At 35.5% G+C, this 72,089-nt stretch overlaps 4 protein-coding genes across 4 annotated transcripts; 2 read left to right on the plus strand and 2 right to left on the minus strand.

The window, feature by feature from the left end:
- Positions 1 to 15,470: 15,470 nt before the first annotated feature.
- LOC111986430 (serine/threonine-protein phosphatase 7 long form homolog) lies at positions 15,471 to 17,354 on the minus strand. Its single transcript, XM_024018058.1, has one exon. It carries the CDS (start codon positions 17,352 to 17,354, stop codon positions 15,471 to 15,473), a length of 1,884 nt encoding a protein of 627 aa, XP_023873826.1.
- A 10,720-nt stretch (positions 17,355 to 28,074) lies between these two features.
- Positions 28,075 to 30,022, plus strand: LOC111986424 (F-box/FBD/LRR-repeat protein At4g26340). Its single transcript, XM_065782802.1, has 3 exons — positions 28,075 to 29,294; positions 29,380 to 29,523; positions 29,608 to 30,022. The coding sequence occupies exons 1-3, from the start codon at positions 28,350 to 28,352 to the stop codon at positions 29,893 to 29,895; spliced, it is 1,377 nt and encodes a 458-aa protein (XP_065638874.1). The 5' UTR covers positions 28,075 to 28,349; the 3' UTR covers positions 29,896 to 30,022.
- An 18,972-nt stretch (positions 30,023 to 48,994) lies between these two features.
- LOC111986442 (putative F-box protein At1g50870) lies at positions 48,995 to 51,139 on the minus strand. The gene is made up of 2 exons (XM_024018070.2): positions 50,852 to 51,139; positions 48,995 to 50,717 (listed from the first exon to the last, which is right to left on the minus strand). Exons 1-2 carry the CDS (start codon positions 51,024 to 51,026, stop codon positions 49,408 to 49,410), a joined length of 1,485 nt encoding a protein of 494 aa, XP_023873838.2. The 5' UTR covers positions 51,027 to 51,139; the 3' UTR covers positions 48,995 to 49,407.
- A 2,548-nt stretch (positions 51,140 to 53,687) lies between these two features.
- LOC112035780 (peroxisomal 2,4-dienoyl-CoA reductase [(3E)-enoyl-CoA-producing]) lies at positions 53,688 to 58,414 on the plus strand. The gene is made up of 5 exons (XM_024068610.2): positions 53,688 to 54,024; positions 55,357 to 55,516; positions 56,156 to 56,325; positions 56,408 to 56,630; positions 58,018 to 58,414. Exons 1-5 carry the CDS (start codon positions 53,839 to 53,841, stop codon positions 58,170 to 58,172), a joined length of 894 nt encoding a protein of 297 aa, XP_023924378.1. The 5' UTR covers positions 53,688 to 53,838; the 3' UTR covers positions 58,173 to 58,414.
- Positions 58,415 to 72,089: the final 13,675 nt, after the last annotated feature.

Below are 72,089 nucleotides of genomic sequence, written 5' to 3' on the forward strand. Positions count from 1 at the left end.
AAAACGACATTGAAGAAGAACCCCAAACTCCCAAACCAAACAAAAAACACAATAAAGCCATTTCAAAAATCGAGCCCGAGAATCTAGTCCCTGAAAAGTGGAAAGAGGTTCAAGCTGAGATTAACATAACGAAGAAAGAGAGGCGAAAGATTGCTCAGGACTTGGAGTTCGGTGGCAAGGAGGTTGTGGGTGGAGGCCGGCAGCGGCGGTGAGGCCTTGCACCACGGCACTATGAGACAGAGAGATAAAGAATGAGAAAGCAAGAGAGAGTCTGGCGAGAGAGAGTCCGACGAGAGAGAAAATGAGAAAAAAAATGAATGTTTTTTCTTTTAATTACAGTTTTCTTTTTTTTTTTAATTACAAAAAATAAAAGAGCACTTGACGGCAGTAAATAACTGAGGACTAACGGAGTACTAAATTGACAACAATTAAAAGTTAGAGGACTGAAATGACAAAACTAAAAATTAGAGGACTGAAATGAAAAAGACTGAAAGTTAGAGGGTCAGTTTTGCATTTTTGCCTAAAAAAAACTTGGCTTCCAGAATTATGATTTGAATTTGATAGCATCCTTATGTTAATGACTTTAAGAGCATGAAATTTTAGCTTTACAAATTTGATCACACAACTAAAACTTTATAATTTATAGAGGCACTCTCTTCCAAAGAGAGAGAGAGAGAGAGAGTTCTTCATTTTTATTTTATTTTTCTAAATTTTAAGGGTTGATCTGGAAGAGGGTAATGTCAAACTACAGCTTCAAGACTTCTGCGAAAAAGCCTTAATTTGACAAATGAGTAATGCAGTTTCGATTTTTGAATGATTAACTTCAATCAAATCATTTGGTGCTTTGAAGATAAAGTGTATAATGATCTTTGAAATTCTTGCATTTGACTTTTTAAAAATTGTATTTTCATTGATTTTACATTGAGAATCTAGGACAAACTATTAATCTAGTGAAATATTCAAACATCATATGCATCAAGCTTGAAAAATTATCTTAGTTTTGACTAATACATAGCATAGACATGCAAGTATTGTAATTTTTTGTTTTATTGGATGAGTACAATTATTTAGGGGTTGACAACATGTTATTATTAGGCATTTTGCCATATCATAATTTCTTTATGATAAACTTTATCCACCATTTCTTTATGTATCTCTCTCAGTCTTGCGATATAATTTAGATCTTCTTTTGGATTATTAATATTATTAGATTTTTTAAATATTACTGATGGTAATAGTAATTGGTAGATATATTAACAGAATGTTCATCAAATATTTATAGATTAATATTACTTAACATATGTCAAGCTTCAAGACAAGATGTAGTGGCTCTAAGGTTTGAATGCGATCTTATAGTGTTTTAGAACTTAACAATATTTTTTAAGTAAACAGTAATACTTATTAAAACACACACGAAAATAAAACTTAACAATAAGCAGTGTTAAATTGTCTCTTTTTAGGTAAAATAAAAGAATAAATAAATAGATGGGTCTGAAATGAGTTTAGACTCATTAAATATATGGAACAAATTTGAGATTAAATTGCTAAAATTTAATAGATTTTGGAATGAGTTTAAGATCTATATTCTTAATAAATTCACACGGATTTAGAATATGTACTCTCCAACATGTCTTTTCCCACTAGGTTTAACTAGTCTCCCGTAGTCTATTCATAATCTATTAAATATCTAAACTCTCCACCTACCGTTCTTACTCTCTCTAACATACCTCTCATTATTGGATTGAGATATAAGGTATTGCACCTAATACAATAGCAATGAATGTTTGAGATTGAAAGTTAAAAAAAGTAACTTTCAATCTTAACCATTAAATAAATAAAAAATATTAAAAAGAAGCAAAAGGTTAAAAATGGAAAAAAAAAGATGTGAAAGATATTTGGTAATTGCATGGTGTAATTGCTAATTGGATCTCAAACCCTCATTATTTTCTTTCCAATAGTCCAAAAAAATAATTCTTATTTTTTCTGTAAAAGTTCAGACGTAATCATCTTCAGCTTGTGTTGTTCTCCATCCGTGGCCAAATCTACCATATATGTATCATCTAGTTGGATGTGGGACAAAATCTGCTTTTCAATTTTTGTTATTTATCAATTTTGATATTTTTGTGTAATTTTTGGAATTTATGATTTAGAATATGATTTCAATCATGATCTTTTTTAGAATATTTTTTTTTTGTAAGTCAAGTTTTACGAAGCCTTTAAACTGGCCTCCAAATCTATAAATGAATTTGACATTGAGATTTTAATTCAATAAAATTTCAGAATTTTCTCTCATTTTTTTATGGATTCAAAACTATCTCTCCTCGTGAATTTGAGATTATTTTTCAGAAACAAACATGTTTTGTTTCTTGCGGTTTTCTGCCTACATCAGTAGTTTATTTTATTATTATTTTTTTTTTAATGAATATGAAATTTGAATGTAGATATGTAAAAACAATTGAGATCATTTTATTGTAATTATTTATAAAAAAAATTCATATTTATTTTGAATACTATCATTTGTAACATAAATCTCCCATATTTAACTATTTCTTTAAGCACAATATAATCAATTTAAAATTTTAAGACACAAAAAAAAAAAAGAAAAAGGAAAAGGAAACTTAACAAGAAAAACAACAGAAACCTTAGTTACAAATAAAAAATATCTCTACAATTCCAAATATGATAGTCTATAAATGAAACTTATTATTTATAAGTCAAGGCAAATAAAATCAAATTCAAATAGACTTGTTAAGTCTCTAACAAATTATTTAATGTTCTTTTTGTTTTAGGAAAAATTGCTTTTTAATGTTAAAAGTAGCAAGAAAATATTGTTTATATTTTTATTTAAAAACTCTCTACTTAGACTTAACAATCTGAACTCATCAAATAAGATAGAAAAAAGTTGAAAAGGAGAAACGCTATTCTAGCATTACTTTTTGTAGGGTCAATTTTTGCGGCCCCAAGCCCAAGGAGGTATGGATTCGGAGCCCACCGAGCCCAAAACAATAAATTTTGTAGAGAATGGGTGAAAGAGCTAGGCCAATAATGAAAATAACAGTATTAAACGGCAACGCCAATGGGAAGATTTGGATTAATGTGTTCTCGGACTAATATGAGTGCTACGTCCGAAGAGGTGCTTTTCATTGATAATCCAGGATTACCATTCCTCGAGCTACCGGAATCCAATATCTTTTTCTTTTTTTCTTTTCTTTCAGAGGCCCCCTTCCCTTATATAGCGATGCCTTCTTACATCTCCTCCGTCCACTTGTTCATCATCCAGACACCCATTTGAGAGCAAGTCCCATCACCCCACTTTTAGCCTTATGTGAGTGGCAGTAGCTGAGGAAGCACTGTTCAGGGGTCTTATCCACATAAATGCGGCCAGGAAGGTAGGTGCAGTGCATTAAATGTGGTGGTTGAAGTATGCCTCCTTGATATTTCTCAGTTCCCATTATCTTTATGTGTGTCCGAGGTTCCTCTCCCTCTTGACACTTGTCAAACAGATCACTTGAACCTCTCATGCTCGTGTTGGGTCAAACCTCTTCAGATCCGAGGATGTTGGACTACCCGGACATATGAACACCTCCTCGGATGGTACACGTGCTCATCTCAAGGCATTCCCTTTTGACGTGGGCCTCCGACTGAAGGCCTCACCTCCTCGGACTAAGAGTGTTCCTCATTCAGGGCCTTGGGCCCAATAAGTTGGGTTGGGTTTTTCTCCCCCCACATTAGCCCCTCAAAATTGTAGTTTTTCATTCGCATCCGAAGAGAAAAAGTAGGATTTTGACTTGCCCCGGAGCAAAGGCTTGTAAACAGGCAAATTTGAATTGGCACGTGTATAAGTATAGGAACTGTCGCTTCATTAATGCCGCTGCGGTTTCCTTATTCCCCAGGTGCTGCATTAATTGCACCAGGTGGCGCTTCGTCCTTCATATCCAATGGTGACTGACTGATCCAACGGCTGTGGTTTTTCTTCGAAATTTGGGCGGGAGTGCCTCTGACCCTTCGTTTGACTCCGTATAAAGCTTCAGAGGACATCATTTCTTCCTCACTTTGCAAATCTTCAGACGCTCCAAAGAGAACAGACGCGCCGCTCCATCCGAACCTCTCAGTCGCTGCTTTCAGGCCTCCCCAGAGCCATCAAGAACCCTCCTACAAGCCTGAAATCTTCTCTCCGATTTAGCCCCGGTGAGTCATCCTTCACCAGACCATTTAGTTTTCTCTTCGGCCAACAGTTTCATCTAAGCACCATGGGAAAACTCGAGTACATGGTGGATACCCCTGAGCAACTAAAAGCATTTAGGGACGCGTACCACATACAATCGTACGGCGTCAGGTCCTGGGGCTTTAGGCCTAGTCCCTTGTAGAGGTCTGGGTACATTACCTCCACAGCACTACCCTGGTCCACCATCACCCTCTTTACATCGTACCCTCCTATCCTGAGGGTGACAACTAGTGCATCATCATGGGGTTGGATGGTGCCGATCATGTCTTCGTCCGAGAATCCCATGACCAACGGGGCATCAGACTTAGTTCTCTTAGGTCTCGGCTTGACTCCCCTACGGGTGGTCGCCTACTGACATAACTTTCAATGGCCAGGATCCTGTTCTTCCTGGTGCGGCGAAGACGACGTTTATAGTCCCTAGGGCGGCTTTGGGGGGTCATCTCTGCGTGGCCCTGATCCCGTCTGCCCTCGGCCACTGGAGGGGTGCAGGAGGTGTTTCAATTTACCATCGCGGACCAATTGGTCCAGGTGATCCCACAGGCTCCTACAATCCTCCGTGATATGCCCATGGTCTTGATGGTACTGGCAGTAGAGATTATAGTTGCGTTTCTCGGGGTTTCCTATCATCTTGTTCGGCCACCTGAAGAATGATTCGTTCTTGATCTTTTCCAGGACCTGGTGTACTGGCTCTTTGAACACGGTGTTGACCGATTGAGGATTCGTCGATCCTGATTGCCGGCAAAATCCCTTCGCGGTTTATTATAATTGTAACGGTCCGACCGCGAATCCCTCCTCTCCTGAGGATAACCTTGTCCTTTCCCTTGCCCTGCTGCTGATCTTCTTCAACCCTCTTATACTTCTCTATGCGGTCCATTAGCTGGCGCACGTTTGCGACCGGTTTGCCAGATAGAAACGCCCTCAAACCGTGATCAGTAGGGAGGCCGAGCTTGAATGTGCTGAGGGCCATTGCATCATTGTTACCTTCCACCTCATTGAACATCTCCCAGTACCTATCTGAATATGCCTTCAAGGATTCACCTTCCTGCATGAACAAGGATAGCAGGGAAGAAACAGGTCTGGCCGCTCTTCGGCATGTGACAAAAGGGAGCCGAATGCCTGAGTGAGCTCTTTGAAGGAGTTGATGGAGCCTGCCTTCAAGCCGTCAAACCACCTCATGGCCACAGGCCCCAGACTGGAAGGGAAAACCTTGCACATCAAGGCTTCGTCTCTGGCGTAGACAGCCATCCTTTGGTTAAAGTGACTCACATGCTCCACGGGGTCAGTCTTACCATTATAGATGGTAAACGTTGGCTGGTTAAAACACCGAGGGAGTCTAGCCTCCTCTATCCTGCGCGTGAAGGGCGACTTAGATATCTGGTTCAGAGCCCTGTTCATGGCATCGTTCTCCATGTCCTCGTGTGATGGACTTCTACGTTGTCTCTTACGATGGGATTCCTCCTCATAAGTGTAGGACTCGCTGGCTGGTGTCTTGGATTTGTGCTGATAAGAGACATCCTGCTCATCATCAAGATCATCCTCAGAGTATGAGGAAGCCCGTCTCCTCTTTGCATGGCGCAGCTCTCTCTTTAGTTTTTCTACTTCCAGTTGCAAGTCGCGGTTCTTCTTTGCATGGGACATGTGACTTCCGCTCTGTGATTGGCCCTGGCTAAGGCGCACTGTGTGTACGCTACCTTCACGATTTTGTCTCCTCTCTAGGTTGGCGAAATGGTCCACGTGTTGGGATGCCCTGGATTCTGCTTGCTGTTCACCTTGTCCTGCCATCATCAACCGTTGTTTTCACTCTTGCACAAGCCCTTCCCACAGACGGCGCCAATTGTAGGGTCAGTTTTTGCGGCCCAAGCCCAAGGAAGTATGGATTCGGAGCCCACAGAGCCCAAAACAATAAATTTTGTAGAGAGTGGGTGAAAGGGCTAGGCTAATAATGAAAATAACAGTATTAAACGGCAACACCAATGGGAGGATTTGCATTAATGTGTTCCCGGACTAATATGAGTGCTCTGTCCGAAGAGGTGCTTTTCATTGAGAGTCTAGGATTACAATTCCTGGAGCTACCACCATTCAATATCTTCTTTTTCTCCTCTCCCCTCTCTTTTCTCCCTTTCTTCCTTTATATAGCGCTGCCTTCTTACATCTCCTCCGTCCACTTGTTCATCATCCAGGCACCCATTTGAGTGCAAGTCCCATCACCCCACTTTTAGCCGTATGTGAGTGGCGGTAGCTGAGAAAGCACTGTTCAGGGGTCTTATCCACATAAATGCGGCCAGGAAGGTAGGTGCAGTGCATTAAATGTGGTGGTTGAAGTATGCCTCCTTGATATTTCTCTGTTCCCGTTATCTTCATGTGTGTCCGAGGTTCCTCTCCCTCTAGACACTTGTCAAACAGATCATTTGAACCTCCCATGCTCGTGTTGGGTCAAACCTCTTCGGATCCGAGGATGTTGGACTACTCGGGCACATGATTACCTCCTCGGATGGCACACGTGCTCGTCTCAAGGCATTCCCCTTTGACGTGGGCCTCTGACTGAAGGTCACACCTCCTCGGACGAAGAGTGTTCCTCATTCAGGGCCTTGGGCCCAATAAGTTGGGTTGGGTTTTTCTCCCCCCACATTAGGCCCTCAAAATTGTAGTTTTTCATTCGCATCCGAAGAGAAAAAGTAGGATTTTGACATGCCCCGGAGCAAAAGCATGTAAACGGGCAAGTTTGAACTGGCACGTGCATAAGTATAGGAACTGTCGCTTCATTAATGCCACTGCGGTTTCCTTATTCCCCAGGCGCGGCATTAATTGCACCAGGTGGCGCTTCGTCCTTCATATCCAATGGTGACTGACTGATCCAACGGCTGTGGTTTTTCTTCGAAATTTGGGCGGGAGTGCCCCTGTCCCTTCGTTTGACCCCGTATAAAGCTTCAGAGGACATTATTTCTTCCTCACTTTGCAAATCTTCAGACGCTCCAGAGAGAACAGACGCGCTGCTCCATCTAAACCTCTCAGTCGCTGCTTTCAGGCCTCCCCAGAGCCATCAAGAACCCTCCTACAAGCCTGAAATCTTCTCTCCGATTTAGTCCCGGTGAGTCATCGTTCACCAAACCATTTAGTTTTCTCTTCGGCCAACAGTTTCATCTAAGCACCATGGGAAAACTCGAGTACATGGTGGATACCCCTGAGCGACTAGAAGCATTTAGGGCCGCGCACCACATACCTCCCAACGTGGGTGTGAGGTATTGCCCCCCAGAAAAGATTCTAACAGACCGGAAGACGGGAGAAGTAGTTATTCCCCTTATCGCCTTCAAAGAAGGGGAATGACCATCCCCATGGGTCCCATCACCATTAGCTATCTCCGAAACCATAGGCTCACTCCCTGGCAGTGCGCACCCAACATGTTTAGGATTCTAGGGGCATTGAGAACCTTAACCGTCACCTAGGATTGGGCCTCACCTGGCTCGACGTAGTACATCTGTACGAATGCCACAGCCAGCAAGACGCGGGATATTACTTAAAATCCCGGTCGGACGTGGTCAGGCTCATTTCTTGCCTCCCCAAATCCAACAAAGGGATGAAAGACGACTATGTGATCGTCTCGGGCGCATGGTATGACGGCCATCACTGCCCAACCAAGCATGGAAAACCAGGTGGGCCATGTTAGATTTAGGCACACTAACCATAGGCCTAGGGTCCTCGTCTTTTAATCGTTTTTGGTTCCTTTTGTGCTACTATTTTTGAGTCTCTAACATAATTTTGCTGTGCCTTGGAATAGATAAAAACTTCGTATCTCCTCGGCTAAGTCTTACGAACGTCGCCGCCCTCAATTTCCTATTGATATCTGAGATTTTCGTGAGCGAGGACGGACAGCTCCGATCGGCTCCTCTGATTCTGGGCTACACAGGGTATCCAAAGGGTTTCCAACCAGTCGGCAACGCAATTGTTCAAGGAGACCCCCGCCTCGCCCGTATTGATGTTGGTCGGAAGGGTTTTTTGGCGCCATATGATCTAGAACCCGTACCACATTCACGCCCTCAAGCTATACCCCCTCTCGTCCAACCACTCCAGCAAGTCCCTCTCGGACAGGCAGCCGAAGGCGAAGGGTTGGTTCTTCCACTTCCTCGCTAGAGGAACAGATAGATAGATTCCAATTGGGGCGAGGGTTCAAGGGCCGATCGAGTGATAGAGGTTTCAGACGCTGAGGAGGATACCGATAGGCAATCGGGCATTCACCTTAACCCGTTAGCTGCTCATTCTGAAGGCTCTTCGGACGACAATATGGACCTGAGGAGTTTGATGAAGGGCAGGGGGAAAAAGTCCGAGCGGAAAGATGCTGGGACATCAAAAGTAGTGGTGACACTACCTCCAGCGCCTACGCAGGTTCTTGACCCAAGTCTGAAGCCCATTCTAGACTTAAGGAAGAAGAGGCCCCACGTTGAGGTCGGGGAAAAACACGCATTGCCAGACAAGGGGGCTAAGCAGCAGAAAGTGGTGGACAGCCGAGCCTACAGGCCTCATCTACTGAAAGCCGAGAAGAGGCTTTCGTGGCAGATGTACGCCGAGGGGGAGGACCGCGAATCTGGTCTCCCAAGTTGGAGCTGGATGGCGCTCCAATCCTGTGGGATACCTCCCTCAGGAATTATGACGGAGGGAGAGCAGGCTATGTCACCGAAGCCCTGCAGCAACCACTCCTCCTCCCCCACGACATGGAGTCCTACAGGCGTTTCAACCAGCAGGAGCTCTTCATGTCTCTCAAGAGGGACTTAGCCATGGTAAGTGCACCATTTATGAGTTTAAGTTTTATACTTGATTGGCTTCGTTTCTCTTCTTAACACTGAAAGTGTTGTCATGCAGATTACTCAGCAAGTCTATGTGGCTGAGGGGTTGAACAAGGAGTCCTGGATCAAGGCCCAAGCAGCAACCCAGTCCCGGCTTGAGGCAGAGGCATCCCTTGGAAAGCTGAAGGAGGAGCATTCTCAGATGTCCGAGGAGCTTAAAGAGGTGATCTCCCAGAAGCGAAGCCTCGATGCTGGGCTTAAAAGTGTTGAAAAACAGGTCGAGGAGCAGCGAAAACTGCTGAATGCCACAGAGGTTAATTTGGCGACCGAACGGGAGCTGGTGAAAGGCCTCAGGGCCGAGCTGCAGAAGGCTAGAGAGAACGCCAAAGCAGCCGAGCAAAAGGTTCAATTGGCCAAGGAGTCAATTGAAACCGAGAAGAAGGCAGCGTACCAGTTGGGGCAGATGTGACAGCGCAGCAACTCACTGAGCAGTTTGCCTCAGTCTGTCACGAGTACTGCGGCAAAACTTGGGAAAAAGCCTTGGACGCAGCTGGGGTACCCGCAGACTCTCCCCTGAGGTTACCGGGAGCATCTACTATGATCCTGATATCCAAGAGATCCCAGTGGACGATCCCTCTGCCCCCAGCCTCCTGAGGCTTCTCGGCTAAGCCAGACCAGCCAGGCTCCTCCGTCCACCCTTGGTGCAAGCAAGGAAGCTGGTCAGCCAGGCGCCAAAGATAAGCCAGCTGAACCAGCCAAAGGAAAAGGCCAAGGGTCAGGCGGGGAGAGAATTTCTTCTGAGCCCAAGGACAAGCCTCCTGAAGCTACTGCTCGGACAAGCCAGGCTGCTGACCCCGTGCTTCCTTCGGCGAAAGAATAGATATATAGGGTTTCTATTTTGCACTTGCACTTTTGCTCTTTGTTTAAGAAATTGTAGTTCTTCCTTCTTGTTTTGCTGATTAAGTATATATTTTCCTTGAATGGAATGGCTCCCTATTTGTCTTTGATGTCTTTGATGCATGCTTTATCACTTACTATTGCCGTACATACAATCATGCATTGCAATTGTGACATAATAATGTAAATAACTTGACTGATACATCATACTGGTGGTGTAAGTAATAAAAATTAAATTGAAAAGGATAGGCCGAATAAGAGTTATTGATGAGTAATGATTAGAATAAGTGCATACGCGAGTTTCGCATGTCCTTCCAAGTAAAACATAAGTTATTACCCCTCGGTTTCGAATTAAATATAACGGAGGAGGACATTTATAAATTAGAATCAATTTAAATGCAATCAGGAATTTTAGCACTAAACCCCAGTGACAACAGCTGCGCGGGGGAGGGGGGGGGTATTGACTAACTTGTCGATTGGTTCAAGGATTATGGGGTTCGACTGTATTCGAGTGCTAACTAACCCTAATCACCTGGTCCGAGGACTACAGGCATGATAGGATTTAAGTTTAAACACTATAGAACTGTAACTGAGTGCTAACTAACCCAAATCATCTGGTCCGAAGACTACAGGCATGATTGGATTTAAGTTTAAACACTATAGAACTCTAACTGAGTGCTAACTAACCCAAATCATCTGGTCCGAAGACTACAGGCATGATTGGATTTAAGTTTAAACACTATAAAACTGTAACTGAGTGCTAACTAACCCAAATCATCTGGTCCGAAGACTACAGGCATGATTGGATTTAAGTTTAAACACTATAAAACTGTAACTGAGTGCTAACTAACCCAAATCATCTGGTCCGAAGACTACAGGCATGATTGGATTTAAGTTTAAACACTATAAAACTGTAACTGAGTGCTAACTAACCCAAATCATCTGGTCCGAAGACTACAGGCATGATTGGATTTAAGTTTAAACACTTGAGCGAATACTTTACGCAGAGAATTGACACGTCGTTTGAAGAAGAGATTTGGTCAATAAAAGTACCTCTTGAGGTTATTACATTCCATGGGCGCGGTATTACATGACCATCTAGGTCTTCTAAGAAATATGCCCCAATGCCTGCTCCTGAGGTGATACGATATGGTCCTTCCCAATTGGGTCCAAGTTTTCCCCAAGCCGGGTTCTTGCGGTGCCTACAACTTTCCTCAACACTAGATCACCAGGCTCTAGTGGCCTTAGCTTTACGTTAGCATCATAGCCTTGCCTGAGTTTCTGTTGATAATGTGCCAGCCGAACCATTGCATTCTCCCTCCTTTCCTCAATCAAGTCTAAACTCCTCTGTAGTTGCTCATCGTTATCGGCTGACCGAATGAACTGTGTTTTCATCGTGGGAACCCGGTCTCCCAAAGGAAGGACAGCTTCAGCCCCATAGGTCATTGAGAAGGGGGTCTCCCCAGTAGACCTACGAGGCGTAGTCCTGTAAGCCCAAAGTACGTGCGGCAGTTCGTCTACCCATTTGCCCTTCGCATCATCTAATCTCTTCTTTAAGCCATTCAGTATGACCTTGTTGACGGCTTCTGCCTGTCCGTTACCCTGGGGATAGGCTGGAGTGATATCTGTTTCAAATTCCAGCTCACTGCAGTAGTTCCTGAATGCCCTGCTATCAAACTGCAAGCCGTTGTCCGAGATGAGAGTGTGAGGGAGTCTAGCCTCCTCTATCCTGCGCGTGAAGGGCGACTTAGATATCTGGTTCAGAGCCCTGTTCATGGCATCGTTCTCCATGTCCTCGTGTGATGGACTTCTACGTTGTCTCTTACGATGGGATTCCTCCTCATAAGTGTAGGACTCGCTGGCTGGTGTCTTGGATTTGTGCTGATAAGAGACATCCTGCTCATCATCAAGATCATCCTCAGAGTATGAGGAAGCCCGTCTCCTCTTTGCATGGCGCAGCTCTCTCTTTAGTTTTTCTACTTCCAGTTGCAAGTCGCGGTTCTTTTTTGCATGGGACATGTGACTTCCGCTCTGTGATTGGCCCTGGCTAAGGCGCACTGTGTGTACGCTACCTTCACGATTTTGTCTCTTCTCTAGGTTGGCGAAATGGTCCACGTGTTGGGATGCCCTGGATTCTGCTTGCTGTTCACCTTGTCCTGCCATCATCAACTGTTGTTTTCACTCTTGCATAAGCTCTCCCCACAGACGGCGCCAATTGTAGGGTCAGTTTTTGCGGCCCCAAGCCCAAGGAGGTATGGATTCGGAGCCCACCGAGCCTAAAACAATAAATTTTGTAGAGAATGGGTGAAAGAGCTAGGCCAATAATGAAAATAACAGTATTAAACGGCAACGCCAATGGGAAGATTTGGATTAATGTGTTCTCGGACTAATATGAGTGCTACGTCCGAAAAGGTGCTTTTCATTGATAATCCAGGATTACCATTCCTCGAGCTACCGGAATCCAATATCTTTTTCTTTTTTTCTTTTCTTTCAGAGGCCCCCTTCCCTTATATAGCGATGCCTTCTTACATCTCCTCCGTCCACTTGTTCATCATCCAGACACCCATTTGAGAGCAAGTCCCATCACCCCACTTTTAGCCTTATGTGAGTGGCGGTAGTTGAGGAAGCACTGTTCAGGGGTCTTATCCACATAAATGCGGCCAGGAAGGTAGGTGCAGTGCATTAAATGTGGTGGTTGAAGTATGCCTCCTTGATATTTCTCAGTTCCCATTATCTTTATGTGTGTCCGAGGTTCCTCTCCCTCTTGACACTTGTCAAACAGATCACTTGAACCTCCCATGCTCGTGTTGGGTCAAACCTCTTCGGATCCGAGGATGTTGGACTACCCGGACATATGAACACCTCCTCGGATGGTACACGTGCTCATCTCAAGGCATTCCCTTTTGACGTGGGCCTCCGACTGAAGGCCTCACCTCCTCGGACTAAGAGTGTTCCTCATTCAGGGCCTTGGGCCCAATAAGTTGGGTTGGGTTTTTCTCCCCCCACACTTTTTTATTTGTTTCTTTTAAAAAAGAAACTGTTTTATTAAAAAATTCTACAAATAAGGGATTTATTTGGATAATTGTTTTTAGGAAGCATTGGTCTAGCCAATCAAATTTTTTTTTTAATTGGGGCTCATTTTTTTATATATAATTTTAAGATACCTTTATTAAAAAATCATGTTCAACGTGGTTTCACCACTAGTTGTGAGGCATTTAAGCGAAGCTAATGCGGGTGGAGATGCTATTAGCAAAGTCCACCTCTCTCTCTCTCTCTCTCAGGAGGATAATGCATTGAAGTCGTGGTGGTAAATGTTGAGCAAGTTTATTTTATTATAGTCTATAAACGAAACTTGTTATTTATAAGTCAAAGGCAAATAAAATAAAATTCAAATAGACAAGTCAAGTCTCATGACAAATACCTTCTAAAAAAAATCTCTTGACAAATTATTTAATGTTAAAAGTAGTAAGAAAATATTGTTTATATTTTTATTAAAAACTCTCTACTTAGACTTAACGATCTGAACTCATCCAATAAGATAGAAAAAAGTTGAAAAGGGGAAACGCAATTCTAGCATTATTTTTTTATTTGTTTCTTGTTAAAAAAAAAAAAAGTTTTTTTTTTGTTAAAAAATTTCTCTATTTGAGAGAGTCATTTGGACAATTGTTTTTAGGAACCATTGGTCTTGCCAATAAATTTTTTTTTTTATTAATTGGGCTCATATTTTTTAGATATAATTTTGTTCAATGTGGTTTTGACCCTAGTTGTGAGGTGTTTAAGTGAAGCTGATGCAGGTGGAGGCACTATCAAGAAAGTCCACCAGGCTCTCTTTCTCTTTGTGCATTCAATCTTCTTAGCCTCCCTTGCTCTGCTTCTGGCTCAAGCCTAACCATAGTCTTCTCAAGCAAACTCGATTGAAGGAGAATGATCAGTTGGAGTCATGGTGGTGCGAAATGCTGAGCCATGTTCACCACTCCTTGTTACATCTTAAGGAAGCTATTTCTTTTTTATTTTGTTTTCTTACAGGTCAAATATTTTATTTTTTTGGTGAAAAATACTGTGACTTTATTTGGGGATATAATTTTTTCTTTGATTTGTAATAAGAAGGTTTGTTGATTTTAATAGAAAAGAGTATATAAGTTTTGTTGGTTTTGGAAATGTTTTGCTGAATGGATTGGGTGTAGATTTAAAATTTTTATTTAAAAAAAAAAAGAAAAGAAAAAAAACTTGTAAGGTCTGTTTTTGTAGCCCAAGCCCAAAGGATATGGGTTAATGGCCCAACGAACCCAGAACAATGAATTTGTAGAGAGTGGGCGAAAGAGCTGGGCTGGTTATGAAGTACAGAACAGTTGGCTAGGTTATGTGCAGTAATGATAACATAAACTAAAGCTCAGATAACTCCATGAATGAATGTCCGAAGAGGCGTTTTATTGAGTGAACTGTGATTACATCATTCGGAGCTACAGTAAAGCTTTTCTCTCTGTTCCTCTCTCTTTTTTCCAGTCCCTCATTATCAGGGACCCTTCTTCTTTATATAGCATCCCTTCCTATCATCTCCATCGTCCACCTGTTCTTCATCCACGCATCTACTCAAGTGCATGTCACGTCATGTGTCTACTTTAGTTCTTTGTGAGTGGCGGTAGACTCTCTCTCTCTCTCTCTCTCTCTCTCTATATATATATATATATATATATTTCTCTATAGAGGGTGACTACTTCAAATTAAGTCAATTTCACTACAATTCCCAACAATCTCCCTACAATTCATATCCATCCCCGTTAAGGACCTTTAGGTTCCTAACAAAGTTTGTAGCCGGGTACTTGGATATGTCAGTAATTATCACATTAACATGTATGTACATAAATAAGAAAGTTTACCACCGTACACCTTTAGTGCGATTGTCACTTCACAAATATAAGTGTTTGTGGGGTGTGGGAGGCAAGAGCTGAGGTACAAGTTTCCAGGAGGGAGTTTCGCACACGTATACACTTAAATTAAGCTAAAGTAGAAATTCTACATTATATAAAAAATAAAATAAAAAGAAAAAGAAAAAGAAAAAGAAGAAGGTTTAGAATGTAAATCAATACTGAAACTAAAGTGACATTAATGATTAATCATTAACTACCATCACAAGTGGAAAAAGTTGAAGCTTCCACCTGCAATATCATGACAGAGCTAATAAGCTCTATATCCTGGTAGACTAGCCTACAAAAAGATGTCAACTTTACAAAGATTAAGCAGGAGCATAGGCCACTAGTGATACACTCAAATATTTGGATTTTTTCACTAGCTTGTAACAATACTTATTTATATCAGGAAAATCAAGTCACAGTAAACTTCACAGGCAATTGCAACACTTTCAGATCTAATATAACACTCCCAAGAACATGAACTAATTCGGTGAAACAAAGCATTCAGACATGAGTTGTTCTAAAGTAATTGTTGGAGAAAGATTATACTACGGCCTAATCACTTTGCTTCAGGAAGAAAATTGTTAGGCACGACATACATTAGTTTTTAATAGAAGCTTTTGCAAATTATATACTAAGGTTCAAGGTTTCTTTTCGCTGCTATTTAGCTCTTGCTGCTTTTAGCTCAGCAGCTACTCTCTCAAGCCTGCTTATTCGAGCCTCAAGCTCCAATGCTGGCATCTCAGTTATGCAATGGTTACTGTTTTCCCCATCATTATGTTTGACATGCACTGCAACGTTGGTTGAACGTCCCACTTCTCTCACAGTTGTATCTGCCACACTTTTCCCTGCTTCACCCTTTGAACCTTCATCCTGCGTGACCTTTGCCTCTGGTATTATCATCGAGTCCTTTTTAGGAGCTCCATCATTTGCCGTTGAGTGTGACATACTTTGAGATAAAGAGACTGTCAAAGGCTTAACATCAATAGCCAGTTTGTTCTCACTCGAAGTTCCCAAGAGGTTAGTTTTCTTGACAGAATCTTTTATGTCCACTTTATGGCATTCCACAGAAGAACTAGGTAGAACAAAGACATTGTAATTTTCCATCTTTCCAGAATTAACTTGGGGAATTCTTGAATTTTGAGGCCGGGTAACAAAATTCTTAATTGCATCCTTTTGATCAGACACTGATTGCCTCCACCACTCAAAGTATCGCATAGTAACATCTGCCTCAAAAAGGCGTGGTGGTATGTATAATTTTGCATCTCCAATTGACCTATTGTAATGGTTCCAAGCAATTCTCAGGTTCATACTGTATCGAGCAACATGACCTGGAAGATCTTGATCAATTCCAAATTGCATTGCGACTCGGTGTGGGAGGTACTGTTGCATGGATTGTACTCCAACAAGCTCACATGCTCTTAAGCATCGAGTATAAGACTCCAAACCTTTGTCTAACGCAGCATCAACTGACACCCATTGTTCTTTATCTCCATAGAACTTAGGAAACAACCAATTATGATTCAAGGCTATCGCATAAGGGCGCCACAGAAAATTTTCTCCAGCAGAGTCTATAGCCAACCTCACATTCTCAATACCCAATACTTTCACTTTGTGCCAGCGAGCTGGCCTTGGCTCACCTTGTGTGATGGATATAGGAGTCGGCCGGAATGTTGTGAATCTCTCCCAAGCCCAAAGCTGGACTAATTGAAAAGGCGCAGAAATAAGAACTTCTTTATAATCCAATTTTTTTGAGGCAAATAATTTCTCTTTCAGCAAACCCAAATCAGTATAAACACTAGACAGGACTGCTGGGGCAAGTGCAATTTGAGTTCCTCTAGCCAAATGGATTGCAAGTGGAAAATTTCGCTTTTCAATACGATAATGAGGCATTGGGAAGACAAACTTAGACAACCAATATGAGAGGAATGCTTCATGCTCATATTTGCTCCCATTCCCCATGAAATGTTCCAGCCATGAATGCTGACTGGCTATGATGCTACCGCTTGTCGCAGTTTTTTTGAGTGCGTCAAGCAAGATCTCATGAATTTCTTCCATTTCTTTGGTAACAAGAGGGCTTAAAACAGAGTCACCCAAAACAGAGTAGCCCCCTAAAGCCATCATATCTTCCAAAGTAACAGTGGCTTCTCCCCAAGGGAAGATGAATGTGTTGGTCTTAGGACACCATTTTTCAGCAAGACCAAGAACCAAATCTTGTTGTCTAAAGATTGAATATTTGGAGCACATTATTGCTTCATACATTCCAGCTTTCTTCCACATGGATTGGTACTTGGAATGCAAGTTTCCGACCCACATTTTCCACTTCACATGTGGATTTTGCCAACCTTTGAACTGAACCTTCATAGGCAAATTCTCAAGCTCAGAAATGGTGGGTTCAGCAGAGAAGAAAGGTGAAGGAAGTTCATCAATGGAGACCACAGAGGGTTTAAGAAAATGGGCTATTCTGACGGTTGGATTTCCACCAGTTGGTGACAACATGAGCTCCTCTCTCTCCTCAAAGATGGCATCTTCTGGTTCAACCATTCTTGGGGTTTCAAAGTCTTTCCTACGTTTCCTTTCAGTAAGGACTAACTCGAAGGAAGATAAAATTTTGGTGGGTTCTATATTCTATATATATTATATATTATAAATTAACTACTTTCTATTCTGCTCAATACATGTCCTTGCTTAGATCCATGGGAAAATTACACAAAGGAAAGAACTTTACCATCACTCTTCAAAGTTAATGATTGTGATTGTAAAGAAACTACAGTATAAATTAAGAAAGTTGGTAATATTCTATATCACTAAAAACCATGTTTGGTTCTTTGGAAAATAACAAAAAGAAAAGGGCTTTACCGCCACTTTGATGATCAAGAACTTTGAGGGATTTTCATGGAAGATGATGGATGGCTACCAGGCACCAGCTCATATTATCATTTTTCTTCACTCTTCAGACCCTATCCTCTGCTTGGATCTTGAGAAAAAAAAAAAAAAAAGAATAGAAAATGAAAGCACAATCCTTTCAACCTCTTTCCTGAAAGTGGAAGTCCTTAACCTTTGCCGTGAGCTAATGGTTGCTAAGAGTTGGTGGGTATTTATACTTGTGTAGATTAAATCTACTAGATTCTGGGAAAATGAGAAAGGAAAGAGCTTTACCTTCACTTCATTTCATTAGAGAAGGGATTCTGTGGGAGATAAAGGACTGGTGGCCTGGTGGGTACTTCATATTTTTCTTGTAGGAGTTTCTTTTCTCATAAAGTGTACTCTCTGTTTGGTTCCCGGGAAAGAAAGAACAGAAGGTAAAATTCTTAAGCCAGGGTTTTTCAATGCTTTATGTATATAGGCTTAGAATAATGTCAGGCAAGATAAATTTCACAGCATTTTTCACACCTAGTTGAGCTGGCAAAATATAATTAATAGCAATTAGGAGCGATTACGAAATTGCTCAAACCATAAGACCGTACTTAAACTAACCAAATCACCTGTAAAATGAAGTAATCACACAACATTGTAGGTGGAGGTGGAAAAAACATGTGGTTTGCAATTTTGTGTTAAGAAAATTGCAAATATATATATATATATATTATGTTAAATATATATTATATGAACTAGGTGTTGATCACTTGATTCTTTAAATATAAAAAATGAGGTTTTTCACTCCTAAAAACTTGTTGGGCTAGTTTTAATCAACCCAAAACAAAGAAAAATCAACTCAACACTTTAAAAATTGACCCAAAACAAAGGAAAAATTAGTTTGAACTAAGCCAAACTAGCCCAAAATTGGCCCACAACAAAGGAAAAAAAAATCAGTTTTGAGACTACCACTATTATCACTTTATGGCAGATCAATTACAAACCACCACATTAATATGTTTGAAGTTTGTTTTCAAATTCTTTTGTGGTTTGTTTAGATAATAGAATTTGGGCATGTGAATTTAGATTTAAGTGATTAAAATTCAAATACTTTGTTTGAATAGTTTAAAAATGGTCAAGGATTTGGATTTAACAAATCTACAAAGGATTTTAGACTTTGAAATCCGTAGATTTTAATTAATTTTAGACTCATAGAATTTTAGAAATCCTTAAAACATACTTCAATACATTTTAAATTTTATAATTTCAAATTATCATAGGTACAAAACATTTAACAAAGAATTTTAAAATTTATAGATTTAAAATCAAAGGCTAGCATTATCCAAATGCAACGTTGTGTACTTGACTTTCTCATAGGCTTGTTGCATGGTCGGTCAGAAAAGAAATGGCACTGTGAAAATGATATTCCTGTAATATAGCCGTACGGGCTAAGAATGCAAAGTTTAGATGGAATAAAGGGTGCTTCTTTGGCTGCTCGGAATTTTATATCCTGAAGCATCATTGTACATAAGAAAACATCACCAGGCAGACAGTCACATACAGATATAGTGACTAATGCAGTAATATTATTTTATAATTCTTGTAGAAAGTTAGCCCATGTGAGTTGGATAATAGTCATCGCATGCGTTAGAGATTATGGACCAAGATGTTCAAACTCACAATAGGATGTTTCTCAACACCCCGGCCCCACCCCCACCCCCCCCCCAACGAACAAAAAAAAAAAATCACCATAGGCCCATAACCCCTTGACCCATTTTCAATCAAATCCTATATTTAGTGCCAGTTTGACGTGATTAATTTTACCAATTTATTTTACTATTTAATTTATTTTTATTACTATTTATGAGTCTCACTGCACTTTTTGATACTATTTATAGGTTTCGTTATACTATTTCAGTCAACTTTTACTTTTATTTACAGTACTTTTAGAAGAAAAAAAATTTTCAGTTTCAGCAAAATAAGCAGATCCCAAATAGACCCTTAATGCAAGCTACATTGGGTTTGGACTAATATAAACACTCTAAAATACCAAAACCCCACCAAAAAAGAAAAAGACAAATTGATAAAACAAATAGTATATATTTTTTGTTTGTTGGTAATTAGGGCATATGATAAAAGGAAAAGGGGGCCAAGGCCACACAGAACAATAGTAGAGTAGACTAGACAAGTTCAAAGTTACAAAATGAGATACATCATGATGAGAATTGAAGGCAGAAGAAAAAAAGAATAAAAAATAAAAAATAAAAAATAAAAAAGAAGAACAACAACAACAACAAATTGATTGTTGCTCTCTTGTATTCCCTATGTGAACTTTAGTTTCAATTTGGTGAGTTGTTCTCCTTTTTATAATGTTTTCAAACTTAAGAATGTAAGATTTTTTTTACTTAATTTGTGCAACATATACATCAATATTTTGAGAGATAATTTCAACATATGACGTTCGCTCTTAATAATTGACATCAATTAGTTTTTGGCATAGACAGTGTTCGAACTCTAGATTTTTTTATTCGACCACATTCTTCAATTAACTTGGACATCAATATTTTCTGTTTGAAGAAAACCAAATTAGTTGGAATACAATAAAGGTTGAGAGATGGGCAGGATAACCAAATTATTGGATCTTGATTAATTATTTCGCAGTTAGCACACCTTATTTCTTGTATATGGGGTCTATTATTACCATATGGACTAAGTTACAGCTCTCTATATATGGGTTAGGGTTTCATATAACAGCATATTAATGTCAGGTTGGTTCTTGATAGATCACTGCATGAATCTCATATTTGGAGTCTTTGGACTAGACAAGAGGATATGGTTTATAATGCATCCGATGCATGGTATATTTTTCTAGACTAGAGAAAGGGCAGAAGACTACCCTGCAAAACAAAACGATTTTCTTGTAGCTTTGGACTCATGTATGTGTTGTGTACTTAAGATATATTACTAAAAGCTGAAGCGTAGCATTTAATGTTGCTACGCTCAGGTTGAGCCACATCAGCTACCAGCCCTTTAAAAATATTAATAAAAAGAAAATAATTCCCAACCCTCTGTCTTCCACGGTTACAATTCTAGATGACAACCCTTTATGTTCCATGGTTACAATTTTAGATGGCAACCCTTTGTGTTCCAAGGTTACAATTTTAAATAGCAACTCTTTGTGTTCAATGGTTACAATCTCAAACAGCAACCCTTCAGCTTCCTAACACTAGACTTTGGCTTTCTAATTCCTTCATCTCTTCCACTCCTCACACTATATTAATACTGAAAAGCTGGATGATTCAGTTTAGGTATCTCTAAATCCCAATTGCTCTTGACCTTTATTCTTGTAGTTGCCTGCATAATAGTTCAATGTAAGGATTAGATTAATAGTGTTTTTTTCTTTTTTAATTTTGTTACTACCTCTTTTGTGTTGTGGATCATATATGAGTTTATATGTATTTAGGCTGGATATTTGTATTGATAGATGATTGTTTATTTCTATGTTAATTTTTTTTTTTTTTTTTTTTTATGTTTGAGACAGTAACATTATTGGTTTATATTGTGTAATCCGTGTGATAGAGTTTTTGTAGTATCCATGTGATAGAGTTTTAGTAGTTAGAAAATTGAATAATAGAGTTTTAGTACTATCGTGCCTGCAAAAATTCAATTAAATAATGTAATCCATGCCTAAAGAAATTCAATTTGCTAACTACTAAAATACCTTAGCAAATTGAATTATAGAGTTTAAAATTCAATAATATACTCAGAACACGATACTTCTCCTTTTTTTTTGGTCTCCTCATTTAAGTGAATCCCTCCTTCATCATTGAAATCAATTTAAATTCCTTCTATTAGCTTTGATTGTACTCTTGGCTATATCATAAAAGACTGTTTTTTTATATAATCTTTTTGTGGTAATTATCGTCATTTTTGTTGTAGTTGAATCAAAATAAGATTAAGCTAGATCTGCATAATTAGTAGTTATTGCATCTTCATCATTATCACAAGTTTAAGATAGAGATTACCTCATCAGTAGTTGTTGCGTCTTCTTCATTGCCAAACTTGATCATCTTGACAAACCTTTTATTTATCTGATTGTACCACATGTATTTATTTACTTTCGAATTCTATTTGATTGTAAGATTTTTATGCCTTTTGATATAAATTAACTAGTTGGTATGCTAGCCAAACCGCTTGCTTCTTCATTTTTTTTTTTTAATCTTTTACTTTCCCTCCAACACTATCGTAATTGGTTCTCTTTAAAGGCATTTTCTGTCTCCATCGCTATATTATATATATATATATTGTTTTGTAGGATCCAAGCAAGAAAGAGTTTAAGATGCTTGCTATGTTATTCTCTCAAATTTTTTACAGCATGAACAACTTGCGGTATTGAAGTAATTACAGAATATTTTATATCAATAGTTGTTTGACAACTTTAGAATATGAAAAGTTTTAGGTTAAGTGGGTAACAACTTTAATTTTGTTAATTTTTTCTTTCTAAATTACTAATAGTAATTTATCATGTTAAATTAGTAGTTTATTTGTATATTAATTAGCTACAATGTTGTAATGTTTTTTTTTTTCTTCTAATTTTTGAGGTTTAATTCAAATAATTTTGAATAAGTCCTCTGAAATCAAATTCAATACAAAAGAAATTTTGTTAGGGACTCTATAAGGCTAAGGGGAGCTTGAAGATAATATAAGTTTTGGCCTTATATAATATACTTATGTTGTGAGCTTTAGTGGCTGCAAGTAGTATTGTAGTAACTTAGATATGAAACTCTAGATACAACACAAATAGCTAAGGATAATGACATTTACTAATATTTGTCTTTTAATTTAAATGGTATTTTGCATAACTACTTTGCTTGCATTCATTAGATTTCATTTTTAGTAATTTTTCCGTGCATCGTACGGGTTAGCGATTAGTAGTTATAATCGTGAATAAGTCCTCCTGGTTGTATAGTTCTTGTGGTATTAAATGTTACTCCTACAAGCGTAGTCTAATAAATAGAGTACTATCACTTTAATATATAATGTTATGGACAATTTTTTCATAACAAATTTCACAATTGAAAAAGGCTGTGAATGGTGGATACAAGCATAGACCCACTTTTTTTTTTCTTTTTTTCTTTTTTTTGAAGTTAGACCCACTTGTTTTCTACCAATCATAGTTGACAATTTCAATAACTGCTATATATGTTGTGAAAAAAGTTATGTTGGTTTAAATATACAGAAATCGGGTACATGGATATATCAGGAATTTTGACCATGTGTGCGCAGACAGAATGTATAGTAATACTGTAAAATGTAATTAAACATTAACCACCAGCAACATGCACAAAAAGTTGAAGCTTCCACTTGAATATCATGACAGAGCTAATGAGCTCTACACTGTCAGACCACCTTACAAAAAGATGTTAACTTTGCAAAAAGCAGAACAATAGGCCACTTTTCAAATATTTGGATTTTCACTAGCTTATGCCAATTCTTATTTATATCAGGCAAGGCCAAGTCACAAGAAACTAGGCAATTGACACATTCATCTCTAATATAACCGTCCCAGGACTAATTCGGTGAAACAAAGCATTCTGACGGGGGTTGTCTAAACTAATGGTTAGAGAAAGATAATAACTGTTGTACTGCCTGGTCAGGTACTTCAGGAAGAAAATTTTTAGGCACTCAATACATAACTTTTAAATTTTAATAGAAGCCTTTGCAATTTATATACTCTGCTTTTTGCTGCTACAGTTCCTATTTGGCAGGCTTGTTCTCAAACTAGTTGTTAGCTTTTGCTGCTTTTAGCTCAGCAACTGCTCTCTCAAGAGTCAAGCCTGCTTATCCGAGCCTCAAGCTCCAATCCTGGCATCTCAGTTTTGCAATAGCTACTGCTTTTCCCATCATTTTCTTTGACATGCACCACAATGTTTGTTGGATGTTCCACTTCTCTCACAGTTGCGTCTGTCAGAATTGTCTCCGCTTCACCCATTGAACCTTCACTCTGGATGTCCTTTGCCTCTGGTGTCATCAGCAAATCCTTTTTAGGAGCTCCATCATCAGCTGTTGAGTGAGACATTTTTTGAGATACAGAGACTGGCAAAGGCTTAACATCAATAGCCAGTCTTTTCTCACTCAAAAGTTCCCAGGAGTTTAGTTTCCTTGACAGTGTCCATTTTAAAACATTCTACAAACGAACTATGTGGAACAAAGACATTGTAATTTTCCATCTTTCTAGAATAAACTCGGGGAATTCTTCTTGAATCTCTAGGCCGGGTAACGAAATTCTTAATTCTTCTTGAATCAAGAACTTTGAGGGACTCTCATGGAAGATGATGGATGGCTACCAGGAACCAGCTCATATTATCATTTTTCTTCACTCTTCAGACCCTATCCTCTGCTTAGTTCTGGAGAAAAAAAAAAAAAAAATGAAGCACAATCCTTTCAACCTCTTTCCTGAAAGTGGAAGTCCTTAACCTTTGCCGCGAGCTAATGGTTGCTAAGAGAAGTTTGACAAATCAAGGAAGCTCTTTTATTCTATTGGATAAAGAGAGAAACCGTGGTTGATTCAGCTGTGTTGGTGTTGACTTGCATAGCTCTTATCAAGACCATGTAGGCATGTAGCCCTTATTCCTAGGAGTAAATATCAACACACAAGTTGGCGCCTCACTGGTAGCCTTCGATAGAGTATTTCCTTTTGCACATATTCCAAAGCTAACACCAGATCAAGTGGCTCACTAAGATTTGCAATATTATCAAGATATATGCAACCTTTTATTTTATGCTAAATTTTAATTGTAATTAGGAAAGCTAATTGGGGTTTCTTGTTAAAGAATGAAATATAAATTTGGTTTTTTGTTTGGTGTGAAAGAAAAGCTATTCTTTGGAGTTGAAGGAAAGTCTATTCTTTGTTAAAGAAGTAATGTATCCTTTGTTCACAAAAAAATAAGAATTAAATCTTGTAAATAGACAATTATACGAAGGAATTAATGGCTTTAATCTAGGAGCCCTTCTTATAGGAGGAGGGAAAGAATCATAAATTGGGTGTGAAACTAAAGAAGGGGGGGGGGGGGGAGTGGGGGAATGAATTTTTGCTTGGGAAGTAGTGCAAGTAGAGAGACAAGAAGGTTTGAGTTTTCTCTAAAAAAGAAGAGAAGACTAAAATGTAGACTAGAGAGTGCAAAAAATAAAGAGATTTTCTTTAGTAGTGAGACATTGATGTAGAACAGACAGCACAGGTCTTCTTGGAGCAATAAGGGTGCCTCGAGTCATAGTGCAAGATCAAAAAGGTGCCAATAGAGGCCATCAGAACGACGATGTCGAAATTGCATGAAATTTAATAAGTTAAAGGGAAACGTTATTTTGATCTAAACTTGAGACTTGTCTCGAGTGTTGCCTAAATTTAGGCAAATTCTTTCATTAAGGCCCCGAAAACACCATTTTTGTTATTTATAATAATATTTGTTTTTCCTTAATAATTTTTAGTTTAAAATCCAGAATAAGGTCCCGTCTATTTTGGGATTTTTCTTAGAGGCAGTATTTTGAATTTCCGCAATTATTTCAATTTTGCTATTTTTGGCAAAAATCACTATTTTGGTACCTAATTATGTGATTAGCACGAATTAGGGTTTCTAGGTGTTACCTAGTTGCCCTAGGGTTTCTTTTACTATTTAAACATATTGTAACTTTCAGGGCAATTAAGTTTTTAGATTTATAAAGTACAGACTTTGTCTATTTCTCTCTGGTCGATTCCAGAATCTTATCACCTTATGGATTCAAGGGACTCTCATGGATTTGAGGTTTTCATTTAGAAGCTAACATGTTTAGTTTCTTTTTCCATTTAGAAAGTAATGTGTTTGTTTTCTTGTAGCTTCTACAACATCAGACACCCACAACAAAAGATAAATTTGGGGTTTTCTCTGAGGAATGTTGTTTCGGATGCTACAACCATGGATAGTTGTTTTTAAAGTGGCTAATAAGAGGGTTTAAATATAATTTTTTGCTTTGGAAATCGGAAAATGGTGGATCCCAAAATTTAATATATTGTTTGACTCATGTTTTCTAAATACAGTTTTCAGAAATTGTTTCATATTTTCCATATTCAAAACAAGATTTTGTAAACAAGTGAAATGATGTTTTCAAAAAAAAAAAAAAAAAGTTTTCAATGGCATAATAGTAAATAAATTGAAAAAAGTGAACCCCAAATATTTTTCTAAACTCTTCTATCTCTTAAATTAAAGAGATTATCTTTATCACCAAAAAAAAAAAAAAAAATTCCTCATGCTTTAAATTTGAAGCTTATCATTATCTCAAAAAAGAAAAAAGAAAAAAGTAATCTACACGTCTGTAAAATATTTTAAAAAATTTATCTCATTTAATTACCCTATATCTTCGCAGCAATTACGTTAGGCAAAAAAATTTAATTTGTTCTCCATTGTATATAGCAGAGTAAGGACCATCTCTTATTTTATTCAAACTTTTTTATGTGAAGTTGTACCAACAAACAGAAAAAGCTAAAAGAATGCTGCCGATGTGGTTATTGAATCTTCAAATTACGCTGCCATGTAACAGCAAATTGAGAACCAAAACGTGAGATAGTCTTGTAATTTTGGAAAGGCATGCAGTCTCTATTTTGGGTTTAAAAGGAAGTTGTGCTAAGTGCTTGAGAAAAGTTCCCATTAAATTTCAAATCAGGGCTATTAGCAACCTTATGCTTTGTTTTTGTTTTTGTTTTTCTTTTCTTTTCTTTTTCTTTCTGAGTTTCTTTGGAGAAGAAAAAAAAAAGACAATGGTAACTCGTGAAAGTGTTTTGTTAGCAACTATTCACTTATTTCAAAAGTTCAGCTGCATTTACTTCTTCATAAATCTTCTTTTAGATCAATCAAAATTTTTCATTAATGTTAAAATTTTCTTGATCAAAATTATTATTTTTTAATTAAGGAAGATAGTTTTATTGATGTAAAAAATGAATACAAGAATACAGGAACATGAGCATTGGCTGCCTTGTTGGTCACTGAAGAACAACTAACAGCCTTCTAAAACCTTGTACAGTAAAGGTTCTTCTAAAAAAAATAGTACAATACAGGTCATGTGCTTAATTGTTTTAGGTCATGTTCTACATTGCTCAATTGTGCTCTTTTACACCTGTGCTGCGAAGATGATGATATTAAAAAAAAAAAGTGTTAACTGCGTTAGATTATATATATATATATATATTGGAATTTCTCATGTAATTATTCGATTGAGCATTAAAATTTAAAACAACTTCAGAAAAATTATACCCATATGTGGAAGTGGTGTAGCTCAAAGGAGTGAAGTTTTTGGTCTGATTCCCCCAATTTATTTGTATTGTGGGTCAAGAATATTCAACAATGGGAGGCCCAGAAGATGGCTATATAGGTACAGCTACTACAAAAAACAAATGAGAGTTACACTTTCATAAAATGTAACTAAGATGTAACAATGTGACTAACCCCCTTTTTAACGAAATTTGGATTGGACTCATTTCTTCCCAAGAAGCTTATCTCCTTGCTACACTTGAGCCTCTCTCCCCAAATTTTCTCAGCCCCTAACCCTCTACCCATCAATCTCTATTTGTAGACTTCCTTTAGTGGGGTCGTCATGATGAGAGAGTGGTTTTCCATGTTGATAGGTCCCTTTGAGCTATATTCCTCATCAGATGGAGCCCACTATTCGTGATTGCCAATAACTTCTTGGAACTTGCACCAGATGCCAATAATTGCTTGGCAGAGAAATTCTCCCGAGGCATTATTCCTTGACCTCCGTATAGTAGAGGTTGTTTGGTTTGGCCAGGAGCTTGGACCAAGCCCATCTAGGGAGTGGGCTAGGTGCTCGGTTAGTAAGCAACTGAGATGTGCCCATATATGAGATGTGTCAGGAGCTCGGTTCAGGCCAATAGCCATGGACTGTACACCATAAATTAGTTGCTTACTCTTTACAAAATTTGTTAATACGTTTGACTAATTGGGGGCTCTAATGCCTAATGTAATAAGGAATATTAAGGTATTCTTACTTAGTACTCATTTAAAAAAAAATAGTGGAATGCCTTCATGGTTAAATTCAATAGCTCCACAAATGTAGCTCAATTTCTAACATCTCATAAACACAGGATTGAATAAAATATCCAAAGAAAAGATTGAAATGATTAGGTTATTCTATTTGATTGTTTGAAAAGAAATTTCTTCTTCTTCTTCACTTTGTTGTCGTTGTTGTTGTTGTTTTTATTTTTATTTTTGAAGATTATATAGAATATTCTAATTTGGCTGCCAAAAGAAAACTAAAAATAAAAAAAGAGGGAGAAGTTGGGCGGGAAAACATATTATTCATTTTATTTTCGCGCCTTAACAGCGTTTTTAGACTTAAAAAAAAGATGTGTTGAGTAGTAATACTTGTTTCTCTGCTCTGTTCTCTCCAGTCTCCACCGCAAACCACTCTGTCTCCGCTACGGCTAAAGGTATTTCCTTTCTCTTTTGGGGTTTGTATAAATCTTTCAATTTCTTCTCTTTTGGGATTTTGGGGGGTTTCCATGGTAAAAAAAAAAGTTCATATGGTCATGATCCAGCCATACAAAAAGTTTCAAATCCACCCCAGAATTTAAACCTCAAAAACTGACTCCCTTAGTTAATGTCTTTTCTCTGAACCAGAAGAAGAATTGAAGAAGCAATGGTACGAAATAAAAAGAGGGATAGGATCAGCAATCTACCTGACCATCTCGTCTCCCATATCCTTTCCTTCCTCACCACCAAAGAGGCTGTGGCCACAAGCATTTTATCGAGCAGGTGGAAGACTCTCTGGACTCTTGTCCCCAGTCTCGATTTGGACGAAGATGAATTTGAGTGGATATTGTCAGATGAAAAGCAAAATCGTAAAAAAAAAAAGTGGGATGACTGGGACGGCTGGGTTTGCCCAAGCGGTTTTACATTTGTGCAGATTGTCTCTAAAATCTGGGCTCTTCGCAATGCATATCCCCTACAAAAGTTTTACCTCAACTTGCTTTATGATTGTGACACAATACATGTCGATAAGTGGGTCAGCACTGCAATCACAAGTGACTTGGAAGAGCTCACTCTTAACATTTGTCCTAACCTCCCTTTCGACATTCCCAGTACTCTTTTTAATTATTGTAAAACATTGGTGGATCTGAGACTATATGGCAATATTATTGTTGATCCTCCGCCTTCATCCCTCGGCTTCCCAAGTCTCAAAATTTTGCATCTTCTTGGAGTCCAGTATGCCAACCACGACTCTTTCTCAAGATTCCTCACTTGCTGCCCGATACTTGAATATTTGTGTTTAGAAGTAATTGAAATGGGCGAGGAATGCAATTTTATAATCACTCTACCTACATTGAAAAGATTGGATTTTAATATGCAAGATTTCTTATCCAGACTTGAGATAAACGCCCCAGCTCTCCAGTATCTAGAATTCGTGGGTTTTCTGCATAAAGTCGTATTGTTGGAAAATCTGTCCAATTTAGTTCAAGCGGTCCTTTTTGTTTCTCATGACTCTGAAGAAAATGATAATGAAGATTATGGAAATAGAGTAATGGACTTCATCAGAGCACTCTATAACGTTAAATCCCTGCATTTGGACTCATTCACCACAGAGGTAAAGCGCATTTTTCATTTTCTATTATGAATTGGTTGAATAGTGATATTGTTGTTCTGACTTGTGATGTTATGTTGTTGTGCAGTGCCTTTGCAATGTTCCTGAATTTGATCCTCCCATGTTTCATAATTTGGCTTTCTTTAATTTTGGTTTTCATTCTTCTATACCGCATGTGTTACCACTCTTGCTTCAACGGGCTCCTCAGCTTGCAGTACTGACCTTAAATAGAGTAGGCTAAGTTCACATGTTGATATGTTTTTTTTTTTCCTCTTCCTGAATTGATTTAAGTAACCATTGTGTCTTCTGTTGTCAGGACAAAAGTCACCTTCATTCTACTAGTGAGCAAGAATCTCTTAAATGGAATTTCTATGAGTATGTTCCTAAATGTTTGTCATCCCACCTTACAGCTTTTCAGTTTAAAGGATTTAAGGGGCAAAAGGATGAGCTGGAACTTATTGGACATATCCTGCAGATGGCAAGAATCTTAAAGACAATGACGCTCTCTTCTGATCCTTCAACTGAAAAAGAGAAGATTCGTGTTCTCAAGGAATTAGTAATGTTCCCCAGACATTCTAGCACTTGTCAAATTACATTTCACTGATGTGTACTTCCTCCGTCTTCACCCCCCTATTGACTTTTTCTTCTTTCTATGAAATACTAGTTTGTTTGTTCTGTGTCAATGTGTGAATGTGCAGTGCTGCAACTCTAATTGGTGTACTGTGTGCAAATTGTGTTATCTTTGTGTGAGGTCTTGATGATATACCCTTGTTATTTGTGCTGCCATTTCCTCTGATCACCTTACTTTTTATTGCTGTTAATGTTGACTGCCACTCTTAATCTGCTACCCCTTCCTTTAGTGCTTGCAGCCAGCTCCTATTATTGGGTGGTAGCTGTTTATTTTGTTGTTGTTGAGGTCACTTTATTGAGAGTGGTTGGTGTGAGTTTCTTGTTCTCTGTGTTTTTACTTTGTGCTTATGATTTGTGGGGCATCTTTTTGTTTGTGTTAATGAAGGACGATGATCACATTTTCTGGTTTTTATTTTTATTTTTTATTTTATATTGGTTTTGATGGTGAATGAGGGAAAAGGAAGAGGGTGACTTTTACAAAAATGGAGGATAGTTATAATTTGTGTAACAGCCCACCCTTTTCCCTCTCCTTTTCTAATAGTCAAAGACGTCCCCCTCTCATTTTGTAACAGCCCAACCACAAGAACGGTTTCACTTTTTGTTGCCACACTTTGAATTACCCCATTGTCTTCTTCTTCTGATGGACCTACCTCAAAGAAAAATATAATATGGATGATGTTAGTGTATGTTAACCTGAGGGTATTGATGGAAATGGGGTCAGATGGTGCCATTTCAGGAATTCGAAGAACATAGTCCATGTCTTTCGTTCCAGACTTTTGATCTTTGTTAATGTGTGTACCATACTTGTGAGGAGTACCCTACCAGGCTGTAAGACACTATGGCATATTGAGTATTAAAATAAAACTCTGTTATCATTCTTCTTTTATTGGTGTTTAATCATTTAATGCTTTCGCAATTTTCTGCTTCCTTTGAGTGCTGGCAGCATATAAAGTCTTTGGAGGTTATTTTCCATTCTTTGAGAAAAAAAATATAGGTCAAAGATGCATATCAGTTTTTTGATAAATGTACAGTGAGAATAGGAGTTGATCTCATTATATGTTATGATATGACTCCCACCCTTTCACTTTGTTTCTTCATTTTTTGCTCAATTGAAGCTCTGGATTTTTATTTCCTAAAAAAGTGGGGCCTCAATTTTTTATTTTGATATACCTTTTTTATTTTATGTCCTTCCAGAGACTTAAAAGCTAAAAAAGTTGACTTGGTTGATGTTTATTGTATGATATACCCTTTAGTGATAAGGATAATATATATGATTGTGTGCACCCACTGATGTGAGTGCTCTTACAGTTTTACACAAAACCCAGAATGTTAGAACTAATAATTCTAACTTACATTAGTTTGGAAATAGCCTAGAAGCCAAAGATCGAAATGCTTACAAATGTTTTGAAATTCAATGAAAACCTACACAGAGTCACTCTTATAAAGTGAGGGATTGAACTCACCCACATGAAACTTAAAATTCCTTTACAAGAGAAAATTGGCTAAAAAAAAAAAACATTGTGGGGGGTTTATAGTGATGAAGGCTCAGACTCAGAGGGGTGGCAAAGGAGGTGGCGCGGTGAGAGTATACTCTCCTTGTAGCAATAAGCCTGTTTCAAATCCTCGTAATATGGTTTATCACCGGGTAAGAAACCAATACCATAAAAATTAGTATAAAACTCAAACAATTTTCTAAATAAGATCCTGAGTAAGAATGCAGAACTCCAAATATAGTGACCCCAAATTATAATGAAGGTAAGAATGTAGAACTCCAAATATAGTGACCCCAAATTATAATGAAGGTAAATTATTAACTTTTATCTAAAAAATAGAAGAGCCTCTAAGCATGCGCGTGAGCTTTGAATAAGCCATATGAAATTTGCAATAATTTATTCATCTCTTTCTCAAACCCAACCCCTTAGCAACCTCCTTAGCAAACCCATTGCCCACACCAAGGAGAAAATAATTGGTATCAAATGATACACATTAGCGGTTTCAAAATTCAATAAGTGAGAGACATGTCTGCAAAAAATAACTATCCCACTAACAACTGAAAGGCATCTATTAGTGGGTAATTATTTTTGCACACATGTTTCTTGTTTATTGAATTTTGATACGGATAACATGATATCATCTATACTATCTATAAGAGGATTTCCCTCCTTGAATTGGACATTTTTATGGTAAAAATTACCCTCATTAATGAAGGATAACTTCTCTTAGAAATAGGGTTATAAATATCAAATAGCAAATTTCATTTTAAATTAAAAAAGAGAACTCCTAAAATTTATGATTTTTTTTTTCCTTCATGTTCATATTTTTATTCCCTAAAATTTAGCATTTTTTATTACTTTTCATTCGAATAAAAGTAAAATACCCCCAACTTAAAAAATAAAAAATAAAAAACTAAAAGAACTCCTAAAATTTAACATTCTTTCCTCTATGTTTAAAAAAGAAAGTACAATTACTGTTTATCTCTAAAATTTATCATTTTTATTTGTTTAAAAAATATATTTCCAAATTATAATAAATGCAAATTATTAACTTTTACCAAAATAAATAGAAAAGCCTCTGAACGCGCGTGCTTAGAAGCTAGTTTGATACAAAATTCTTTTTCCACGCCAACACCCGACTGTAACATGCCATTAAAATGGTGCTGGAGCTTTCAAAGATACCACTAAATGATTACTAGAAAACTACGAATTGAGAAATCTATTATCTAAATTTATGCATTTTCTTCAGTTTAGTTGTCAAATTTGGGGTTAAAAAAAGACCTCAACTTAGGTAGATAGTTCTTCCTATTTAGTGCTCTACTTGGTTGTGTTGTAAACGTTAAGAAAGTTTCTATATATATATATATAATAAAAATTAAGAAAGAATAGTAATTTACCAGAGGCAAAATTCACTTCCATTTTATGATAAAAGCTTCAGGATTTCATTTTTCTATCTTTTCTTTTCTCACAGTTTCTCAGAGACCAAAAGGTACAAAGTGATGAAGGGAAATAAAGAATGAAAATTGAAAATTACCAAGTGGACTTTCTAAGGAGACAAAGATCTAAGAGAAAAATTTTCAATTATGGATCTACTTTTTCTCATTATTATCTAGTTTTAACATCAAAAGTTTCAGATGTTTCGGTAGAGGATCTAGTATTGGGATTGAGTGGTTTGTTATGAATTGAACGTAGGTGTTTGGGTGACTTTGACATTGAACGGTAGCACTACTCAGAAACTGAAAGCTCCGACACCATTCCGGTGGCTCCTCATCGTCGGTGTGGGCTGTGAATTTACCAAAGAGGTTGCCAAAGGAGTTGGGTTTGGGAAAGAGAAAAATTAATCTAGATTTTGAACTTTAGATTTATTATTTGCCTTTGCTAAAAAAATATATAAATTATTTGCCACTTGTTTTTCATTCGGATAAAAATGGGTGGAAATAAGAGGCTTTGTAATGGGAGGAGAGCCGGACCTAGACATGGCAAAACGGTTTAGAATTTTCTAACCGACCTGACTCAAAAAATACTCTACCCGAACCCGATTTTTTTGACCCGAAGCAAAACCGGGTTGACTTGTGACCCGACCTGTGTTTTTTGCGGGTCAACTCGACCCGAACTCGAACCATGTTTTTTAAACTTTTTTTTTTGGGGTAAAAAAATAGTAAAATTAAGACAATATTGGTTTAATTGTTTATTGTGAGCTTTTAGAAAACAATTGATATATTTACATAACTGCATGCAAATTAATTGAAAAATAAATGCATGTGGTTGAGCATTCGGTAATGAGTAAAGATTTTTAGATATCAAATAGAAAAGTTCATGCCAAGATAATCTGTAGAGTTAAAAACATAGATTTAAAATTGTAGACATGTGTGAGAAACATTCACAAGTGTGAAAATAATGAAGCCAAAGTATCAAATTAGTATAAATTATGAATGCTTAGACTTATTTTTTAACAATTTATGTCCAAAATAGACGGCTTTTCAAAATAAATTATGATATTTCCTAGATTATGTGTTGCTTAACAATGATATGATATTCATAAAAAAGACCATGTATAAATAAGTAAGCAATCAAACTTTAATGTATATCTCAAATTGAAATAGAGTGTCAACAACAATTGATAATAGATTATAAAATTAATTTTCAAGATTGTAAATTTCTTATATGTTTTTATTCTTTATCAAATGAGTTATCCAATAAGTCATTTGTAATTTTGTTTTATGTTTTGGGATGTTGATATTGTGTAGAAATAAAACTTGTGTATTTGTTTTACTTATCTTTGTGTTATTTTTTTTTAGATAGCAATGTTAGGATTTGTATAATTTTAAAATTATTGAATAAGTATTAATAAGTTTAACTGAGTTCATTCTTGATATAAGTGGTGAATTCAAAATAATGCATTTTACATCAAGTAATTGTTGCATAACTTTCCAAATGACAAATACATGTTGTTTTCTTTATAATAATAATAATAATAATAATTTCATGTGAAAAATATGGGTCAACCCAACCCGACCCGACCCGCAACCCGATTGACCCGACCCGAACCCGACTCGACCTGCCCGTTTTGCCATATCTACCTGGACCCACTAATTATTAGATCAAATAAAGGATTGTTTAAAAATAACATGTCTCTAACATGTTACAATATCTAGGATTACTATAGAAGTTTGAACATTTATATATTAGAGCATCCACATCAGATCATCTAAAGTCTTCTAAAATAGATCTACAGTACAAATTTTACACATTTTGAACAAAAAAAACTCACATCAGTGGATGTAAAAATGTGTAAAACTGTGTATATATTTCCATGAGCTACAGTACCCGTGTATATTTACATGGGTACTGTAGCTCGTGTATACATTAAAATAATATTATCATGGTACAGTATAAAAACTTCTTTTTTGCTCTTTTTTCTCTCTCTCCTCTCACTGAACACACCAACGCCTCTCATTAGGTCTTAGCTTCTCTCTCCCTGTTTCATTCCTCTCTTCCTCTCATCTTCTTTCTTCGTCTGCTTCTTATCAGCTTTTGCTCATTCTCTATTGACAGACTCATCTTCTCTATTTGATCGCTTTGGGGGTTTTGCAGGGTGGATCAATTGACAGACTCATCTTCTCTATTGACAGACTCATCTTCTCTATTGATAGACTTTGGGGCTAATATCTCTAAAAAGGTATGGGTTTTTCTCATTGAGATTTTAGGGTTTTTTTGCTTTTTGGTTTCAAGCAAGATTCTTGGGAGTTTTTCTAAACTATTTTTTTTAGGGTTTCTTGTTTCAAATTTTTTCTGGTTTGGGGTTTTTTTTTAGGGATTCTTCAGAGCACACTTGAAATTTATTTTTGGAATTTATTAGTATTTCAGATTTTGTGTGTATTTATATTTGATTATTTTAGAGTTCAGGTAAGGATTAAATTTTATGTCTTTTGATAGGGATTAGTTTCCCCGTGTGTAGGGAGTGTTTGAAGAAGTTTCTATTTCTCCCCTGTTTTCGGACTGATTGAACAGGGTATATACTTAGTTATAAACTACTTAGTTATATACTTAGTTTTCAGACTGTTTTCCCTATGCTGATTTGGTGGAGTCTCTAGGACTAATCTTCAATTTTTTATTTTTATTCTAGGACTAATCTTATAGGTTGCAAGCAGTATAGCTAATTGCTTGTCTTTTTGTCTCTCTTTTGCAAGCCAAATTTGATAAAATCAGAGTCTTTTTTTTGTTCTTCGTTTGAGAATAATTTGTGGGAAATCGGTTTAAATTTTGGTTTATTTTTGAATTCTGTTGAATACTTATTATTTCTGAGGTTGAATTCCATGTGGGTTTTATCTTCACAGTGTACACCAATTTCATTCAAACAAGTGAAATTTGAATTCTTCATTCAAACAAGTGAATCTTTGTGTCTTATCAACTTAATGTTGTATATGTGTGCCGTGACCCCTTGCATTCTGCACAAATCATTAGTACTTGTGCAGTAATGATACTTGAAGAAGTCTATTAAGTGGAGACATTATATCTTAACTATTGTTTGGTACTTCTTCTGTTTTATGTACACATTTATTTGCTGTTTGTTTAATAACAAGCATTCTTAATTAATCTCAGTTTATTTGGGACAATATGCATAGTTGAATTGAGTTTAATGAAAAAAAAAATTCTTTTTTTATTTTTACAAACTTTCTTTCTTTTCGCAGAATTTTAGAAAATATTTTGGATATCAGTGGTTTTTATTGTAGCTGGATATGGATTATTCATACTTTAGCATTGTCAAGTTGGAGGTGTTTTATGAAGTTATTTTTTGCCATAAGACCCAACTTGAATTGTCTTTGCTTCCATTAATGTTAAGTCTTTTTCCCACCTTGTTTTTCGTATACAGAAAATTTTGGGTGTCAGAGTTCCATAATTAGTGACTTCCAATGGGTATTGGATTGTTTTTGCAACCTAATCTAAGTAAGAATATAATGGAGAGAACTGCAGACATAAAAATATTGGAATTAGAGAGAACCATCTAGGTATATTAATGAATTGACTAGCAGCCTATATCCCTTTGTTGAATTGTTTCTATTTTGGTACTAATTTTGTCGTAATTATAAGTTGGGTTGTGGTTGTCTTTAGATCGGTTATCAAAAACATTTGGTGCTCAGTTATTAAGAGCCTTGTAGCTCAACTGGTTGGCACCTCCTGGTGTTTTCAATGAAGACATTCAAAGTTCAAAACCCCCCTCCCCCAACTATCAGATTATTAAAAAAGATGTTTGGTGCTCAGTTACTATGTTTCTATTGAATTTGATAATAGACAATAGAGCTTAATATTCTGCCAAAGTCTTTGCAGAATGTGGGATATTGAACATGTGTAGATAGGTAGAACATCGGTAATTTTCACGTAATTTTGTAATAGGTCAATTGCCTAACTGATTTACATCTAATAGCCAACAGCCAGTTTTTGAAGGATGGAGAAGCTCTATTATAGATCCCATACTGTTTACCTTTGTGTTTTCAGCGAGTTATACTCTTAAATCTATGTTAAACAATGCCTTTTCTTTTTTGTTTTCAATTTTGTTGCTTATTAGTGCTGCTTCTGAATTACTTTGGTGTTTGTTAAACTTTTTTTTTTTTTGGGTAAAAAAATAGTAAAATTAAGACAATATTGGTTTAATTGTTTATTGTGAGCTTTTAGGAAACAATTGATACATTTACATAATTGCATGCAAATTAATTGAAAGATAAATGCATGTGGTTGAGCATTCTGTAATGAGTAAAGATTTTTAGATATCAAATAGCAAAGTTCATGCCAAGATAATTTGTAGAGTTAAAAACATTGATTTAAAATTGTAGACATGTGTGAGAAACATTCACAAGTGTGAAAATAGTGAAGTCAAAGTATCAAATTAGTATAAATTATGAATGCTTAGACTTATTTTTTAACAATTTATGTCCAAAATAGACGGCTTTTCAAAATAAATTATGATATTTCCTAGAGTATGTGTTGCTTAACAATGATATGATATTCATAAAAAAGACTATGTATAAATAAGTAAGCAATCAAACTTTAATGTATATCTCAAATTGAAATAGAGTGTCAACCATAATTGATAATAGATTATAAAATTAATTTTCAAGATTGTAAATTTCTTATATGTTTTTATTCTTTATCAAATGAGTTATCCAATAAGTCATTTGTAATTTTGTTTTATGTTTTGGGATGTTGATATTATGTAGAAATAAAACTTGTGTATTTGTTTTACTTATCTTTGTGTTATTTTGTTTTAGATAGCAATGTTAGGATTTGTATAATTTTAAAATTATTGAATAAGTATTAATAAGTTTAACTGAGTTCATTCTTGATATAAGTGGTGAATTCAAAATAATGCATTTTACATCAAGTAATTGTTACATAACTTTTCAAATGGCAAATACATGTTGTTTTCTTTATAAAAAAAAAAAAATTTCATGTGAAAAATATGGGTCAACCCAATCCAACCCGACTTGCAACCCGATTGACCTGAACCCTTTTTAACCCGTTTAAAATGACTCGTTTTTGACCCGCAACCCGATTGACCCGACCTGACCTACCCGTTTTGCCATGTCTAGCTGGACCCATTAATTATTAGATCAAATAAAGGATTGTTTAAAAATAACATGTCTCTAACAGGTTACAATATCTAGGATTACTATAGAAGTTTGAACATTTATATATTAGATAGACAAAATGTGTTGTAAAAAGTAATTTACAACTATGAACATTAAGCCCGTTAGACTTGTATTCTAACATCTACAATGCTAGGTTGGTAGGTGTAACCCTAGTAGTGCAATCAGAGCTGGCCTTAATTTCTTTGCTTTTCACACACAAACACACAAATCAAAACTTGGAATCCCTCGAAAGATGAAAAGAAATCCTAAAAAAAGAATTGTCTCATATGCCTTAGAGGATGCTTCAAAGGGGTCCCATGTGACTAGACATGGCAAAATGGGTCAGAATTTTCTGCCCCGTCTTGTTTGACTCGCAACCCATTTGACTCACAACCTGTTTGACCCGCAACCTGTTTGACCCGTTTAAAAATGACCTGTTTTGACCCGTGACCCGTTTTGACCCGCGACCTGATTGACCCGACCCGCCCGTTTTGCTACGTCTACCAACATTGAGTAGATTGAAATTGAGGTTTAATTCTTATAAAATATTTACTTATTCTTCTTTACTTAATATGTTATGTACTCCATTATAATTTATCATTCTTTATTTACCATCTTCATTTTCTCTTCCTACTTTAAACAAATTGAAGATTATACCAAGATTAGCTTCTAGAAAGCTGGAACAAGAGTTGCACCAAATTTAGGTATCAAGTGTTTAGTGGTAATTGGTAACAGTATCACCAGTGAGAATATAATCACAGTTAAGGAACTCAAAAACAATTGACGGATTGCATCTATTTCAAAAAAAAAAAACTTGTTCGAAAAATACATGTCAACTCAACCCGACTCGTGACCTGATTGACCCGTTTAAAAATGACCCGTTTTGACCCGTGACCTGATTGACCCACAAACCCAATTGACCCGACCCGCCTGTTTTGTCACGTCTACATGTGACAAGCGACAGGACAAGTACTAGGTCAAATAATAACCAATTAAATAACATAACTCAAAGTGTGAACAAAGTTTTTTTTTTTTTTTAACAATAATCATTTCTTGTCTAGTTACTGTGTGTTTGTTTTTGTTCTTCTTTTTGTTACATTTCACTTTTTAAATTTTTAAAAAATATAATGCAATAGTTTTTTTTTTTTTTTTTAATACAAGATAGAAATTCTTCTTTAGCCTAATCTAAGTGTATATGTGTGTGAATCTCCCTCCTGGAGACTTGAACCCCGGCTTTAGCCCCCCACACCCTACAAGAATTTATACCTCTGGAGTAACCACTACACTAAGGGTGCGCGATGGTAAAATAATGCAATAGTTGGAAGTGGAGAGATTTGATATCTCTTTTGAAAACACTATAAAATATCAACCAGTTGAGTTACAAAGTTCTTACATTTTACTTTATTTTATTTGGAATTATGATGATGTAGAACAATATAAAAAAAATGCTAAAAATGAATAAAAATGTAAAAGAAAAAAAATAATAAACACCCAGCCATGATTAAATCTCTGATCTTAAGTTTCATTCATAAAAGTTTGATAGTCTAGTTAAAATAAAACTCAGCAATTAGAATATTTCCAATCTCTAATTTTATTCATCAAAGATTAACAGTATTGTAAAAATAAAACCACATTTTTTAGGAATAAAAGATTACATCCCATAAAACTCCCAACTGGTAGTAATCTAAAAACTAATTCCTATCTAAGAGTATATGAAATCAAATATGATAAATTGAAATCCTAAATTAATCCACGTTTGCAAGAGAAAAACAACATATTTACCCATGTTTTATTGTTTCTCTCCTCGGCCTGTAAGGTTCATAATTGCATATTTCCAATCCGCATCTCTCTCTCTCTCTCTATATAATAATAATAATAATAATAATAATAATAATGGGTGAAGTTGAGAGAAACTCAAATTAAAATTCTAAATTAGAGTTCTAATTTTGCGCCATATGTCCTAAATTATTTATTCTTAAAGAATTTTATTTTTTTAATTTTAGAATCAAATATGGAACCACATCATAAATATTCATTCAAGTGAGTTATTAAGTACAAAAACCAAAGAGTTTAGATCAAATTAATCGTAATTAAAAAAAAAGTGCTTCACAATAATTTTTTTTTATAAAAATATGGACTATTTACATTTTAAACCTAATAATATCCTTATAAATTTTTTTAAAGAGTTAATAAAATATAAAAAATGACTATCTATAACATTTAAATTATATATATAGGAATTAGATTATGCATCTTATTGTATATCTTTAAGTGTATTCATGCATATACATAGAGTTACAAGCTAATTTATTTTAAATGTGCTGCTTTTTTGAAGCCCAACTCTTATTCTATTTATACCACTTGTTTTCAATTTGTTGTCAACTAGTCATATACTGTAGTTCCTTTGTATTTTTATTTTTTATTTTTATTTTAAACTTTTCTCTTTGTTTATCTGTTAGCTTTGGGGTTTCCTCTCTCTACAGTTATCCGCCAAGAGTGATTTCTGGTTTAGCTTTTCTCGTCTTTTTCTTGTTTCTTTTATTTTCACAGGATTACTCTGCGGTTAGGGCTAATTGTCCTTCTATTTCTTTTTCTTCGTTCATCTTTGTAATTTCTTTGAATCTTCTAGCATAAAACACCCAAGGGTTGAGTCTTTTGTGGCTCGTGATACCACACTTAGGCCCACTCTTGTCTCCCTTTATCCTTTCGTCCACTGCTCCATTGGAAGGCTTTAGAGGTTGTTTGTACCTTAGAAGCCAAAGATGTAGGCCGTCTTAGGGATAGGTTTTAATTTCCGCCTACTGTTAGGAATAGGCTTCCTAATGATAATGAGAAAGCTTGTTCTTTTTGTAGACACTGTATTTTATACCCATTAATAAATTTTGGCCTCCGGCCCTAATGATGAGTTTGACATATGTCAACTAAGGGTAATTAAAGAATTCACAATAGTTTGGAAGTAATCACAGACTATTGCACTTTTAATTTAAAATGTAGGATAGGATTTCTTCCTGTTTTAAGTTTTAAGTTTTATGAAGTTATACTACTTTCCTTGGGTAGGTCAAGTAGCTTTTATTTTTAAAATTTTTTTCCTAACGGGTTTTATTTGTATTAGAGATTTTAGTGCTTAAACTTGATTGGATAGTTTGGACTTGGTTTTGGGCCGGCCTTCTCTTTTCTTTTTTTCTTTTTCCTTTATATGTAGGCAGAAGGCCCAGAACACCAAAATTGGGATTTGAGAAGAACAAAATAGGCATGGAATTTAGGTGGCTTTTGTTTTGTTTTGTTAATGTTTTCTTTTTAACTCAATGCGGGTTGTTTGGGTTTAAAATTAAATGGGCACAAGTGGGCCTTGATATGAGAGGTACATTTTCTAGCATGAGAATGACTAGCAAATATTTAAGTCTGTCTGAGTCTTACTATCTCAGCTATGCTATGCCCATCAATGATGAAGATTCCAACTAAATTAGCCCACCACAACTTTTGATTCAAAACCCCTCATCTTTCTCATCCTAAATTCTCCCTTTTTGACTAGGATCACCAACTTTACTGACAATGTTAATTGTTAAATTACAAATCCAAATCAAGTTTGAGGCCATGAGTTCAATATTATTCCCAACAGAACTGAAAACTTTGTTTTTAGATTCTCCATGCTTCTGTTGCATGTGCTTGCCAAATTTGTTTTTCTTTTATATGTCTCTCATTCTTATAAAAAAAAAAAAAATTTGTTAAAAAATAATACAGGTAGACATGAAGCATATGTTAAAGGTACACAGGTTTTGCCATTTCTCTTCCCAGCTTGCAAGAGTGTAAGGTGCATAATTGCATATTTCCAGCGTTCTAGCTTTATTTAAGGTAAATTTGGCACAGCTTTTTTACAATCCGCATTTATTTTAAGGGTTCTGCTTTTTAAAACCCAAAACTTCTTGTTCTAATTATTCCATGTTTTTATTTTTTTAGTAAAGTACAATTTTTTAAACCTTTATGTGATTGCCAGGACTCCTATACCTCAACTAACACTTCCAACTTCCTAGTGTTTTCAACTACTTTTTACCACCAAAAAAACTATAAAATAAGTTAGGCCACACCTACACTTTTGTATTTATTTAAAGAGAAGTAAATAAAAATACTTCAATGGACTAAATAAAATTCTCATTGTCATGACACTTCCTTAGTTATCTTTTATTTATTTATTTATTTTTATTATTTAACCTCCCTCATGGTTTAGTTTATTGACTTAGTTTCCATAATCCATATTCTACTCAAAATAATGAGTATTGTTACAAATATTACAATTTTTAATACATTGAGCTTTCAAACTAACATGTCACAAATCGCAAAAAGACAATTTAAATATTCATTTATAATTTTCTCAAAAAATAAATAGTCATTTATAAGGTAATTGAAGCTCACCAATCACATATATTACCACATCAAGTTGTAAGTTTTATGTAGTAAAATTTGTGATATTATAGGTGCTAAGAAATTAAAGGCCCAAGCCCACTCAGAACGGTAATGCCTTGTCCTCTAAACCAAGCCCAACAATAGAATTTCTTTAGAGAGTGGGTAAGTACTTCAAATGCAATTTCACACTAAGTTTGACTCACGGACCAAAGAGCCCAGGATATCAGAAAGGCATAACATAAGTTGGCATGGAGAGAAAAAGTCTCCTCGGGAAGGTCCGAGGATTAGCTCTTATATAAAGAGTTATAATTTTACATCAAACATAACACTGTTCACTTTTCTTTTCTTTTTTTCAATTTCTCACTTAGAATGTCTATCCCCTTTTTTGGGATGCCCCCCTCCTTTTATACCCCCTTTACTTGCATCATCACCCTCCATCTATATGTCTCTAGGCGTTCTTAAAGACCCTTGTCCCATCAACACTCTGCTGAAGGTAGTAGAAAGGGCTAATAGCTGTAAAGTTACTGTTCAAAGGTCATTTTCTCATTAATTTAGCTAATAAGGTTGGTGCAGGACATTCAATGCGGAGGAGGAAATTGTTCTTTCCAGGAAACTTCATCTTCTCTTCCTTGGACCATTGTCACCCCCTTTCCTTACCACAAAACATGATGTGAAGCCCGTTGTTTTGATTTTACTGCCATCCTTGGGCGAGTGAGGTCCTTGGAAGACATTCACTTCCTTGGATGTGGGTTAGGCAATCTAACCCTTAATTCGATCCTCGGACCCCCCACAAATACCTTTAGCATTTTCCAAATAATAACATAAATAAAAACTAGTAAATGTATATATATATATATTTTTCCTTTTACCCTAATGTTGTCTCTATTTTTCTTTCTCTTCCATTTATTGAATTTTTTTCATAATTCAAACTCTGCGTTTTTGTTATAAATCCAAAATTCAAATACTTAAAAGCATAGAAAAAATATAGTAACACTTATTACACCTCTAGATATTTTTGTGATTGAAAAATGTAGTAATCCCAAATTATAATAGATGCAAATTATTAATCTTTACTAAAAAAAAAATAGAAGAGCCTCTAAGCACACGCATGAGCGCATGCTCAGTGGCTCTAGTAAACAATAAGTTAGTATTGTTCTTGATATTGACATAAAACTAACATGCCAAAAATTATATTTTCCCCCAAAATAACAAAGAGATGAATAAAAAAATATGTTCATTTTTTGGAGCTAGCCAAATGACACTCATGGTTGTATCAGTAGTTCTCAAGAGCATAATATTATCGAACAAACACTTAAACCAAATTGTGATTCATAGAAAATTATAACACTAAACCCAAAAAAAGAGGGTCTCATGCACGCACGGAGCGCGTTCGATGAGGCTAGTTTCCAAAACTCATATCTAGGTAATACGAATTTGATTAAAGATTAAAATCAATGCTTAGTGAATAAAGACACATCAAAATTGATATATTTTATAATAGTATATAAATAAAAAAAACACAATAACCATTTATTTGTTTCAATGTCCTCAAAAAGAAAACAAATTTAACTCATATAATTTTTGTTTTTTTGTTTTTTTTATAAATGCAAGGTGACTTTTTTAGTGGATTGCATAAAGGCCAAAGCATCACAATTTGGTGTTAATGTTATTATTTTTGTGTTATTGTTAATGTAATTGTTTCCTGTTGATTTAATGAAGGATTCGAAAGTCATACTCTTTCTTTTTTTCTTTTTCTTTTTTTGAGAAAAAAACTCTTTCATTCTAATAACTATTTTCAGTGAATGCATATTGATCTTTTCTATTTTCGTTTTTAATTTAAAAATAAAAAAACAAATCAACAGTCTTCTAATATGATACTCTACCTTTTTCTTCACTATCTTTTCTTCATTATTTCTAAAAGCTTATGTATTGCATTTGCTTTTCTTTGCTTCAAAGAGGGAAACTACCGCAAATTATGTTTGCTTTTATTTTTATAAGTTGCCTTTCAATATTTGCTTTCCTGTATTTAGTTTATATTTGGTTTCATTACTTTGTTATCATTATTCTTTCAATATCATTATCTTTTCTTTTCTTTTTTGTCCCTTTTTTTTTATTTGGTCAGTTTGATGAGTGTTTAATATTTTCTCTAAGGACAAAACTTATGTACAGTATCTTAGATGCTGTTTATTAGGTTTTCCTTTTAATATTCTGCCATGTGACTAGTTAACTTAAAAAATACACTTCCATTAATGAGAAAAAAGTCACATGAAAAAATCTTAAGAGAGGAACCTAACAAACAGCATCTAAGTATTGTACTTAAGTCTTGCACTTTTTCTAATTGTTTCACTTTGGTGCAAATTCTTTTTCAAAGAGTGGGAATGACATATATTTTTGTCATTTCTTTTATGGTTATCGGGTTTGACTAATTATTTTACAGGTTTTTTTTTGTGATTGGAAAATATAGTAATCCCAAATTATAAAGAATGTAAATTATTAACTTTTATCTAAAAAATAGAAGAGTCTCTGAGTACGCGCGCGAGCTTTGAATAAGCCATATGAAATTTGCAATAATTTATTTATCTCTTTCCCAAACCCAACCCCTTAGCAACCTCCTTGGCAAACCCATTGCCCACACTAAGGAGAAGATATTTGGTATCAAATGGTACACATTAGCGGTTTCAAAATTCAATAAGTGAGAGACATGTATGCAAAAAATAACAATCCCACTAACAACTGAAAGGCATCTATTAGTGAGTAGTTATTTTTGCACACATGTTTCTTGTTTATTGAATTTTGATACGGATGACATGATATCATCTATACTATCTATAAGAGGATTTTCCTCCTTGAACTGGACATTTTTATGGTAAAAATTACCCTCATTAATGAATGATAACTTATACCTGTAGAGTTACACCACACCAAGGGTGCGCGGTGGTAAAATAATGCAATAGTTGGAATTGGAGAGATTTGATATTTCTTTTGAAAACACTATAAAATATCAATCAGTTGAGTTACAAGACTCTTAGCTTTTACTTTATTTTATTTGGAATTATGATGATGTAGAACAATATAAAAAAAAAAAAATGCTAAAAATGAATAAAAATGTAAATGAAAAAAAATAATAAACACCCACCCATGATAAAATCTCTGATCTTAAGTTTCATTCATAAAAGTTTAATAGTCTAGTAAAAATAAAACACAGCAATTAGAATATTCCAATCTCTAATTTTATTCATCAAAGACTAACAATATTGTTAAAATAAAATCACCTTTTTTAGGAATAAAAGATTACGTCCCTAGGCATTGCGGATTATTTGACTTGGATGGAAGAGACCCCTTGCTTTCTAGAGCAAGTTTTTCTCCACGATGTATCTTTTAATTGATTTTTCTCAATAAAAGTGGTTGTCTTCCCATCAAAAAAAAAAAAAAACTATGTCCCATAAAACTCCCAATTGATAGTAATCTAAAAACTAATTCCTATCTAAAAATATATGAAATCAAATATGATAAACTGAAATCCTAAATTAATCCACGTTTGCAAGAGAAAAACAACATATTTACCCATGTTTTATTGTTTCTCTCCTCAGCCTGCAAGGTTCATAATTGCATATTTCCAATCCGCATCTCTCTCTCTCTCTCTCTCTCTCTCTCTCTCTCTCTCTCTCTCTCTCTATATATATATATATATATATAATTATAACAATAATAATAATTGGTGAAGTTGAGAGAAACTCAAATTAAGATTCCAAATTAGAGTTCCAATTTTGCGCCATGTGTCCTAAATTATTTATTCTTAAAGAATTTTATTTCTTAATTTTAGAATCAAATATGAGACCATACCATAAATATTCATTCAAGTTATTAAGTACAAAAACCAGAGAGTTTAGAATAAATGAATCGTAATTAAAAGAAAAAAGTACTTCACAATAATTTTTTTTTAAATGTGGACAATTTACATTTTATACCTAATAAGATCCTTACAAAATTTTTTAAAGAGTTAATAAAATATAAAAATGACTATCAATAGCATTTAAATTATATATATATATAGGAATTATATTATACATCTTATTGTATATTTTTAAGTGTATCTATGCATATACATGTGATTACAAGCTAGTTTATTTTAAAGGTGCTGCTTTTTTGAAGCCCAACTCTTATTCTATTTATACCACTTCTTTTCAATTTGTTGTCAATTAGTCATATACTGTAGTTCCTTTGTATTGTTTTTTTTTTATTGACTAACCATGAGTTTCCAATTATGAAATATCTTACGAACTTAAACTTGTCGTACAAGGATATAAGGCATCCAAGAATAATCATATTTACCAAATTCTCTACAGGTTTGACACCATCTCATTGACATATCATGTGAAAGAAATAGCGAGCAATCCACACTTTCGACATCTGATCATGTGCATATTGCCAAGAAATTTTCTGATGTAGAAAAAAGCTACAAGAGCAAGCAAAAGAGATTGATTAAAAAACTTGGTATAGTGATTCATAGCCACAAATCCAGAATGAGGATTGCAAGGATTAAGAAGATACCAATGCCATAAATTACAACTTACATTAAAAATCTTACATGTAATGATGCATAATATAAACATAACTTCACAGATTAAAAGGCAGTAGATATACTAAAAAACAAGGCGTTAGCATTAAATGCATTCCTATCATTAATGGGTTCATTACAAAAAACTATTTGGTGAAAAACTAGATTATTACATCTGTAGATATATATTTTTTAACCCATGCCCATAATCTTAAACCCACGACTACACCCTCTACCTTGCTATTATAAATGAAGTACTACTTCCCTAATAATCAAACAAACAACTATGGTTTCGTACGGCACATTCCTTCCAGTTGCCAAAATAAAAGATAAAAATTTCAAAAAGGTCTCCCAATATTTTTATCTTCACAATGAAATGCAGCACTCCTGCATTTCCTAGAGGGGACTATAATAAGAAAGTTGAATACTTTAGTCAATTAACCTCTATTCTTACTGCATAAACATTTCATAATAGAAATGAATGATTTTTTTGTTATCTCTCATCATTTAAGAATAAGTACCATTTCCATAATTGATTTCAATTGCTTTTACTCCCTTCAATCAGAATCAGCGCTTGTCAATTATAACAAACAAAACCAAAATTGTTGAATTTTAACGAGTGTCCACTTCCCGTGTTTTTTTTTTTTACATACCTACAAATAGCAAACAGGTAAAATGTGGAACTCAAGACTTCAGCAACCTTAACACTTATTCCTTCATGCACCCTTTGTTTCTATCAATCCAACAGGCCAAAGAGTATTGGGCAAAGATGAGAGTGGCATAGGTCTTATGCCTTACACGCTCATTCCAACAAAATAGCAACCCAATTCTGAATTGACAATGGCTCAAGGACCTCAGTTCTAATGCTGAGTGGTGATTTAAACCACATTTCACAAGCTAAGTCACATGTAATAAATAAGTAGTCCAAGGACTCCTCTTTTGCAGCATAGAAAGGGCAAGAAGCATTAGGGATGAGTTTCCTCTTTGCGAAGACTATCATTTCACTTTTAGCCTCTACAAGGCTGTCCACATTTCAGTTCTACTTCTTCCATCAAAGCATTAACTATGGAGAAGCTAGTTGACTCACCTGACTGATTCATGGGGTCAAAATCAGCTTTTTTGAATTTCCCAACCTAGGAGGCATCTTAACAATAGAGTTGGTTACATGAGGTGCGTAGTGCATACAAATTCCTCACCAATGCACAATTCCATTGTGCTGTTTCTTGACCAATAAAACTTTGAATCACGTGTACTGGAAAAGATTTCATATTCATGTCTAAGCAGGAAATAAAGAGAGAGAAATATTCAATATGAACATACATACATGTTAACTATGTCAAACATTAACTTACTTTAGTTTAGAGCTAAAGCTTTTGATAGTTGTCCAAACATCCGTTTCAAAAAGAGGCCATACCAATTTCAACCGATATAGACCACACACTGGATATGTAGGAAGGTCATATCAATGGCTTAGGGGTGGGAATTAACAGATCCTATGAATTTCAGTTTGCTGGCAAGCTCAAAGGTACAGGGAAAAATGGGTTGTTTGGTAAGCTAAAGCATGAAATTGCTAAAAAAAAACAGGAACTATAGAAGCATAGTCAAATGAATATGAGATCCCTTGAAGACGTTACAAGTTGGAAGAGAGGTTTTTCCCTTCATGACATCGAACAGTATCTGACAAAATCTTCTATTCGCATTCTCATTCTAATGAATAAAAACCAGAAGGGAAAAGGAAGGACTAACGATAAGAACACAAACCAATTCACTGAAGTAGGAAATGAGCAAACAACAAAAATAACAAAAATTACAACTTGAATAATTAAACAGGAGCTAGCTCACTTCCTGATTTTATAGAATCGTTGACTCTTTGAACATAAATTTGTTCTTTTGTATTCTACTCTGTGTCTGTTATACATGGAGTAGTCTTTTTACAATAAAAGTTATCTTACAAAAAAAAATCCTTAAACAGGAGCTAATACAAATTCAAATAAATATGAACACAAACCATATAGTCCATTGTATTGAACATATACTTTCTTATAGTCCATTTGTAATCAATCATCAGATATGTCACGAGCTCCAATACAAATTGAAGCAAATCAAATAAACCAGATATAAATATAAACTAATCTACGACTCTGCATTAGAATAAAATTGTTTCCCAATATATACAAAGCATAAATATGAGTATTACTTTCAACTGTTTAGAACATGCATCATTCAAAACTAATTGATTGATCAAACTTATAGTAATCCCAATTATTTCAACTTCAAATCATCTTCCTTTGGCAAACTTCAGGTTATAAAATCAAGTTTTTGAAACATTGAGGTGTAAAATTCAGTCACACCTAAACTTCCGGGTGTAATTTGCAATTTACCCAAAAAAAAAAATACATTCCGGGGGTTTATAGTGATGAAGGCTCAGACTCAGAGGGGTGGCAAAGGAGGTGGCGTGGTGAAAGTAGACTCTCCTTGTAGCAATAAGCTTGTTTCAAATCCTCGTAATATGGTTTATCACCGGGTGAGAAACCAATACCATAATAATTAGTATAAAACTCAAACAATTTTCTAAATAAGATCCTGAGTAAGAATGCAGAACTCCAAGTGAAATGAGGTAGCATGCAGATATTGATAAAGGAAGAGACGACATGCAAAGTGAGTAGCCTGTTCCAAGTATTGTTGGGGGATAGAGACCACACACGGACGAAGTGGTCTCTTTTGCTACCTAACGCAGCAACACACAGAGATCCTCCGATGTTCATCAGCAAAGTCTTATGCCAGTGTTTTACAAAGAATTGTGCCACCAATGAAAACTTTAACGTGACCAAATCGAAACGTATAACCAATGAACCACTTTGATCGGTCCAATAAATACTACCATTGATGGAGATTTCCGAATGTCCCAACAAAGATATAGGAGAGATGCTAGGGATCCTCTTCCACAAATTGGTCTTTAGTCCAAGGACATACACAACAGGCTTATATTCAACAAAATCAGGCCCTGGAACTATCCTAACCACCTTGTATTCATCTGCATGAGGATTGTAACCAATTCCATTTACACTGCGAAAAATTTTGGGATGGGGAGGAGCAGCTAATTCCACGTATTCCCTAAGAGATGGATTCCAAAGTATGAGGGAAACCCTCTCAACCCTCTTGACCACCCCACATAGCAAGCCATCACAGGGAGCCGAAACTCTGAAGTCGATAGCATCCTGGAGTATTGGGGGACAATCAATCTCTTCTTCTTCTTCTACCTCCTCCTCCTCCTCTTCTCCTTCTGCTTCTTCTTCTTCTTCTTCTTCTTCTTCTTCTTCTTCTTCTTCTTCTTCATAATCATGATAATCATAAGGCTTACCAAAATCTCTTTGGCTCCAAGTGTAGTCTATTTCTAAATCCTCAGAATCTAACCTGTCTTCGTATCTGCTGAAATCCTTGCAAGGGGGCCAATTATCAGCTTTAACCTTAATTACACATCCATCTACATCTGCCTGCTCCTCCTTGAATGGCTTTTCATGATGATGATAATTAAGGTGCCGTCGAACAAACCTAGGATTGGTGATTAAGGAAAGCCACGAATTGCAAACGCACCTAAATCGAACCAGAGATTTGACCGGTAGAGTCATCAGTATATCCACTAGAATATCCTCTGGCAATTCTTTAACTTTAGCTGCTATCTTCTGCCTTTTACATGGATTCAGATTTATATTATTGCCTACAAAACAAAACAAAACAAAAAACCCAACCCTGTTCTGAGACTGAAGATGCTTAATTTCTGTATTCATATAAAGAAAAAAACAAAACAGAGATAAAAGAATAATTACAAATTTGCTAATAAATTAAACTTACCTTGGGACTGTGATGATGGTTCAGAACAATCATCGCTTTCGCTTTCGCTCCTCCTCGGCTTCGAGAGAGACAGCCTCAGCCCTAGCCCCAGCCCCTTCTTCTCACCAACGGACCGTGGAAAAGGTTCACAACAATCATCGCCCCTTCCGCTCCTCTCTGGCATCGCACCGTTCATGTTGGATCGGATTTCCTCGTTACGTCTCGTGTGGTCTCCTATCGTATCGTTGGTGTATTTATATCCCTAACTACTCATCAGTCTTCCAGTCTAGTTGGGGGTCTTTTTTATTTATTTATTTATTTAATAATTTAGCGAGAGAAACACCATATCAACCATATTTTATATTTCCTAAAAAAGAAAAAAAAAACCATATTTTATAGATAACTTAAAAGTCCTTTTTTTTTTTTTTTTTAAATTTTTTTTTTTAATTATTAGACTAAGATATTAATTGGTTTATAGGATAAACGAGGTTAGAATCTTATATCTCTTATTTGATGATAAAAGACTTTACCAGTTAAGATAATTAGAACCCATTACAATCAAAATAGTGGAAGTAGTGTGTTCATGTAATTCAATGTTATATCACTTCTTAACTTAATTTTTTGAAGGAAAAAACAAAGTTAATAATTTTTTTTTCATTTACTATATGATTGCTCTAAATAAGGGTTTAGTTTGTTAATAGCTTTATAGCCATGATTTTAAAAACCGGATCGGGATCAGCCAATTTAACCAAATACTTCTAATATTTTTAATTTTTAATATAAATATTCAATATTCAAATCTCCACTCCATTGTTTCTATCCAACCATTAAAAAAATTACAATATTGGTTTGTATAGTTAGAGTACTAGCATTAATATGATAGAAAAAGAATCACATTTTAGCCAATCAAGTCCAAATTAACTCACATTAGATCATGCAAAGTTATGTATAAATACATGATTGCTACAGTAAGAGCACTAGCATTAGAGGGTGTAAACACCCTCCAATTGCTATTTTACAACCCAAGACAACAAAAACTTACTCCATCCATGTTTGTATACATAAAAAAATTTGCAACTTATTAGGTAATTTATTATTATTTTATTAGGTAATTTATTATTATTTTATTAGGTAATTTATATTATTTTATTGGGTTGTATGTAAAAAAAAAAAAAAAGAGATGTAGGGTGAGTTGTAAAATGAATTGATAAAATAGTTAAAGTAGTATTTGAGAATGTAAAATAAGTTTTTTTTACATCTCCGAATGCTAGTTCTATAGCAATATAAATTTACACTTGCACTATTTATTTTCCATTTTTTGTTAAGTACGTAGAAAGTGAGCGGAAGATAATTGTTATTGTGTGAAAAGAGAAAAATTAGATAGAAATTTTAGCACCTATTCATGCCAATGCTCTTGTACACAAACAACACGACACAATTTCACACGGGCGATAATTACAATAGTTTTTTTTTTGGGCAAAAATGCAAAATTAATCCTCTAACTTTCACATTTTTTCATTTCAGTCCTCTAACTTTCAGTTTTGTCAATTCAGTTCTCTAACTTTTAATTTTTGTAAATTTAAGGTTCCGTTACAACTCAGTTAGTGGTGCCGTTAGAACCACTAAAACTCTGTTACAAGGGAATGGCTAACTTGTATTCCTTTTCATCGAAACGGTAGCACTCACTCGCTATCTAACCCCATTCAACACACGTTCAACCCACCTAAATCCCAATTACAACTCAGTTCAGTTTCATATCTGATTTTGTTTTCTAATTCAGGAGTTACAAAAACGGCTTCCTTTGAGTTTGGCACGATTTATCAGAGAACGATTTCATATACCCAGCTCACGGCCAAGAATACGTTCTCAAAGTCTTAAAGTTTCACGAACTCAATCTTAGCCCTATGCTCCACGAAACGATTACGCCTTCGACGTCTTCATCTTCGTCGAGATCTCTAAGGCCACCATCGTCGGAGACGAACAAGTCCGGCAAGGATTCAGATTTTCTAGTGGTGATAACGCGGTGAAGGAACTAGCCGTGGAGCTCGATCGATCTCCACGAGTACAAGGTCTACAAGGCCGAGTCATCTTCCGGCGAGTTCGCCGGAAAAGCCACCGTCAACGCGTCGACTGAAACCGAGGACAGGCGAAGGAGACGTAGACTAGTCAGAGTGAAAGAAATTGAAGAAGATGAAGAAGAAGACGAGCAAGTTCGCGAAGAGAAAAGCAACGCGAAATGTGCTAATATATATCTAATGTTGCTGAGTTGTAACGGAGTTGTAGTGGTTCTAACGGTAGCACTAACTAAGTGGTAACGGAACTTTAAATTGACAAAAATTGAAAGTTAAAGGACTGAATTAACAAAACTGTGAATTACTCTTGACTTTTTTTTTTTAAAAAAAAAAGATAAAAATTAGAGGGTCAATTTTGCATTTTTATCCTTTTTTTTTCTTTGTGATTTAAGGCATTATTTTTGGAAGGTTGCATTGACATTTTAGTATTTTACAGATCAGATCCACGAACCAAATGCTTTTTTTATTTATTTTTTTTAGCAACAAGACGCTTGTTTCTTTTTTGTGAAGATTATTTTTGTCAATTTATTTTACTATCTAGTTTATTTTTGTTATTATCTATAGGTCTAACTATATTTTTTAATATTATTTATGATTTATTATACTATTTTAACTTACTTTTATTTAAAATACTTTTAATAAAAAAATATTTTAATTTAAGCAAAATAAGCGAATCTTGCTTAATGTTAGTAGTCACACTTTTGTGAGTTAACACTAATATAGGACCGTTTGGTAGAACCGTTTTCAGTTTTGTTAGAAATGCGAATGGGTGAAAAAAAATGTATAGCAATAATATAATATCGTTTAAAAACTAAACAACGGGGCCATAGGTTCTGTCTTGTCTTTCATTGGTTCCAAAAGTCTGACACGATTCCACAAACTTGTGAACCTGTGACACTGACAAACGAAGCCAGACTCACCAATCATCAGAGAGAGATGGAGTCACCGTTCAAGGCAGAGGTATTGAAAGGGAAGGTGGCTCTGATAACAGGTGGTGGTTCGGGAATTGGGTTTGAGATTTGCACTCAGTTTGGTAAACATGGAGCTTCCATTGCTATCATGGGTCGGCGCAAGCAAGTCCTCGATTTAGCTGTCTCAGCTCTTCATTCTCAAGGAATTCAGGTACTCTCTTCTATTTTATCATCAAAGTTGTTTTCTTTTTCAAAATTTTCATCTGGGTTCTTTTAGTTCTTTGTTTTTTCCTCGTGGGGTTGTTTGTTTGCTGAAAAAATCGATCAGATGAGGAAAAAGATGGGGTTTTGACTCTTACCCCGTATTGAGTAGGAATTCGGGTTCATTTTGTATGTTTATCGGCTATGTAGGATCTGTTTGGTTGATAAGAAAAGTTAGGAAAGGAAAAGGAAAATGAGTTTTTTTGTTCCTTTTGCAAGATTTCCATCTGTTTTTTTTTTTTTAATAAAATAACTTCTGCTTTTTGTTTGACACATCATGTTGAATGGTTTGCTTGGTCACCGAGGAAAGTGTCCAACTGTCCATGCTTTATTGTAATCATCAGTTTGCTTGGTAGGATAAATTGGATCCATGTGGTGATCTATTTATTGCTTATTGTTCTTTAGAAACAGTGAGCTTATGTGATATAAACTGGTCTTTAAAATTGTTAAAATAATGTGACTGAATTCAGTATGGGTATAACTTAAGTACGGTACCTTAGATGTAGGCCGTCAGGTTCCCAATTAAATTTAAACACATAGCTGCATTGACCCTAAGTATTCTTGGAAAAGATAATACTTTTTGTATTTCATTGGTCAAGGCAACGGTGTGTTTGAATTTTGTTGGGAAAACTAATGCACAACACTTACGTTACTGTACCTAAAATTTATCTATTCACTATTTCCTAATAACTTAATAGCTTTCATTACCCAAAAAAAAAAAAAAAAAACTTAGGATTTCAAGACAATCAATAATTTATCATTGTATCTATACATGTCTTCCTGAGTTCGAACTACGAACCCTGTACTCTCCACTCTATCTCCCATTTAAATAATTTAAATCTCACGTGCTAGGCCTCACTTACTAATGTGTGAGGTGAAGTGTTAGAAAAATTTAAACATTTGGGACAATTGGTAGTTTATCATACGCACTATTATTTAGAGATGTCAGTTCTTTCTTAGTTTGTTTTTAAACTGGGAAAGAAGAAAATGAAAACAAGAGATGTAACCAATCAATCAGTTAAATTGAAATGGATGGCTCGGTCTGCTAAGGTCCCACCAAGTTTCTGGACAACCTAAACGTGCAGTTCAACTAGATCTGCTAAAGGTCCATAACTATGTTCATTGGGTTAACTGGTCGATTCCAATTAGTTGTTTTGTTTAAAGCAATGTTCATGACTTTGATATATATATATTTTTGATAGGTAGGCATATTATGTAATTTAATAACAAAATTAGTTGATTGTATAGATCGCAATCTTATACTTTTTTCTGTTTTATGGAGGCTGTTGGCTTTGAGGGGGATGTTCGGAAGCAGGAAGATGCAAAAAGAGTTGTAGAATCAACTTTCAAGCATTTTGGCAGGCTTGATATTCTTGTCAATGCTGCAGCTGGAAATTTTCTTGTGTCAGCAGAGGATTTGTCTCCTAATGGATTTCGAACAGGTTGTGTGTTGTATCTTGTGAAAATAATGGGTTTCTGTCTGACCTTTGTTTTCTTTTTTAGGTGGCTTCATCATAGACATGTTCATTAAATTTCTTCCCGTATCAAATTATGCAATTTTTTTAAATAAATGATTTAGAGCTAATTTCACCTTATTCTATAAATGCTTAAATTTTGGAGTTTATTTTTTAATGGAGGGTGCTTCTTTTCCTGGACTTCTTATTTTGCTTAATGACATGATAATTCATTTAGCTTGGGTGTTATTGAGGTCAAATTTGGTTATCTAGCTTGAATTGAGTCTTTCTAGATAACTTTATAGATTTATGTAGACGAATAACTCAAAAAAAAAAAATATGATCCAGTGACTTTACTCTTTTAACTCCCAAAAGAAGGATGACAATGAGGAAATTAATTCTGTTATTAAATAAAAATCATTGTCCTGATACAAGTCATGGTTACTTGTGTTGCAGTGCATTGTGAGCTTTTTTATTATTTATTTATTTTTCCCTAAATCATTAAATAGTTTAGAAAAACGATTTGCTTTTTCTTTACATAGTAATTAACCCTTTAAACAACTTTTAAAGATAGGCTCTGTTGGGAGTTTTGGACAAGGTGTAATTGGTTATAACCTTTCCCTACAGTTATGGATATTGATTCTGTTGGTACCTTTACAATGTGCCACGAAGCACTTAAGTATCTTAAGAAAGGTGGACCAGGAAGGAGCTCATCTGGTGGTGGAACAATTTTGAACATTAGTGCTACTCTGCATTACACAGCTTCTTGGTATCAAATCCATGTATCTGCAGCCAAGGTTTGTCACATAAGTTTCTAAATGTTGCACATATCTGAATCTGGTGCTTAACTTCTTTTCAAATCTCTCTCTCTCTCAACAGGCAGCTGTTGATGCCACTACAAGAAACTTGGCCCTAGAGTGGGGGACTGACTATGATATTAGAGTCAATGGGATTGCACCAGGCCCCATTGGTGATACTCCTGGAATGAGTAAACTTGCACCGGACGAGATTAATAGCAGATCTAAAGACTACATGCCTTTGTATAAACTAGGAGAGAAATGGGATATTGCTATGTCTGCTCTCTACCTTGCTTCAGATGCAGGTCTGTAACCTTGCCCGCTCATACATTTAAATCTCTATTTTGTTATATCAATATCATTATATCTTGAAGAATGTGGTAAATTTCGCTGGATAAGTCAATAGATAATTTATGGAGAACTATGATTGTTTCATGCATTGTAGTCCATGAATCATATAATAATGTGGCTTCCTTCCTCACCACCCACACCTCCTATTGGTGATCCTGATATTTAGAGCTTCAGAGTCTGTCCTTCTGCCTTGAGGTTATGGTTTCATTGTCACATTCGGTGATATTCTCCAATGTGTTAAAAATATGCAATTCCTATATTTTGCTCCTCAGATCATTACTCTAATTCTGACTTTTTAATAAGTATTCCTTTGATTTTGATTTATTGACTGCATAACAATTTGGAAGCATATATATACTTTACCAAATAAATTCTTAAATTGCATGGCTTGTTTAAGATTTCCTCTTTTATATAAAATAAGATGACTGGACAAAGTTGTTAATGAAAACAGATCGCCCTGTTTGGCACGCTACCTCATTTAAGTGATGTTGACCATGCAAAATGCCTGAAGTCCTGACTCAGTATTTTTCTTGGAAGGAACTCATATGAGTCATCATGCACATCTGCATTGACATTTTAAAACAACTAGGCATATGTGACTAAAAAAAAAAGTACACAGTAGAATGGACGGTTTGACTGTCTCAAATAACTTATTTTAATGTGATGGTCTGCTGTTGGTATGGCATGCAGCTTGATCATTATTCATTGATGCTTTACATCTTGGTGAATCTTTATTTAGTTTTGGGGCTCAAAAGGACGTCCACTGAACTTCATGTGAGTGTGAACTGATTTATGCTGGGCTTTTGGGCCCAAAAGTTTTTTTTGTTTTTAACTTCTAAACTGTTCTGAGTGAATGTAGCTTGACTACTTTGATAGCTAAAAAGCTTACATGGAGATCATGACCTGTGTCTTTAAAAGTATTGGTTTAGAATTGGTAAATTGTTCAATTATTGCTGTTTTACAGACTGGCCTGCATTACAAATTTTCTGAAATCAAGTTAGTATTTGCAATGATTGCTAAGAATGGAGGAGAAGGCAGTAATTTGATTTTTGATATTTTGATGGAACCAAATCTTTTGAAATTATACTTATAAAAAAAAAATAAAATAAAAAACTTTTGAAATTATGTGGTTATCAAAAACAACAATTATTAGTTTCTTTTACATTGCCCTTCAATATAGTGAAGATCTGTGTGTATAGAATGAGAATTACCTCCAAATGACTGAATAAGTAGCAAGCTATTGAGATTTCTTATTATTTTCATCGTACTAGTTTTTATCATTATTTGCTATCCATCTTAGTTCTTTCTTGAATCACCTAATTATCCATATAATTTTTGAAGGTAAATTTATCAATGGAACCATTCTTATTGTTGATGGAGGACTCTGGCTGAGCCGGCCTCGCCATCTACCAAAGGAGGAAGTTAAGCAGCTTTCACGATCAGTTGAAAAGAGGTCTAGAGATAAACCAATTGGAGTTCCAACTAGCAAGCTGTAATCCAACCGTATAAGAATATGGTCCCTTGTGGCCTTGTTGCCCCTTTACTTGGAAAAACTATAATGAATTACATTTTAAATATTAAGTGTTCATTCGATGCTTTGCCAAGAGTCTTGTAGTTAAATTGGTTGGCTTCTCTTAGTATGTTCAAGGCATCCAGGGTTTAAATCTAACATCTCATGTTGTTACTATCAAATTATTAAAAATATATATAAATATTGTCTACTGGATGCCTTATAGAACATGAATAATTCTCATCTAGTTGGCTCTTGTGACATTCGGTCAACAGTTTCAGGCTTTCTTCCACAATAAATGATAACATTTACTTGCAAGTTATCTTGATTCCTATTTATGACCAATAAAAGTACATCTCTGGTCAAATATGTAGCCTTTAAATGGCTGGATCATAATTCCAATGCACCAAAATGTGATATGCAAATTAAAACTCCGCAATTCTAGTGACAACACCAAGAGCTTGATTGACACTCTTAGGGTTCGTTTGGATACAATTGAAAACTGAAAACTAAAAAATACTGTAGCAAAATAATTTTTAAATGTATGAATAGTATCGTATGGTCCATTTTTAATGAAAAAGTTGCTGAAAAGTGAAGTTTGTGGGTCTCGTAACTGAAAAAGTTACTATGTGTGCACTGTTTACACCCACCAAGTCAACATTCACGGCTAGAAAAAAAAAAGTTAAAAACATAAACGTGTGTCTAGGAAGCGCAATACGCACTTCCCAAATGCACACTTAGTATATTTTATGGAAGCATTCATAGTTTAAATCTCCAATTTTTGTAACTATCAATATATAATTATATATATGTAACACAAAAAACTTAAACATAAAAGTGTTGTGACACAAAATATTCTCAAATTTTTTTTCCAAATTAGTGAGATGTCAATTAGTGTTGGGTCCTAGTGAAATTGACCTTGTTTCAAATACAACTTGCCACTTTAGTAAGTTGTTAAAATAATAACAATAATAATATTTGAAAACTGAAATAAAACATTTATTATTACTATCCTTCTATCAAGTTTGAGCCACATTATAGTAGCATTTTGAGAGTCTTTTGGTTGAACATTGTATAAAATGGAGTTTATTTGTAATATAGGCACTGTTCAAAGTTAGTTGGGAAAATGAGGAGAGATGTGAATTTTGATAGTTGTATTGTCAAAATTGTGAGAAAAAAGAGAGAGAGAGGAGAGAGAAATGATGTGATGGAAGGGAGGGAGGGAGAAAAAAAGTAATTTCAGCAATGGTATTGCCGAAATAATTGCCCAACTTTTTCTACCAACTAACTAAATTGAGAGAGAGAGAGAGAGAGAGAGAGAGAGAGAGAGAGAGAGAGAGAGAGAGAGAGAGAATTTAAATTGTGGCAATGGAATTGCCAAAATAGGAGGAGAGACGAGAGAAAAAAAGTGGAATCGTGGCAATGGCATTGCCATAATTCAAGCTAAATTTTAATATTAATATTAATAAAAATAATCATACACAAAATAATAATTATTAATTATAATAGAACCACACACACATAATATATTTTGAATAATAGTAATAGCATTAATAAAATAATCATACACAATAATTTTTTTTTGAGAAAAAAATACACAATAATTAATATTAACTATTATTCAAAAAGTTGAATGCCACAATTCAACTTTTTTTTCTCTCCCCTCTCTCCTATTTCAGCAATTCCTTCGCCATAATTCAACTTTTTTCCTCTCTCCTCTCTCCTCCTATTTCAGTTAAGTTGGTGTTTCAACAAAGACGGATCCAAGATTTTGAGTTTGGGGGGGGGGGGGGGGGGAGGGCAGTATAAGCAAAAGTAAAAATCATGAAATTTCAAATAAGCATTCATTAAGTATTGACAAAGTACCAACAAAGACAAAGATATCAAAAAACATTGTTTTATAATACATTACAACACAATCATCTACTAACAAAGACAAATGTTTTGTTTCTTACTGTAAAAAGCATTTGCATTAGTTCATGCAAAAATTCTTGTCTATTTTAGTATAGGAACCTACTTTTTCTATTTTGCATATCCACTTTTCAAAGCACCCCACATTAGACTATCTATTTTACACTATGTTTTATTAAAATCTATTTCCTTATCAATTTTTTATTATCACCTCGAATCATATCTCCCTCTTCCTAAACCAAAAAACACTCCCCTCACAAATACAATTATATTTTTGTACAATGATACAAAGAATGACATGGGTGTATTTTGGGGTTGATGGGACAAATTTGGGACGTAATGCTATTTCACAACAACTAATGCAAGTGCTCTTAAAGGGAGGCAAGATTTTTTTGAAGAAGAAGCCAAATATAAAATAATAAAAAACAAATTTCAAAATTTTTTTCCTTAGGATCCTAGCCCTTTTAGACCCCACCGAGATTCGTTTATATGTTTCGATCAAGTCAATTGGTGGGAAAAAATTGGGCATGTATTTTAGTAATACCATTGCTAAAATACACATCTCCCCTCATTTCTTCGGATAACTTTGAATAGTGCTTATATCATAAATAAACTCCATTTTATACAATATTTAGTCAAAAGACTCAGTATTTTAGCCTATTCAATTCAATTCAGTTCTTTTTGGTCCACTTTGGCCCACTTCAGTCTTTTTGTTAGTTCAATCCACTTCGGTGATGCTTTGGGAGTAAAAGTTTATGAAGAAAGAGGAGCTTATTTATTACCAATTATATCACATTATCATCATAACGTTGGTAGATTCTTTATATAATTATATTTTTCTTATATATATTATTAAAGTCTTGTATTTTGTTTTAATATAAGCGATGGATTTACAAAATATCTTGTTTTATATATTAATTTAATGGAGAATGTATATATTTCCTTGAAAAAAAAAAAAAAAACACTTAACAAGAAGGGTTTGGGTTGTATTGACTATACTTCGTTAAAAAATAACCACATCATTTTAAGAATGTGTTTGAATTCGGGATTAACACTAATAAGTTTCATTTAATATTTTCATTTTTCGCTTAACAAGAAAAAAAAATCATTAAATTTTTCTGCTTTTTGCGACTAGTTGATTTTAAAACTTAGTCCTTTAAAAGTACTGTAAGTGAATCCACACCTTAAATAGTGTAATGACTATTATTTTCCTCCAAAACAGTCCTTATTCAAAAGAGAAGATATCTCATGCATCAAACATATGCATATTCTCTCTCATCATAAGTAGATTTCACACAATTGTACAGTTTGCATACTATAACAAAGAAAATATATATATATATATATATATATTTTTGTTGCTTGGAAGGCACGAAGCAGACACTTGCAGAGCGGCTCCAGCCACCTTCTTTAATGTAGCCCCTTGTGCAGGCATAATTTTTGTCATTTTGTACCACATTAAGCACCACTGTTTAAGCACCATTGTTTTGTCATTAAGCCACCTACATTAAGCCCAGCCACCTACATTAAGCACCACTGTTTTGTCATTTTGTAATTTCCATAGTTCTATCATGGGGCTACATTAAAGAAGGTGGGCTGGAGCCTCTCTGCAAGTGTCTGCTTCGTGCCTTCCAAGCAACAAAAAAAAAAAATATATATATATATATATATATATATATATATTCTCTTTCTCATAGTATGTAAACTGTACAATTGTGTGAAATCTATTTATCATGAGAGAGAATATGCATATGTTTGATGCATGAGATATCTTCTTTTTTGAACAAGGATTGTTTTGGAGAAAAATAGTGGTCATTACACTATCTAAGGTGTTGAATTCACTTAACAGTACTTTTAAAGGACTAAGTCTTAAAATCAACTAGTCGCAAAAAGCAGAAAAATTTAATGATTTTTTTTTTCTTGTTAAGCGAAAAATGAAAATAGTAAATGAAACTTATTAGTGTTAATCCCGAATCCAAACACATTCTTAAAATGATGTGGTTATTTTCTAATGAAGTATAGTCAATACAGCCTAAACCCTTCTTGTTAAGTGTTTTGTTTTGTTTTTTTTTTCAAGGAAATATATACATTCTCCATTAAATTAATATATAAAACAAGATATTTTGTAAATCCATCGCTTATATTAAAAAAAAAATGCCAGACTTTAATAATATATATAAGAAAAATATAATTATATAAAGAATCTACCAACGTTATGATGATAATGTGATATAATTGGTAATAAATAAGCTTCTCTTTCTTCATAAACTTTTACTCCCAAAGCATCACCGAAGTGGATTGAACTAACAAAAGTGGGTGTGAGTGAGTGGATGTGCTTGAAGAGTTGGTTAGTGGGTGGTGCAACAAACTGGAAGTGGTGAAAGTAACGCTGAACCAGGCCTGCACGATTACATTTGGATTCGAAGGAACAGAAAACTCAAATAAACACAAGCATGGGGATTCCCATGTGGCAACTATTAGTTGATTTTAAGAACTTCAGAAGCTATGACTTAGGCACTACTTATTCCAGATCATGCCGGTAGTGTTTCAGTCTTTTTTCCTTCTTTTTCTGGAACAAATAGCACACTGACCTTTATGTGGAAACATTGACCCCCAAAATTTTCATGGAAATGACACGATCCCTCTTTGAGCTTTAAGATTACCATAACAAATACAATGAGGTTAATATAATTTTGGGGACCATTGTTGTTTCCTTATACCTCAAAGGAGGTTAATATAAATTTTTTTTTTCTTTTTTGGTGGATGACATTATAGTGGTGAGGACTGATTATTGGGTAAGACGGTATCTCCTATGCCTGCTCGCCCGATGGAGCGGCAGTGGTTTGAGGGTCAAAATGGGGGTGAATACTGAATACATTGGTGTGTGTAGATGCAATGAAAGCAGGGATTACTGTCTTTCATAAGCTCAAAACAACCTGAGCTTGTTGAAGGCAGCTAGGGATGCTTAATTCACTGAAACCAGAAACGCCTCACGTTTAATGGCAGTGCAAGACTAGTTATGTGAATTGGATGTATGATCATCTTATGTGCACCAAATCCAGTTAATTGACTAGATAAGTTGCAAGCCAGTTTAGCTGCTAAAATCAATAGACATCCAGCTTATAAAGTCTCTTTACACTGTACTAAAGATCTAAGAGCAAATCCTGCCTTTACCCAGAATGCCGAAATAAAATTGCAACAGTAACTTTAGTGGCGTAGTTTTCAGTGATGAAAACAAAATCATAAAGACAAAACATAAACGTAATCAGGAAGTTTACTGCACCCTTTTTTATTACAAGATGGTATTGCTCAATTGTGATTATATGGGTCACCATAGTTTCAAAGGGAACATACATTTTTCCAGTTGGTCCATTGATGGGTTTGGGAAAGCTATTGGATTTGCATCTTATGGGAGAAAGACCTTATTTTGATTCAGAAAGGACTCTTTAACTGATACATCATATTATCTGCAGAATTTGAGCAATTATATGATTTTTGCATATGGAACTAAAGCTTAGAAAATGGATATCAAACATGAATATCCAACTAAGAACTACAATATGAGTGCTTATGAAACTGAAGAAAATAAATTTTCCCTTTATAAATATATGGAAGGAGTTTACAAATACAAAACAAAAGGCGGATTTGGAAAACTCCCAATAATTTAAACACAAACCTCCCACTTTATGGTAGGCAATCTTACCCTTAATTGTTTTCGAAAGGCTGATTCCCAGCCAATTTACAATCTCCCAATACAAATATAGTATTTCTTTTTAAAATATAAAAAAAATATAATCAGATACAAAACTGGGCACTTTCTCTCAAACTACAAAACCATGCATGATATGAGGCTTCTGTCAACAGTTGCTAGCTCTATTCTTGGCTCACCAGCTGACAGACATCCAAACTTCAGCGAATTTGATTTGAATGCAGCAGTTAGCATCCTCAGTTGATTGATTACAACTGGGTAATCCACTGGCAGATTTGACACTTGCCCATTATTGGCCTTCAGTCAATTCAACAAAATACTTCAATGCATGCAGCTGTGCACATCCCAGGTGGCTTGGCTTTCACAACGGAGCAACTAATATCTTTCCAAAAGACCATCATTTTTACATGCAAGGAACTGTAATTATGATGGACTAGAAGTATTTCAACATCTGTGGAGTGGTGCAGGATATATGTCCAATGGTTGATATCGCAACCGATCTTTGTGTGGCAATGGTCCCTCCTAAAAATTTATACAATGAAATAGTATATTGCTAAGCATTGAAAACTGACTTCAATATAAATGAGATTCTGAATGCGTATGTGTTGGGGAAAAAGAAGAAAGCAATGGTCTGGAACAAAGACATTGAGGAATCATCACTTTGTTGAGGAATTGGTAAAAATTGGAAAGTCAAGGAAAATAAAACATACTCCAACATCCAATTCAACCTTTAAAGAGTAAGATGCATATTGATCTTCTGTATAATTCTTAAATACTCTTCACCTTGTCAATCAATTTAAATTATGCATCAAGCAACTTGAACGAGTATAAGCAACAGAGACATTTTCTATTAACGATGTCCAGATAATAACTGATCAGCATGGGGAGGATATTTAGCATTTAAGATCATTTGGAACTTTTATGGGAAGTGTGAGTGGTATTTTCATTCTTTTTTTTTTTTTTTTTTTGGGAAAGTGTGTGTTGGGGGGGGAAAACATCCAATTGAATCATACATTTCGGCTAGACCAAAAGAATGCATGAATACTTGTTCAAGTTGCATTCTTCCTTGCCGTTTCTTGATGTTTCATGCATGCAAGAAGTCATAAATTTCGGCCAATAGATGAAGTTTGTAGAATGTTCAAGACTTCTATCAAAGAAGTCAATAATTGTGGCTATGCATCCATGCATAATTTCTTGAAACTTCTTTGCATTTCTTCATCTACAAAAATCATGCAATTTCTTGCAACTTCCAAATGGTTTAATTGTCAAGCCACCTTATTTGACAATTCAAGCCATTCTAACAAAGCAATTTCAGGACTCTCAATGTTTCAAATAACAAAGCCTGGCACATCTTGATCCATGCCAAATTGGATTGCTACACGATGTGGTAGGTACTGTTTTATACAGTCTATTCCAACTAACTCACTTGGCCTCAAGCATCGGGCAAATGACTCAAATTCTTCATCCAAGTTGTGACCAACAGGAATCCACTCTTCTTTTTCACTATAAAGTATAAAGCTTAGGAAATGACCCATTAACCTTTGTATAGGGTCGCCATTGAAAACTCTCTCTGGCGGAGTCTAAAGCTAACCTCACAAGCTCAAGTTTGGACATTTGTGATGTGTGCATCCGGGAACTAGGCTAATACCATAATGTTTCAAATCTCTCCCAAGCCCAATTTTGGACTAATTCAAATGGTGCAGAAAGAGTAATTGCTAGACCATTATCTTTTTCATTGTAAGACTCCAATTCAATTAAGGCAACAATTTTTGCTTTTAACACACTCAAATCCCTATAGAAGCTAGCAAGAACAGCAGGTGCCAATGCAAGTCTATTCCCTCTAGCTAGATGAATTGCAATGGGAAAAACAAGTTTCGTAATTGTACCTTAAGAAATCCCAGGAAATACAAATCTTGACAACCATGGTGAAAGAAAAGCCTCATGCTCCAGCTCGCTCTCACTCTCCATGAAGTGCATTAACCATGAGTATTGACGAGCACTCCCAGCTGCACTACATACAAAATCTTTTCTAGCTTGGATTAGTCTTTCTTCAATTTCCTTCAACTCCGGGGTTTCAAGAGGACTGAAAATAGGGGACCCAGGAACAGAGAAACCCCCAAAAACCATTATGTCTTCCAATGTTGATATACCAAGAATGTATTGACCTCTTGTGATGAATTAATTGATTAATTAGCCAAGTTAATTAATTAATCTAATTAACATGCAAAATACATGATAGCACAAACAAATCACCAACTAAATTAATATGCAGCGGAAAATAAAGTTGACATGGTGATTTGTTTACGAAAAGGGAAAACCACCGAGGCAAAACCCCACCGGGTGAATTTAAGGTCACCACTTCTGAGAATCCACTTTTATCACAACAAGCGGTTACAACTAAAAGAATCACAGTACCTTATACCAACCTACAATTGAACCCTTACCCCAATACCAAATTGGATTTGTTTTATAGTGACAATCTCTCATTTTCAATGCACGGCTCCCAGTACGTGACTAACCAATTGATGCGCGAATCCCAGTACGCGGCTTACTCACCAACTTGAGAAAGATGTTGGCTGCAAAGTTCTTCAGTTCATCAACACGATGAAGATCACTAAACTCCTTGGTCACAAAACCCAACAGCATACAAACGTAGTAGCTTCTTCAAGAGAAAGATGAACTAAGGCAAATTCAGTCTTCGATCACAATTTGCACAAACAAAACTTTGCTCTATACTTGCACAACCTTTGACGGCCTTTAAAATAATCCGTATATATGTTTAGGGTTGTGAGAAAAGAAAACCTAAACATGTACATATGGATTGGAGTGAAATCAGATTTGAAAAACTGATTTTCATAATTCTCGATAGATAGGGTATCTATCGAGCAGTTGTCGAGCATCGGGCTAAGCAAGCCTTTTAAACCTCGATAGATGCTATCTATCGAGTTTTAAAATCCAGCACTTCTTCACTTGTTTCTTGGACAGATTTGCATGGTTTCAATACTTGGACTTGAACTCTTGTTCCTTGAAGTATTAAACACATCCTAGATCTACCGAATTACAAGTAGAGTGTATTTTGTCAAATGATTAGCCAATTCTAAATGACATATGTTCCTAACATCATTCACATATGTTCTAACAATCTCCCTCTTTGGAAATCCGTGACAAAACCACAACAAACAAATGAACATATGAGATAAGTCATAAATCACTCAGCTTATACTCACTTGTTGAATACAATAAAATCTATCCTAACACAAACTCTTAAAAAACTTTACAAGAAGAGAGTTCATGGCAAGAAGACTTTGACAACCTATATTTCTGAAACACTTTAAACAAAACTCATCACGGCATCTTAGTTTGAAACAAAAATAAAAGATTGCATACAATTAATTAGATGCATGTGCATAAGAGAGAAAAGAAACAACACATGAAGAGATATGTGAAATAAAGTAATAACAACCTCAATATATATATATATATATATCAATAATAAGTACAAGGTTTGCTATCACAAAGTGGTCACAAGACCAAAGGTACAAGAACAAAGTATCTAAAAGATAAAGAAAAGAAAAGATACATAAGTCCTTACTACATCCCTCAAAAAACAAAAGCACTCCCCCTAACAAAAATCTCCTACACTAAATCTTCCCCTAAGTATATGACTACTCTCATACCCAAAACTACTCCCCCTTTTTGTCATGACTGACAAAGGGTAAGTTACTGAGAAGCAGTCATCTCCTCATCACCAGAAGAGCTAGCACCATCATCCTCATCACCATTGGAGTCACCACCATCGTCCTCGTCCTTAGAAGTCTCTGGAGAAGTAGTGGGAGACTCTACAAAGCCACCAAGGTGAGCCTGTCATCGTGCAATACGATCAACACGGGTGTTCACCTGACACAACTCATCGCTGAAAGTGTCAAGGTGAGCATCTATACGCTGAAGCTGCGCTATAATCACCTCGAGGGTCACACCATCCATGGAAGAAGAAAGAGCAGATATGGATGGAGCTGAAGAAGCTGAAGAAGCTGAAGGAGTCATCGTCTCAATCCGTGGCCGCTTCGGTTGAAGCTGGGCCTCACTCTGTCTAACAGTCGCCTCATCAATGGCACACATGACAAAGAAAGGATCCAACATGGGAAAGGAGACAAAAAAGTGGCAAAGGATCTTCGTGATAGCGGAAGGAAAGATAAGCTTATCATGGGTCGTCGTATCCCTATATACATCTATAAAGGAGAGAATGAAGTGAGAAGGAAAGTCTATAGTGAGGTTCTCTAAGAGAGATAACAAAAATCGAGCACGAGGCTTTGTGATAGAGTTATAGTGAGACAATGGATGTAGAACAAATGTCATCACCATGTTAAGGAACTTCGGACCTTTAGCAAAGGCTAAACAAGGAGTGTTTTGACGACCACCATAAGATGAAGGTGTCTCACAAAATAGAGACATGAGCTTGTCTTTGGACACAGTCCTAAGATGATTGTAGCCGGGGTAGTCAGGATGCGATACCCTCGGGACGTGAAGCACCTCAAATACAAGATCCGAAGTGACCACAATGCGCGTACCTCAAACACGAGGGATAAAATGAGGTATTGAATAATGGAATCTGTGCATATTAGAGTAGAACTCTTGTATGATCACAGAGAGACAAGTGACTAGGATGCCACAAAGTGACTCCCAACCTCTACTGTAGATGACAGTGGGAAAGTCAGTATTAGAAAAATACGATAAGATGACTTGGCGTTCAGAATGAATGCCTTGTCGAGAAAAGTTTTTCAAGAAGTCCTTATGGGCTTTCTCATCACAAAACCGAAGATGAGAAGGGGTAGAATCAGAAGAAGATACCCCAGAAGGAAGAGGATTCTGGGACGTAATGGACATACGTTTAGGTGTCATGATGCAGATTGAAAGAATGAGAGAGAGAGAGACAAGCAGAAAAGCACTAAATAGTTAATATAAAAAATGATAGAAACAAAGATGGTATGTATGCATGAAAAATGTATGAGCATGTGACATGCAACAATAAAAACATCATGGGCTTAGCCCAATCCAAACCTACTAGCACACATCATTGCAACAAAGTAAACACGCATCTAAAATGTATGAAACATTGTTAAAATACAAATGTGATGCAATGCATGATGATTTAAACTCATTTAAACAAAAACCAACGCAAAAATTTTGTGAAAAACTCATCAATTTGAAAAAAAACCCCAAATTTTTCAAAAAAAAAGTCCCAAAAGTTAGGTCAAAAAGATGAAATGCATGATAAGATGAATGAAATGAGATCATGCTAGAAGAAAAAGATCTTTAGGCCGAAAAGCTTCTAGGTTTGAAGTTTAGAGAGAGAGAGAGAGATGAGTTTAGGAAGGTGAGGAGACAAGTTCTATTAAAAGAGATCGGGGAGAAATGAGAGAAATTCGCGTTGACCCTATACATAGACAGATACACAGCTCGATGGATCGACAAGTATAGAGAGGTGTCGAGAATTAAAATGTGACAGAAAGAGCTATCAAGAAGCTATCGGGAGGTTTTCACAGCAAATAGACCTCGATGGATTAAGAAGCTATCGAGAAGCTATCGAGAAGACAGAAACTTTCTCGATAGATCGAGAAGCTATCAAGACAAATTCTCAAAAACATGGATAGATCGAAATTGCGATAGTAGCTATCGAGAAAGGAAGATCAAGAGCTCGATAGATAGTCTATCTATCAAGAGGTATCGAGAAGCTGTCGAGATTGCTTGAAAATAGTTTTTCAAAGAAGAGAAAAACACAGACATAAATGCAATCAATCAAGCTACTCTTCCAAAGATCCAAACAACATTTTAAACTCTCAAAAACATCTCTCAATAAGAAAAATGTCAAGCATATAGATCCAAAACACACAAACACACTAAACAAGTCTAACCAATTTTATATTTCAAAAACAAGTTAAGACAGTTTAGTGAGCATACATTAACATATGTATTCCTTGTGATGACCAAATCACATTATACCTGCACATGTATCGAAAATAGCATAGAATATTGCGTGTTGTGTGTAAAAACTTCACAAGATTGCACAAGTGTCTAGATGTTATGACGATTTAAGATATGAGTAAATCAATTTAACTCACACACAATCATAACTGCTAGATGGGGACTATCACCTTCGAAGTACATCCTATAACTCCCACATCTCCTAGAAGACACACTTGCAATCATATTTAAAGCATTTTGTTTCTTTTTGCTTTAATTTTTCTTTGCATATTTTCTTTTGTAAAGCATATCATGTATGGCATATAAGAAAGAGAAAAGAAATACCTAATTATGTTTAGCTTTTAACATTGCACTTTTGCTATGCCAAAACATATAGAAGTCATTTCATGATTGGCGGGCAACAGTGGTGAGATGGTTATTTATACATTTCTCTTAGGATTTTCTAGTCCTTCTAGTCAAAAAGAGTGATACGAGTGTTAAGTACAAGAGATTCCTTAATCTAACTCATCACAAACACGAGCCACAAAACTCACTTGCTTAGTTATGCATAAAGATGCTCATCTAAGCTACAAGAGATACAAAGTTTAGAAAACTTTGTTTCATTAGCCATTCAAGGTACACAAGTACCAATGTATACAAAACACACTATTTTTGTATTTTTCAAAATTTTTCAAAATTTTTTTTTTATGAAAACAAAATAAAGCAAAACTGAAAACAAATAAACAAAAACATGTTAACACAAAGCATAACATAAAACTAGACTAACTCAAAAAAGAAAGAAAACAAAACACATAAGTAATGCATAATCAAAAAGAGATGGAGAGAGAAAAGTGACTAAATCACTTAGAGCCTTTTTCCTTCCACACCTTGGAAGAACCTTTCCTTTTAGCGAACCCTTGAACTGGTGGAGAGGGGGAAAAATTGCAACCGTTCAAATTCGAAAGGAACATGAGAGCTTTGAGAAGATCTCCAAGAGAAGCAAGAGAGGATGGAAACTGATTCTAGTTTCCCTACGAGACCATACTGTTGCTCTATTGAGTGGCTAACCATTTTTAGCAATTTGGTTGAATATGTCCAATAGCTCCACAGTGATGGCAGAGATGCTGCTTCTTCTATTTAGACTTTTGGGTATTACCCTTCTTAGCCCTAGGGTTTTTAGTTTCTTTCTTAACAAGCTTAGGGGGTGCTCCTAAGATAGATTTACCCTTGTCTATGTTCTCACTAGTTAAAACAGTTTTGACATCATTGTTCTCAAATTCAACATTATTAGCAGGTGAAACAAAAACAGTAGTACTAGAAGAAGCAATATTAGGAGAAGAGAAATCATACCCTAAACCAGTTCGATCAGAAGCAGATTTATGGGCTCTAAGCATCTCATCCAGTTTTGCACTTGAAGTCCTCTCCAACTGAGCTCTGACTTGAATCAATTCTGCCTCAAGTTTCTTGGTCTTCTCAGCCAAGAAATTGTTTTCAAAACTTAGTGCTCCAATAGTCTGATTAGCTTCATCAAACTTTGTAGAGATTTCTTCTCGTTCAAGCTCCACATCACTGAGCTTCATGGTGGCCAACCTATACAACTTTTTATGCTTTTCGGAGACCTTGTATAATTTTGCATAGGCTGTGTGGATGTCATCTTGCTTATCCATCTTTTCAAACTTAGACTTCACCAAGTCTTCTTCTTCATCCATATCTTCAACAATGCCCTCAGTAGGATTTACAGTGGCAGTGAAGGCATTTAGGATTCCATCATCCTCATTTTTGAAATCATCCTTAGGTTCAGTGTCACTCAATGTTGTAGCAAGTGCCTTGCTTTTCCCAATGGTCTTAAGATATGTGGGCACTCTTGTTTCATGTGTCCAAAACCTTGACACCCGAAACACTTAGGTCTTGAGGGAATAGTGTAATGACCGTCATCCCTAGCATCCTTCTTTTGTTTGTCTTGGCTCTTAAACTGAGAAGAACTAGATTGCCTATGGTCCTTGTCGAAGCCCTTCCCATTGGTCTTGAACTGCCTTGTGATGTAGGACTTCATTTTAAAATCTTCATCGTTTGAAGACTCATCTGTGTCATTACTCTTGGCCTTCAGTGTCATGCTCTTACCCTTACCGATTTCCCGATTCTTGTTAAACCCAACTCATAGGTCTACAAATTACCAACCAGTTCTGTCAAAGGAATTTTGTCGATGTCCTTTAACTCCTCAATTGCAGTGATCTTGGCATGAAATCTCTCAAGTAGAGATCTGAGCACCTTTTTGACAATCTTATGTTCAGGAATGGTTTCCTTAAGATTAAAAGTTGAGTT

This window comes from Quercus suber, unplaced genomic scaffold, assembly GCF_002906115.3.
Source record: "Quercus suber isolate HL8 unplaced genomic scaffold, Cork oak 2.0 scaffold_16, whole genome shotgun sequence".
In the NCBI taxonomy this organism is placed as follows: domain Eukaryota; kingdom Viridiplantae; phylum Streptophyta; class Magnoliopsida; order Fagales; family Fagaceae; genus Quercus; species Quercus suber.

Excerpts from the sequence above, each read along its gene's own strand:
- LOC111986430 (XM_024018058.1), bottom strand. The coding sequence starts at position 17,354 with ATGGTTGAACCAGAAGATGCCATCTTTGAGGAGAGAGAGGAGCTCATG.
- LOC111986424 (XM_065782802.1), top strand. The coding sequence starts at position 28,350 with ATGGTACGAAATAAAAAGAGGGATAGGATCAGCAATCTACCTGACCAT. Across the intron at positions 29,295-29,379 it reads TGGACTCATTCACCACAGAG|TGCCTTTGCAATGTTCCTGA; the intron begins GTAAAGCGCATT and ends GTTGTTGTGCAG. Across the intron at positions 29,524-29,607 it reads CAGTACTGACCTTAAATAGA|GACAAAAGTCACCTTCATTC; the intron begins GTAGGCTAAGTT and ends TTCTGTTGTCAG.
- LOC112035780 (XM_024068610.2), top strand. The coding sequence starts at position 53,839 with ATGGAGTCACCGTTCAAGGCAGAGGTATTGAAAGGGAAGGTGGCTCTG. Across the intron at positions 56,326-56,407 it reads TCCATGTATCTGCAGCCAAG|GCAGCTGTTGATGCCACTAC; the intron begins GTTTGTCACATA and ends CTCTCTCAACAG. Across the intron at positions 56,631-58,017 it reads CTACCTTGCTTCAGATGCAG|GTAAATTTATCAATGGAACC; the intron begins GTCTGTAACCTT and ends TAATTTTTGAAG.
- LOC111986442 (XM_024018070.2), bottom strand. The coding sequence starts at position 51,026 with ATGAACGGTGCGATGCCAGAGAGGAGCGGAAGGGGCGATGATTGTTGT. Across the intron at positions 50,718-50,851 it reads ACCATCATCACAGTCCCAAG|GCAATAATATAAATCTGAAT; the intron begins GTAAGTTTAATT and ends TTTGTTTTGTAG.